At 44.6% G+C, this 60,948-nt stretch overlaps 1 protein-coding gene across 1 annotated transcript; it reads left to right on the top strand.

Annotated features, from left to right (window-relative positions):
* Positions 1-532: 532 nt before the first annotated feature.
* LOC140463948 (urotensin-2 receptor) lies at positions 533-43,265 on the top strand. Its single transcript, XM_072558438.1, has 2 exons — positions 533-1,659; positions 41,525-43,265. The coding sequence occupies exon 1, from the start codon at positions 553-555 to the stop codon at positions 1,657-1,659; it is 1,107 nt and encodes a 368-aa protein (XP_072414539.1). The 5' UTR covers positions 533-552; the 3' UTR covers positions 41,525-43,265.
* Positions 43,266-60,948: the final 17,683 nt, after the last annotated feature.

The following is a 60,948-nucleotide window of genomic DNA, read 5'->3' as shown; positions in this document are numbered from 1 at the left end:
GTGGGATGCGGGATGATCGCCCGGGACACCCCAGTGCTGCAGGGAGGGAGGGAGAGAGAGGTGGCGGCGGCTCGAACTGAAAGGCATGGCTCTGAGCGATTCAAAAGGAGCGGCGAGGTATAGCCCCGCGTCATCCCGCCGCAATAAATAGCGCTGGGTCAGGACCGAGGGGAGACAGCTCGGTTCACCCAGAGAGAGTCAGCAAGCCGGCCCGGCTCCAAGACCAAAAACAACCCCAAACTACATTTGCAATCGGAGCCGGCTCCCTACAGGACTGCACCCAACCGTGAGCAGCGCACTTGGACTGCACCGGCATGTCTACCTGGGTCTCAGAGCAGGTGGACGGGGAGATTGTAAATGCCACCTCAGGACCACTGCTTGAAGGCTGAGGTGGCATTTCTTGGGGGGGGGGGGGGGGTGGGGGGGTTTGTGTGCGTGTTGGGTTAGGAAGGTGTCAGTCCACTCCCTGTGAGTGACCTCCCCCCTGCCCCCCCCCTCCCCCCCAGACCAACACTCCCCCCCTCAGACACACACACACACACACACAGGGAGATGGCCACGGAAGCTGCTCCCCCTTCCTGGAACCTGAGCACCATCTCCAACCCCAACCAGACGGTGAGTGAGCTCCTGCCACCGGCCTCCCTGGAGGAGCTGGCGGTGACCTGCTCCATCGGGACCATCCTGTCGCTGATGTTTCTGACCGGGGTGGCAGGCAATGTGTACACCCTGGTGCTGATGTGCCAGTCCATGCGCTCCGCCGCCTCCATGTACATCTACATCGTGAGCCTGGCGCTGGCGGACCTGCTCTACCTCTCCACCATCCCCTTCATCGTCTGCACCTACTTCGCCAAGAGCTGGTACTTCGGAGACCTGGGCTGCCGGCTCCTGTTCAGCGTGGACTTCCTGACCATGCACGCCAGCATCTTCACCCTGACCGTGATGAGCACCGAGCGCTACCTGGCCGTGGTCAAGCCGCTGGACACGGTGAAGAGGTCGAAGAGTTACCGCAAGGCGATCGCGGTGGTGATCTGGCTGGTTTCTCTGTTGCTCGCCCTGCCCATGCTGCTCATCATCAGGTTAATGCGGAGCCGGGGTAAGAACATCTGCGCTCCCACTTGGAGCCCGCACATCTTCCGAATCTACATGACCGTGCTGTTCATCACCAGCATCCTAGCCCCGGGTATGATCATTGGTTACTTGTACATTCGCCTGGCCCGGACCTACTGGATCTCCCAGGTCACCACTTTGAACGACAAGCAGACCAAGCGCTCGCCCAACCAGAAGGTCCTCTACATGATCTTCGCCATCGTCCTGGTGTTCTGGGCTTGCTTCCTGCCTTTCTGGGTCTGGCAGATGATCGAGTACTACCAGCTGCCCCTGTCCCTGTCCCAGGATACCCGGGGGCACATCAACTACCTGATGACCTGCCTGACCTACAGCAACAGCTGCATTAACCCTTTCCTGTACACGCTGCTCACCAAGAACTACAAGGAGTACCTCGGGAATCAGCAGCGGGGCTTCGGGAACAGCAGCTCGTTCCACGGTCGGAACCCCCGTTTCCAGCGCTCCTGCCGCCGCTCGCTCTCCTCCAGCAGTCAGCAGTACACCGAGTCCGTCACCCTCAGTCAGATCTCCGGCTCGAACAACAGCACCATCTAGGTAAGCGGGTTCAGATCCAGGCTCGCCTTCTGCTCGAGTTGCCTCTTCCCCCGTTGACAATTTGTTGTTCACCACCGGCCTGACGCTAGTATGGATTGGTAGTGGGTTATTGCATTTAGTACACTTGTTCTCCATCATTTTAATGTAAAGCCCATTTTTGTTTAAAGTTAGTTTTCACTGAAGGTGTGCGGCTTTGGATCCGTTATTGACTTGTTAAGAATTCATACCTGCCCCAATTTCTCGTGTAAGTTACTGTAGAGTGACACTATATTTACTGAAAGAATTGTAGCGTTCTAAAGGATAGAAATATGTCTTCCAATGTAAAATTCAGTTTGGCAAAAGAAAAGTTTAATTAATTGAACAATCATGTATCATCAGTGCTTCAAACTATTTGAGTATGATTTAACTCATTGCAAGATACTATCATCAGTGAAGAGGACCCTATTTTGGTTCATTTTTAGTGGAAAATTATTCAGAGTACATGCCACATGAGCAACCGACTCTGCTTAAAACGACCAATCATTTAGTACTAACAGATTTACAAAATTACTATGGATTTAGCACAAAGGTCAGCCCAACAGATCAAACACACTTATCCTCCTGTCTAATTGACAATGGATCTTAAGACACCTCACAACCCAAGATGGAATTTTGTTAATTCCAGTACAGAAAACGGAATTAACAATTTCAGTCAATTTTAGAAAAGAAAGTGCCTTGAAATCTATATAGGCCCCAAAGTTAGATCCAGAAGCTTTATGGTTTCCTGTAGCCCATTACTCAAACTTCAGAACTTCACACCCTCCAATGTACGCCAATAACTTTCTTCCATGGGAAACTGTCAAGCCCTCTATTAAAAAAACTGCAATGCCCCTATAGATGCCAAAGTTGGATGTCTGGATTCACTTAGAGTTTACAAAAATTATGCAGTACTAAGTTGTGCCTCTTAGTTTCTTAAGCACAATGTGGAATATAACAACATGAAAAGATACAAAAACACTAACTGGAGCAGACCTCAAACAAATAATTGCCTTTGAATTTACATAAACCAATAATGCTTTGCTGTTTTGGTCTCAGTATAGATTAATGATGATTTTGCTTCCTATAAAGATAACTAGAGTCTATCTATATGAATCAATTGCTGGAATTGTGTTAGATTGTTATTAAAGCACTGTAAAAGCCTGAAGAAGGGCTCATGCCCGAAACGTCGATTCTCCTGCTCCTTGGATGCTGCCTGACTGCTGCGCTTTTCCAGCAACACATTTTTCAGCTCTGATCTCCAGCATCTGCAGTCCTCACTTTCTCCTAAAGCACTGTAAATACCAAGGTAAATCAGATAAATCAATAGATTGGCAAAATTATTAATGCAAATCTATATTTACATCTATATATTTCTTTCAGTAATTTTCAAAATACACTTGATTTTTTTTTAAAGAAAGCATTAATCCGCTTTATAATTCCAGCCATTTTCCCACTTTAATTTTCCATCATAATAGAATAATTACTATACTGCTAACTTTCAATTGATGGTTAATATTGATAGCCTTGTGCCAAAACTGTCCAAATACCACCTGTAACTTTGCAGTTAACTACATTGAAAGTTATAGTTTATAGACAACTTTGGAGTCTTTGTCTCTGATAATCTGCATCAAATGTATCTTTGACACATTCTCAAGCTTATGTTTTAAATCAGATACATTTTCTAATTTACTAATAGTCAGCAAGGCGTACAAAGTTTCATTATATATTCTACTAGACCTAGGGAAGGAAAAAGGAGATTCACAAGTTATAACTTTTTAATAAGGTTTTACTATTGTTTGGTAATCTTCGCACTTGGCTAATCAAATGCTAAGAATGTTAAAAGATTACCCTGTTTGGATTAGAGAATGTGGAATTCTTTTAAGTATATAGCTATCTGAACAGTATTATTTAGCTCAACCAAAATAATGATAAATGCTCTATAAAATGATGTTATTCAATTCAGCAGTTTATAATTTAATAAGCTAGTAATTACATATTCTGTTGATCATAGAAGAGAAGTGCAATGTCAACATTACTCACTTTGGAACAGTTGTAGTGCAGTAAAATTAACTCATAATAATTTTGAATGTTAGAATACTTTTGACTAAATGTCCATTTTCCATCATATTGAATGTTTGAACTTGTAAAGTAATAATTCAGGAAACTGAGGTAACTGTTACTAAAAGTACTTTGAAGCAAGGTCCTGCTGGCTATTTTGTGAATCAGTCATATGATTTTCTAAATTGTAAGCTAAAGCCAAACAAAAAAAGACTAATAACACCAAGGTATTGGAGGCTGTAGAAATCCATTTTCATGACAGTTTTCATAAATGGCAAAAAGTACCCAGTCCTCTAACTGAGCCAAAACCATTATAAAATATAGAATAGTCACTTATATTAAATAATTATAAGCCTTAATTATCATAAAATTGAAACACTACTACCGTACAGATTAATTTCTTCTTTAATATCACAGTTTAATCAGTGACTGTTTCTTAAATAAGTTGTGGAATTTAAAAAAAGGACTCAAGTATTCTGTATTAATTCTATAATTCTTGTTACCGTTGCTCCATTCTGAGTTTGTAAAAGTTATATTAATCTTTAAGTAAACCTGGTATTCATTTGCCTTCCAGATACGTCATTACATATTAGAATAAATCCAAAGCAACTGGGTTTCTGGGTGTAGTGGAACAATGGATTAGATCATAGGAATTGATCCCTAGGACTGGCAGAAACCTGAAAATCTCAAATCCTAAAGATGGTATTTTATTTGTTATGCCATGAAAACCCAGTGTTGTGATTAAAAAACAAAAAGTCTGGAAACTATTTTGAAATGCTATGATATTTAAAAGTAAATGTAGTGGTCAACTTTATACCTTTAAAGGTTATCTTTGAAAGCATAGTTAGCGATAAATCTGAGAGAAAAATGACTCATCAAAACCCATTCAGTTCATTACATCAAGGACTATTCAACGAAATAGACAAAAGTCTATACAATGAGCTGATCAGGTAATAGTTCGATATGTCAGGAGTCAAATTTTACCAACTTCTTTTTACAACTAATAGAGTCATAGTCATAGAGATGTGCAGCATGGAAACAGACCCTTTGGTCCAACCCGTCCATGCTGACCAGATAACCCAACCCAATCTAGTCCCACCTGCCAGCACCCAGCCCATATCCCTCCAAACTCTTCCTATTCATATACCCATCCAAATGCCTCTTAAATGTTACAATTGTACCAGCATCCACTACTTCCTCTGGCAGCTCATTCCATACCTGTACCATGTTGCGAATATTTACAGTAAGGTGGAATTATTCATGTGTCAAGATGTAACAATTCATTAGGTATGTTGGAGCATCTTGAAACCTTATTTATGAAGATTATTTTTCTGGACATTTTCTAATTAAATTATAAATGTGATTTTGGTTTGCCCAAAGGAGAAAAGAGTGAGGATAAAATTAGGCAGCTGACTTCATGTAAATGTACTATATTTGATTATGAAACAGAAGTAACTGTGAATAAGTTTTGTGGTCATTTTTTGCATTCTGAATTTTTGTAAAGCTTTATGATTATTGAAAATCTTAGTGATAGGGAACAAGCACTTATGATTTCAAGTACAGAATGTCAGGAATATCAATCCCAAAATTCGTAATGCAAAATGATTAAGAACTTCAACATTATTCTGTTACAAGAGTGATTGACTGAACATTTGTACAAATTTGAGTTGATACAGAGAATGAAGAAGTATATTAGTTATAATTCATACTGAAAGAACTCAGTTGATTATTTAAGGAGGTAGTAAATATTTGAGACAAAATAATGTCCTCAGATGTGCTGTTTTACATAGGTTTCCAGAATACCTTCAACAAGTGTCCACATAAAGACTGTTAATAAAAAGGAGAGTTCATAAGACTGGTGGTAGCTTAATGGTTTGGCTTAGGGGTGGGTTAGAAGAAGGGGAAAGAGTGTAGGGATAACCATGCACTGATGGCTGCAGGATGTAACTAGTAGGTTTTCACTGGGAATCTGTGCTAAAGCCTAAACACTTCACTTTTATTATAAATGACTCAGCTGAAAGAATAAAGAGCAATAAAATCTAAGTTTTTTGACAGTGTTATGTTAGATATTAATATGGTGTACAGGTCATTCTGCTAAAATGTGTGTTTCGTGAATGCAAATTCGCTGAACCCAATTAACAAACTGGAGACACTGTTTGTAAAGTGTGAACTTTTAAAATGTGTGTTGGTTGTAACATCATCAACACTTTAAGCACTGTTCCTAAAGTGTGCTTTTTCTATAACATGGGGTTGCACAAGAATGCAACCATTGCACTTTAGAAGAACTACCTGTATCAGAGCAGAAATAGAAACAGGACATTGATAGATTCAGTAAATGATCAGAATTATGGCAGATAAAGTTCATTATGGGAAAATGAGATTTGGATCTAAACTGATAGATCAGAGAAGCTATTGAAATAATAGAAACATTTAGATATTTAAGCATACAAATTACTGAAAGCAAATGTGCAGTTATATAAAAAAATTAAAAGCTAATCCTGTGCTGGATTTTATCTCAGAAAGGCTACACTACACAAGGATGAAGGTTATGTTAAAGCAGTAAAAGGTTCTGCTTAAGTCCCACGAAAGAAACATGCTGTGCTTGGAGGGGTGCAGTCCACTTTCACCAGATGATACAGAGTCTAAAATAATTAAATTATAGCATTGTTTACATAGACTAAGCTTGTATTTCTTGGAATATACAGGATTAAGGAGTAATGTTAATCAATGTTACTCAAACGACCAGTTGAGTAGACAGCAATAAACCATTTCTTTAGTAGAGAGTTCAGAAAATTATGGCATAGATCCTTAAACGAAGGTCATTCAAAGGTGATGACACAAAGTATTTCTTCAAATATGGTTGTTGGAAATCTGGAAAAAAATCCCCTAAAACATTTTTGAGGCTAGATCTCTTGAAAGTTTCAAAATACTAGTTTCAAAGTTTTGTGTTATCAAGGGTATTAATGGCTACAAGATAGGTAGAATTAAGTTACAGATCAGCATGATCTAACTGAATAGGCTGCACAAGTTAAGTTGCCTGTTTCAGTTTCTATTATAGATACTTTATAGCTTATGGCGAACTTAACTATTTTTATGTTGCTAATTGATCCGCATTGTGTTTCTTTCAAATGGTGAGAGGGGCCATTGTCCCCACCTCCCTCCACGAGTACAAATAAAATAAGAACACGTTAAATGAGGAATGATCTAAGTGACTCAACACCATTCTCAGATAAGTACTTCAAATAAATCAATTTGACAATTGGCCCTGAGTTCCTTGATGTGGTACCAGAAGCTTAAACTGCATGTGCAGTTTCTAGATAAAGTATTTTATATCTTAAATAGTGTCAGTTGTGATATAATTGAATTCTAAAAGCAGAATGAACATTTCAGATAAAAGCAAACACAAAATCAAAAGAGTTGCAGCCTTTAATATCCGTGGTGTGTGAGACTACTTGGCTACAGCAGAGAAAGGAACAGATTTTGTTGACCACTTATAAAATCATAAAAAGGTGCCACTAAAGATACTTACATCATCACAATGAGCAGCATTGCACCAAATGCAAGTTTCTATGATATTTTAATTGTATAATGTACTCCAAAGATAGAGGAGATATAAATAAAAATTAATATTTTCAAATCCTACAATGACCATCCTCTTTGTGTCTGAACCAACATACTGATATGTAGGCGTCTGGCAAGTGGATTGGAACTGTATGAATAACTTTTATATCTTGTAGCTGTTGCTTTTTATAATTGTCAAAATCCAACCTCATATATTTGTCCCTGGAAGTTCTCTTTTGTCTGTCTAACCATAGTAAATGAAAATATAATTAAACTAGACAAAGTCCTACCCTTTCATTAGAGAAATGACGAGCATTAGGTTTAACCAACAGATCACCTTGCCTCACATGAGGGGAGAGGTTGAGAAGCAGAATCCTTCATGGTAACCTCAGCCCATGCAGGAATTGACTACACATCGTTGGCAACACTCTGCATTATGAAACAATTGTCCCACCAACTGAGCTAACTAATATTCATGAATAATTAATCTAACATTGTGATAAAAATGTGAACTGGTTAGAATGAGTGAATGTACAAATAAGGGTAATAATCAGAGTGAATGTACTTTTTGTATGAATACCTTGGCAGATTCTATTCACTTACACTATCAGCTGCCATTTAAATTGACCACAATTTGTGAATACAGACGTGGCCCAGCATTTTATCGTAGAGTATTTATAGAGAATTAAATGATAGATGTAAATCAAAAAAAAATCAGAAAAACTTACTTTGGAATTTATGGAATACCAAATTATGAAACAAAAGTTTTTGTTTTATCGAAATTATAGTATAAATGATATTCCAAATTATTAGTTAAGAACAAGAAGGCACTTCTAATATGTTATATCGTAACTCTAAAATGGCATTAAAGGTTGGACATGAGTGTTGTATAAAATGCAGTTGGCCTAAAAGAGTTCACTCAAAAGCTTTGAAATAGTGTTGCACTCTGATGTTCTGGCTTTTGTTGTTAGTTAGTAGTCAGTTTCACAGTTCCCAGCCATTAACACAGATCTGGTTCCCATTTATTAGGTGACAGCGACGTCTTTTACCAAGTGTTAATGTAATTAACAAGTCAAAGCTAATGTAAACAATTATCTTTTTCTGATGTAATACACTATTTCTTGTTAGTCAAGTATGGGCCACCTACTAGGCTTGCTGGTGGTTAAACCATCACCACTTAATAATGTTACAAGAAGGGTTGGTGGAAGAATATCTACCCAAACAAGATCTTATTGAATCAAGCGTCAGCTCCAAACATTTCTTACAACAGGAAGGCTGTTGCATTATCAAAGAGTTTATTAACATATAAACTACTTGGGCATTATTAAGAAGGGCAGGGAACTTAGATTTTAGAAGCATTTTTGCTAAAATGGTCAGTAATAATTTCCACTCGAATGTAATATATACAGTGCTGATATACACAATGAATCGATACATTGAACTAATAAGATACAGAAACCAGTCAATTGACCTTTCACATTTCCACTGGTTCAGGACAAACCTCTGTAACTCACATGCCATGATTCTCAGCTTATGGAATTCATCTTCAAAACAACACTGGTTGAATTGTTGAGCAATATGTAGAGTGCCTAATTAAACTGTTCAGTATAGCATCAACATAGGCATCTGGCTGGTAATACATAAAATTGCTATCAAAAACAGAAATTGCTATAAAAAAAAACTCAGCAGATCTGACAAGCAGAGAAAGCAGGGTTAATGTTTCAGTCCAGTGACCCTTCTTCAGGATTGAACAAATTGCTACGTCCGGTTAAAAAAGGATATATCTAATTGCGGTAAGAGAAGGGAATTTTTTTTTCAGTGCATTCATTTGCTTATTGGGTTTGCTCAGTTGGTTGGATAACTGGCTTGTAAGAAGGAATACAGCTAACAGTGTGGATTCAATTCCCTACTGGCTTAGGTTACCATAAAGGTCCCACCTTCTCAACCTTGCTTCTTACCTGAGGCATGGTGACCCTCAGGTTAAACTCACCATTAGTGTTCTTTCTCTGAGACAGCAGCCCAATGGGATTAGAATAGCATTTATTCATCAATAACCTGTGCATTGGTGCTCAAATGGGATTTGGTTCCAGGCTTTATTGGCTTAGTCTAAAAATCAATAGAAATGCTAAATTCCACAGGTGTGGTGAGACTGACTATCCTTGATATCAAAGCAGCATTCGATCAAAGGTTAAAACCATGGAGCCCTGGTCAATGACACTTAGGGGAAAGCTCTGCAGTGATTGGAGTCGTTCCTGGTACAAAAGAAGATGGCTGTGGCTGTTGAAGGTAAATTATTGTATTTTCAGTAGGAAGGCACCAAATAACAACTAGCAGCAGGCACCATGGCCAATACTTCACTGGGAAGACTGCATTACTTGTGAGAATTTACACATTCCTGCTGTACCCCAACAAAATAATCAGTCCCATAGATTAAGAACTAATAACTATGAGTCCTTTCAAAATAATCCTTTGTAGGTGCCATAAAAAATATGGGCAATGGACAGCTTTTAAACTGTTTGAGAATAGTCATATGAAATATGTGATCATTGATGATTAATTTATTTCATGATATTTATTAACAGTTTGAAAGCTTATGATACATACTTGGTCTTTATTCAATGGAATCTTGAAATTATCAAAAGAAGATATATTCAGAAGTATCACAAGGCATCAATCATAGGTTTCAAAGAGATATTTAATCTCTGCAGTATCCAAAACGAATTTAAGTTTATATAACAGTCATAATTTCCATCAGGTATCAATCAATCTTCTGTAGTTCAAGGCTGTTTAGATTGACCAGTTTGGATGATCTCGGAATATTGCTTAGATTTATGATTTTTTTAAAAAGTAAAACTTCTTGGCTGTTCAGGAATTTTTAAAAAGAATTTATTACACTGAAAGTTTTGTACAATACTTTACTTTTTATGTACAATAATGTTTACACTGAGTTACCCTTATGCTGATTGTATCAGGTTTATGGAGAGCATTGACGCAAATGGATTAACTGCAGTAAAAAGAAAAACTAGAAATTAACATTAACCCAGTTAGATGTATGTTTGTATGTTCTATGATATTCATAGATTCATAGAGTTATGCAGCACAGAACAGACCCTTTGATGCAACTCATCCATGCCGATCAGATATTCTAAATAAATGCAGTTTCATTTGCCAGTACTTAGCCCATATCCCTCTAAACCCTTCCTATTCATATACCCATCCAGATATCTTTTAAATGTTGTAATTGTACCAACCTCCACCAATTTCTCCGGCAGTTCATTCCATACACGCACCACCCTTTATATAAAAATGTTGCCCCTTAGATCCCTTTCAAATGTTTCCCTTCTCATTTTAACCCTATGCCCTCTAGAAAAGACTTCATCTATTTACCCTATCCATGCTCCTCATAATTTTTATAAACCTCTATAAGGTCACCCCTCAGCCTTCAGCTCTCCGGGGAAAGTAGCCCCAGCCCGTTCAGCCTCTCCCTATAGTTCAAACCCACCAACCCTGGCAACATCCTTGTAAATCTTTTCTGAGCCCTTCTAGTTTCACAACATTCTTCCTATAGTAGGAGACCAGAATTAAATGCAGTATTCCAATATTGGCCTAACCAATGTCCTGTACAGCCGCAACATGACTTCCCAACTCCTATACTCAGTGCACTGACCAATAAAGGCAAGCATAACAAGTGCTTTTTTCACTATCCTATCTACTTGTGACTCGACTTTCAAGGAACTATGAACCTGCACTTCAAGGTCTCTTGTTCAGCAACACTCCCTAGGACCTTACCATTAAGTGTATAAGTCCTGCTTTGATTTGCCTTTCCAAAATGCAGCACCTCGCATCTACCACTCCTCAGCTCACTGGCCCATCTGATCAAGATCCCATTGTATTCTGAGGTAACCTTTTTTGCTGTCCACTACACCTCCAATTTTGGTGTTACCTGCAAACTTACTAATGATATCTCCTTTGTTCACATCCAAATTGTTCATGTAAATGACAAAAAGCAGTGGACCCAATACCAGTCATTTTGGCACACCGCAGGTCACAAGTGGGCGGCACGGTGGCACAGTGGTTAGCACTGCTGCCTCACAGCGCCAGAGACCCGGGTTCAATTCCTGCCTCAGGCGACTCTCTGTGTGGAGTTTGCACATTCTCCCCGTGTCTGCGTGGGTTTCCTCCGGGTGCTCCGGTTTCCTCCCACACTCCAAAGATGTGCAGGTCAGGTGAATTGGCCATGCTAAATTTCCCGTAGTGTTAGGTTAGGGGTATGGGTGGGTTGTGCTTCGGCGGGGCGGTGTGGACTTGTTGGGCTGAAGGGCCTGTTTCCACACTGTAAGTAATCTAATCTAATCTAATCTAATCTAAAAAAAAGTGTCAGTCTGAAAAGCGACCTTCAACCACCAACCTCTGTCTTCTATGTTTGAACCAGCTCTGTATCCAAATAGCTAATTCTCCCTGTATTCCATCTGATCTAACCTTGCTAACCAGTCTACCATGAGGAACCTTGTCGAACACCTTATTGAAGTCCATATAGATCACATCCACCGCTCTGTCCTCATCAACCTTCTTCATTATTTTTTCAAAAGACTCAATCAAGTTAATGAGACACAATTTCCTGTGCACAAAGCCATGTTGACTGTCCCTAATCTCTCCTGCATTTCCAAATACATGTAAATCTTGTTTGTCAGGATTCCCTCCAACAATTTGCCTACCAGCAATTCCTTGAAAAAAAGGGTAACTTTCATTTTCAGTACCTTTCAGCCCTCCAAGATAACGTGCAACACAGACAATAAAATATTTTTTAAAAATCCTAGATTCATTTATAATGTAACAAGCTAATAATTTGTGAGATTCCAAAAACAGCAATGAGATAAATGGTCAGTTTATCCGTTTCTGCGGTGTAGTTCAATTGGTAAGTATTGCTCAGGACACCAAAAAATCAGTTCTCTTTTGAATTGCACCCTTCCCCATTTTAATTCTGCCTAAGAAGGGAGGCTCAGCCTTGTTTCTGACATATTTGCTAAAAGACTACACCTCTGACTTTCTCTTAGTATCATACAGAAGCATGGCGCAACATTATGTGTTTAATTCACCAAAATAAGCAAGTAAAATAATGTTCTTCCAAACCAAGGCTGAAAGTTCTAAGCCAAGACTGACACACCAATGATTCTTGTAGTGCAGATATTAACCAATTTATTTTTAACCTCTTTGACAGGATGTAATGAAGCTTTAACTCTTTTTGTCTAATTCTCTTATGGGATGTGGATGGCCATGCAAGGCCAGTATGTCTTGCTCATCGCTAATTGCCATGGAGAATGTGGAGGGAAGTCTCCTTCTTGAACTACTGTAGTCCATATGGTTCAGGTACACTTACAGAAATACAAGGAAGGGAGTTTCAGGATTTTGACCTAGTGACAGTGACAGACTGATGATATAATTCTAAGGTCAGGATGGTGTGTGGCTTAATGAGGATTCTGCAGTTGGCTGTGTTCCTATGCATTTGCTGCCTTTCTCCTTCTGGATCGGAGAGGTCATGGGTTTAGAAAGTGAAGTAGGAGGAGCCGTGAACAGGTGTTGTGGCATCTTGTTGCCTCCATGCATCAGTGGTCGAGGGTGTAAATGTTTAAGTTCACGGATGGCATGCTGACTAAGCAGGTTACTTTGTTCTGGATGGTATCAAGCTCAGAGCTTCACTCATTCAGGCAAGTGGAGTGTATTTCAACCCACTCCTGACTTGTGCGTTATAGATGATGGACAGGTATTAGGGAGTCAGGAGCTAAGTTACCCACGTCAGAAATTCCAGTACCTGCTCTTCTAAGCCCTATATATATCTATATATACACACACATAGTGGCCATTCCAATTCTGTTTCTGGTCAATAGTAACTGCCAGAATGTTGATAGTCAGGGGTTTAGTGATGATCATGCCATTGAATGGTAAGGGGAGAAGGGGAGATGATTAGGATCCCCAGTGTTGGTAATTGCATTACCTGACACTTATTTGGCATGAATGTTATGTTTCATTTATCAGCCCAAGCTGGGAGTTATCCACGTCTAGATACATCTGAACTGTTTCAGAATCTGAGGAATCATGAGCAGAGCTGAACATTGTGCAATCGTCAGTGCACACCCCAATGTCTGACCAAATGATGGAATGAAGATCATTGTGAATGAGATTGGGCTGAGGAAACTGTTCTGAGGAACTCCTGCTGAGATGTCTTGGGACTGAGATGATTGGCCACCAAGAACCACAATCATCCTCATTTATCTGTTTCGTGGAGAGTTTCCCTCTGATTCCCATTGACTTCAATTTTATGAGGTTGCCTTGATGCATACTAGTTTAAACCCTGCTTATTGATATTATGGACAGTCACTCTCACCTCCCTTTTTGAGTTCACCTTTTCTCATGCATACTTGTGCTAAGGCTGTGATGTGATCAAGAATCAAATGGCCATGGGACAACCCAAACTGAGTGTCAGTGAGCAGCTAATTGCTACGCATGTTACTTGATGACACTGTCAGTGATGTCTTCGGTCATATGAGCATGTGATGCCACCACCACCAATATGTGGTTGAGTACATCATTGCCACTGTCCCTTTTTCTGAATGGGCCTATAGAACCAAATGTCTCTAAAGTAGTGGGGTTAAATCCATAGGTATTCTAATGAGGAGAGGCTATTGTCTTAAACAATATGTAGTCTATTGCACTATAGGAATCAGCCTTGACTTACATTAGTAAAGTAGACATTGTTACTTTGACAAATGGGAGACAACAGGTCCAACCTTTTCAAGATCTTAAGTAGTCCTGTCATTCTCCTCATGTCATCATCAGATCAAGTGGAGCTAAATGCAGTCTTCAGCATTAATCTTTTCAGAACTTCACCTTGTACAACACTTTCCATCACTTTGCTGAGGTTTTGATAGGAGGCTGATGAAACAGTAATTGTTGAATTGAATTAGACCTTTTTTTGTAGACAGGGCACATTAGGAAAATTCTTCACATTGTCAGATAGCTGCCAGAGCCGTAGTGATACGGGACCTTTTATTGCAGGAGGTGTCGAGCTCTGGAACTCAAATTTCAGTACTATGTCATCAGGGCCCATAGAATTCATAGTTTAGATTAGATTCCCTACAGTGTGGAAACAGGCCCTTCGGCCAAACACATCCATACCAACCCTCCAAAGAGTAACCCACCCAGACCCATTCCCCTCTGACCAATGCACCTAACACTATGGGAAATTTAGCATGACCAATCCACCTGACCTGCACATCTTTGGACTAGTACTGGTAGTATCCAGTGCTATCAGCTGTTTCCTAATTGTGTGGAATGAAATTAATTGGCTGAAGACTGGTGTTTGTAATGCTATGGATGTCCAACAGAAGCTGAGATGAATCATCCACTGAGTAATTCTGGCTAAAGAGAGTGACAAATGCTTCAGCTTTGTCTTTTGGACTGATGTGCTGGGCTCCCCCATCATTGAGGATGGGGATATTTGTGGACTCTCTTCCTCCAGTTAGTTGTTTAATTATCTACCACCATTCACAACTTAATGGAGTAGGACCTGTAAGTCATTTAGCTATGTCCGTCACATAATTTTATGCACACTGCAATTTAACATGCAAGCAGTCCTTATTTAATTCTATTACAATCGAATAAACTAAAAACTCACAGTCAGTACCTGCTTGGGGGAAATCTCAGTTAAATGTCATTGCAGAATTTCTTATCTGAACTATTAAAATAAGTTTTTGATACAAGGGGAACTATTCTACAAGTGATTATATCTTCCCTTTTCATATTGCAAGATGGGGAAAAAAAGAGCACAAAGAGATATCCAAGGAAACAAATCCATTAGGATTCATTTTTCGAATCCCAATCTCACTTACGGAATCACATTTTTTCCTAGCGCAATTTATACCAAATGACTGACATTTCAAAAATTTCCATGTAGGGCAGAATTTAGGGAACTTGCTCTATAATTATGCTGAAAAGTTCCAAGAAATTCCTGGCCAACTCTTAAAGGCATATTTTTAAATGTTCAAACTGATAGTAATCAAAGTAGACAAATAAATCATTGGTATAAAAAAGCTGGGAAGTGGCAGTCACATCTGGGGAGTTCCCTTTATTAGGATCTTCTTACATTAAGCATGATTCCAAGCCATTAAGGAAAGGAGTGTTTTGACTCAGGGACATATCTGGAATGCATTCCAGGTGAAAGTTTGGAGGGGATAGTAAAGAAGATTAACAAGGAAATATCTCTACTTATAAGAAAAATTCCACTTATGTGATTCATCTTCAATTATCTCATTCATTTTCAATATGAAAAGTCGAGGTTTGAATAAGGTAATTATTTGAACACAAACTTGTCACAGCAACTGAAGATTTAAAAGCATGACAAGCGTGCAGCTTTTGAGGAAGTTACTTTAGGAATGGTCAGCTGAAAATGTTAGTGTATTCCTCATGAGAAGTCTATTAGTCCTGCCAAGAGAGATTATGGTATGTACATCAACCTCGCAGATTAGACAACGACATTTTCTAGTCAGCAAAGGTCACTTTTCAGGCTGCATTTGGTGTATACATTCATTTTGGCAGCAAGAACAAAAACAAAGCATACTTTCTAAACAGAGAGATGTTGACAGAAAGAACTGGGTGTATGAATCACAGAAGGTAAGTATACAGGTTCAGTTCATAATTAATAAAACTAACAGAATGTTAACATTTATTTTGAGGAAGATTGAATACATACAATGTTGGGGTGATTAAGCTTCAGTTATATAGAACACTGATATGACCACATCTGTAGTACAGTGCTGAGTATTGGCAGCCTTATTTAATGAAAGGTGTAAAGGCAGTGCAAGCAGTTCGGAGAAGGGTTGTGAGAATAATACCTAAAATGAGTGGATTATTTTGAGGAGAGGTTAAGCAGGCTGGGCTTGCATCTGCTGGAGTTAAAGAGAGGTGATTTGATTGAAATGTAAAATTCTGAGGGGTCATGATGGGATACATGCATGGAAGAATCTAGAACTAAGGGTCACTGCTTAAAAATTAGGAGTGACCAAGTTAAGATAACGTCCTGAGGAACATTAACTCTGATTTCTTTCCACAGATGCTGCCAGAACTGCTGAGCTTTTCTAGCAATCTCTATTTTTGTTTCCAAAAAAAATAAATGTGTTTGATATTTTTTCTGTCATTGGTTGGCGAGTCTTTGGAACTCTGTTCCTGAAAAGGTGATAGAAGCAAAGTCAGCATTTTTAAAGCAGATGTTTGTAGGTTTTTGCTAAGTAAGGGGCTAAAATATTATTGGGATAGACAGGAATGAAGATTTAAGGTACAGTCAGATTAGCCATAATATTATTAAATGGTAGAGCAGGAATAAGGGGCTGAATGGTCTTCCTCTGCTCCTTATTCATATGAATATTATTTGTATAAAGCGACTTGCCTTTTCTGCTAAGAAATGCTACACTTTAACCATAGAAATTCAAGGTATACACAGTATATCATGTATAAGACAGTACATGGGATTAATCAGCAAAAGGGGTTCTGTTCCCAGAATGATAGATAGGAGTTTACGACATGTCCAAACACATCAGACAATGCACGGTGAACAGCTAAGAGAGGAGCATCTTCAGACAAAAAGAATAAAGGTGGAATCTCATTTCAGGATAAATGTTGTGACATTTATTAACTCGTCAAATAAATTATCTGCAGTGAGGGTATTTGATATTAAGTTAAGATAAATGATTGGAGAATGGAAGAAGAAGGAATATATCTTGAAGAAGTTGCTCAAGGTCAAATAACAGATGAGAAGAGGAACCAACAATTGGCCTGAACTTGAGAAGAATGTCTGAATGAGCCCTTGAAAATATCTGAATAATTACATCAGCCCAGAAACACAATGTGTAAATAAAACCTCAAATCCACCAGGAATGTCAGAGGAACAACAAATTGGTCTAATCAGTTTATGGAATGAAAATTTCTGTTGCTGTGGCAGAAGATCAAGATTGCCCAGAGATTACTAAGAGACCTCAATGGCAAAGGATCAGTTTTCAATTCATTGTTACACAACGGCAAAAAGTATCCATGTCACTTCAACAACATTTTTGAAAGACTCATGAATTTCCATAAAACCCAGCAGCTTAACTGTGGAATGGAAACATTCAAATACAGTTCTGGTGAGTGCTGTGTTGGTAGTGCTTCTGAAGGGGTTAATGTTCACGTCACAAGATTCCACTTATTCTACTGATGTTACACACAATTAGTGAGTGGTGACAAGGCGTTCTACTCTAGCTTTTGGAGGGAGCATATTTATTTGCACGAGCTCCCTAATGTCCTAGTAATTATGTCCAAGCAAATCTAGGTGTACTTATTGATTTCGTGCAGTAAACCCTCTCCTTATCTAAGAATAAAAATTGACATCTGACCATTCAAAAAATGTAAAATATCTAATTCAATGGATGGAAATAGTGGCTATTATGAAAGAAGAGTTCTAAAATTATGAGGGCCAAATTTGACTCATAGTGGGATACATATAACGATTCCATAGCCAAAGTGGTTTAATGACGATGATTAACTCTTTGTGTTGAATGTTGAAGGCAATGCATTTTTCATTTTTTTAAATATTTAGATTGTGGTTGAGCGTCTGCATGTAAATTCAATACTACATGTTACATGGATTAATTTTAATTCCTAATGTTATGATTTTTCCACATTTCAAAATGGTGAACACCCACACCAGCACAGGCAGTTCACATTTCATATTCAATGTATACATTGATGCCTTATTTTTGGAAGGATCTTTTAATATTTACAAGGTTGATTTATACATCATGATATATGATAAATATCCTCATAAACAGTTATGGAAATCTTACAATCCCATGTATTTAAGATTACTGATGCAGTAAAATACAATTTCCATACTTGAACTAACCTGTTTGCTTATAAATTATATTATTAGAATTATTACTGAGGATTTAATTGTAAAACAGAAGTGAAAGCACCTTAATTGTTTCCAACATTAGCCTGAAGTTTCCTGATTCTTTTAAGATGATGGCAACGAGTATGTTAATAGTTCACTGCATGATTCAGCGGGTTGCTTGAACAGAGTTTGTCAGAATACTTTCATGATAGCTTGCAGACCTCAAAGCAGTGTAATGATGAGCCAAAAGCAATGCCTTAAACATGGAAATGGTGAGAAAAGATTCACAGCAGCATATATTTATTTTAGTGATGTGACTGAATGAGAATATCAATGTATGCATCAATAACAGCAACAAATGTGCCTATCGGTCAGTTTAAACATATCAGTATTTGCTAAAGTACTCAACAGAATGAAAACTAGGAATATTTACACCAAAACATATACAGGCATAGTTGAACAGGGAAACAGAAGTTTGACTAATGAGAAATGGGTTGGAACCTCCCTTTGGGTTTGAAAAGCAAGACTTACAGACTTCGTTTTTTGCAAACTGCACATACCTTAGGAACAAAAACCTCTCAAGATATAATAAAAGCCTCAGTATCATTGATATGAAACAGAATTCATTCTTGCAAGAATAACCATTGTAATATCTGTAATTCTGCTGTTAGTACCATTTCTCAAAACTGTCATTCATTCTCAGATGAATGGTATGCCTGTTGTGCTGAAATCCATTAGCATTTGTCTTCAAAACAATTGGCCACTATCTGAAAAAGGAAGAACAGAATATCTCCAATACAATTTAGATTGATTGCTTGTCAATCAAAATAATGGTAGACAAACCGGAGTTTAGAAGAACCCAGCAAGGCAGGCAGCATCAGGAGATGGAGAAGTCGATGTTTCAGGTGTAACCCTTCTTCAGGTCCTTTCTCCAGCCTCCTGATGCTGCCTGCCTTGCTGTGTTCCTCCACCCTCCTGATGCTGCCTGCCTTGCTGAGTTCTTCCACCCTCCTGATGCTGCCTGCCTTGCTGTGTTCTCCCAGCCTCCTGATACTGCCTGCCTTGCTGTGTTCCCCTCCCTCCTGATGCTGCCTGCCTTGCTGTGTTCTTCCACCCTCCTGATGCTGCCTGCTTTGCTGTGTCCCTCTCCCTCCTGATGCTGCCTGCCTTGCTGTGTTCTTCCAGCCTCCTGATACTGTCTGCCTTGCTGTGTTCCCCAGCCTCCTGATGCTGCCTGCCTTGTTGTGTTCTCCCACCCTCCTGATGCTGCCTGCCATGCTGTGTTCTTCCAGCCTCCTGATACTGTCTGCCTTGCTGTGTTCCCCCACCCTCCTGATGCTGCCTGCCTTGCTGTGTTCCCCCAGCCTCCTGATGCTGCCTGCCTTGCTGTGTTCCCCCAGCCTCCTGATGCTGCTTGCCTTGCTGTGTTCCCTCTCCCTCCTGATGCTGCCTGCCGTGCTGTGTTCTCCCACCCTCCTGATGCTGCTTGTCTTGCTGTGTTCCCCCAGCTTCCTGATGCTGCCTGCCTTGCTGTGTTCCCTCTCCCTCCTGATGCTGTTTGCCTTGCTGTGTTCCCCCACCCTCCTGATGCTGCCTGCCTTGCTGTGTTCCCCCAGCCTCCTGATGCTGCCTGCCTTGCTGTGTTCCCCCAGCCTCCTGATGCTGCCTGCCTTGCTGTGTTCCCCCAGCCTCCTGATGCTGCCTGCCTTGCTGTGTTCCCTCTCCCTCCTGATGCTGCCTGCCTTGCTGTGTTCCCCCAGCCTCCTGATGCTGCCTGCCTTGCTGTGTACCCCCACCCTCCTGATACTGCCTGCCTTGCTGTGTTCCCCCAGCCTCCTGATGCTGCCTGCCTTGCTGTGTTCCCTCTCCCTCCTGATGCTGCCTGCCTTGCTGTGTTCTCCCACCCTCCTGATGCTGCCTGACTTGGTGTGTCCCTCTCCCTCCTGATACTGCCTGCCTTGCTGTGTTCCCCCAGCCTCCTGATGCTGCCTGCCTTGCTGTGTCCCTCTCCCTCCTGATGCTGCCTGCTTTGCTGTGTCCCTCTCCCTCATGATGCTGCCTGCTTTGCTGTGTTCCCCCGCCCTCTTGATGCTGCCTGCCTTGCAGTGTTACTCCACCCTTCTGATGCTGCCTGCCTTGCTGTGTCCCTCTCCCTCCTGATGCTGCCTGCCTTGCTGTGTTCCTCCACCCTCCTGATGCTGCCTGCCTTGCTGTGTCCCTCTCCCTCCTGATGCTGCCTGCTTTGCTGTGTCCCTCTCCCTCCTGATGCTGCCTGCCTTGCTGTGTCCCTCTCCCTCCTGATACTACCTGTCTTGCTGTGTTCCCCCAGCCTCCTGATGCTGCCTGCCTTGCTGTGTTCCCCTCCCTCCTGATGCTGCCTGCCTTGCTGTGTTCTCCCACCCTCCTGATACTGCCTGTCTTGCTGTGTTCCCCCAGCCTCCTGATGCTGCCTGCCTTGCTGTGTCCCTCTCCCTCCTGATACTGCCTGCCTTGCTGTGTCCCTCTCCCTCCTGATACTGCCTGCCTTGCTGTGTCCGCTCCCTCCTGATACTGCCTGCCTTGCTGGGTTCCTCCACCCTCCTGATGCTGCCTGCCTTGCAGTGTTCCCCCAGCCTCCTGATACTGCCTGTCTTGCTGTGTTCTCCCACCCTCCTGATGCTGCCTGCCTTGCTGTGTCCCTCTCCCTCCTGATGCTGCCTGCTTTGCTGTGTCCCTCTCCCTCCTGATGCTGCCTGCCTTGCTGTGTTCCTCCACCCTCCTGATGCTGCCTGCCTTGCTGTGTCCCTCTCCCTCCTGATACTACCTGTCTTGCTGTGTTCCCCCACCCTCCTGATGCTGCCTGCCTTGCTGTGTCCCTCTCCCTCCTGATGCTGCCTGCCTTGCTGTGTTCCCTCTCCCTCCTGAGGCTGCCTGCCTTGCTGTGTTCCCTCTCCCTCCTGATGCTGCCTGCCTTGCTGTGTTCCCTCTCCCTCCTGATGCTGCTTGCCTTGCTGTGTTCCCTCTCTCTCCTGATGCTGCCTGCCTTGCTGTGTCCCTCTCCCTCCTGATACTGCCTACCCTGCTGTGTTCCCCCACCCTCCTGATACTGCCTGCCTTGCTGTGTTCTCCCACCCTCCTGATGCTGCCTGCCTTGCTGTGTCCCTCTCCCTCCTGATACTGCCTGCCTTGCTGTGTTCCCCCAGCCTCCTGAAGCTGCCTGCCTTGCTGTGTCCCTCTCCCTCCTGATACTGCCTGCTTTGCTGTGTTCCCCCAGCCTCCTGATGCTGCCTGCCTTGCTGTGTTCCCCCAGCCTCCTGATGCTGCTTGCCTTGCTGTGTTCCCTCTCCCTCCTGATGCTGCTTGCCTTGCTGTGTTCCCTCTCTCTCCTGATGCTGCCTGCCTTGCTGTGTTCCCTCTCTCTCCTGATGCTGCCTGCCTTGGTGTGTCCCTCTCCCTCCTGATTCTGCCTGCCCTGCTGTGTTCCCCCACCCTCCTGATATGCCTGCCTTGCTGTGTTCTCCCAACCTCCTGATGCAACCTGCCTTGCTGTGTCCCTCTCCCTCCTGATGCTGCCTGCCTTGCTGTGTCCCTCTCCCTCCAGATACTACCTGTTTTGCTGTGTTCCCCCACCCTCCTGATGCTGCCTGCCTTGCTGTGTCCCTCTCCCTCCTGATACTACCTGCCTTGCTGTGTTCCCCCAGCCTCCTGATGCTGGCTGCCTTGCTGTGTTCCCCCAGCCTCCTGATGCTGCTTGCCTTGCTGTGTTCCCTCTCCCTCCTGATGCTGCCTGCCTTGCTGTGTTCTCCCACCCTCCTGATGCTGCTTGTCTTGCTGTGTTCCCCCAGCTTCCTGATGCTGCCTGCCTTGCTGTGTTCCCTCTCCCTCCTGATGCTGTTTGCCTTGCTGTGTTCCCCCACCCTCCTGATGCTGCCTGCCTTGCTGTGTTCCCCCAGCCTCCTGATGCTGCCTGCCTTGCTGTGTTCCCCCAGCCTCCTGATGCTGCCTGCCTTGCTGTGTTCCCTCTCCCTCCTGATGCTGCCTGCCTTGCTGTGTTCCCCCAGCCTCCTGATGCTGCCTGCCTTGCTGTGTTCCCCCACCCTCCTGATACTGCCTGCCTTGCTGTGTTCCCCCAGCCTCCTGATGCTGCCTGTCTTGCTGTGTTCCCTCTCCCTCCTGATGCTGCCTGCCTTGCTGTGTTCTCCCACCCTTCTGATGCTGCCTGCCTTGCTGTGTCCCTCTCCCTCCTGATACTGCCTGTCTTGCTGTGTCCCTCTCCCTCCTGATACTGCCTGCCTTGCTGTGTCCCTCTCCCTCCTGATACTGCCTGCCTTGCTGTGTCCCGCTCCCTCCTGATACTGCCTGCCTTGCTGGGTTCCTCCACCCTCCTGATGCTGCCTGCCTTGCAGTGTTCCCCCAGCCTCCTGATACTGCCTGTCTTGCTGTGTTCTCCCACCCTCCTGATGCTGCCTGCCTTGCTGTGTCCCTCTCCCTCCTGATGCTGCCTGCTTTGCTGTGTCCCTCTCCCTCCTGATGCTGCCTGCCTTGCTGTGTTCCTCCACCCTCCTGATGCTGCCTGCCTTGCTGTGTCCCTCTCCCTCCTGATACTACCTGTCTTGCTGTGTTCCCTCTCCCTCCTGAGGCTGCCTGCCTTGCTGTGTTCCCTCTCCCTCCTGATGCTGCCTGCCTTGCTGTGTTCCCTCTCCCTCCTGATGCTGCTTGACTTGCTGTGTTCCCTCTCCCTCCTGATGCTGCTTGCCTTGCTGTGTTCCCTCTCTCTCCTGATGCTGCCTGCCTTGCTGTGTCCCTCTCCCTCCTGATACTGCCTACCCTGCTGTGTTCCCCCACCCTCCTGATACTGCCTGCCTTGCTGTGTTCTCCCACCCTCCTGATGCTGCCTGCCTTGCTGTGTCCCTCTCCCTCCTGATACTGCCTGCCTTGCTGTGTTCCCCCAGCCTCCTGAAGCTGCCTGCCTTGCTGTGTCCCTCTCCCTCCTGATACTGCCTGCTTTGCTGTGTTCCCCCAGCCTCCTGATGCTGCCTGCCTTGCTGTGTTCCCCCAGCCTCCTGATGCTGCTTGCCTTGCTGTGTTCCCTCTCCCTCCTGATGCTGCTTGCCTTGCTGTGTTCCCTCTCTCTCCTGATGCTGCCTGCCTTGGTGTGTTCCCTCTCCCTCCTGATTCTGCCTGCCCTGCTGTGTTCCCCCACCCTCCTGATATGCCTGCCTTGCTGCGTTCTCCCAACCTCCTGATGCAACCTGGCTTGCTGTGTCCCTCTCCCTCCTGATGCTGCCTGCCTTGCTGTGTCCCTCTCCCTCCAGATACTACCTGTCTTGCTGTGTTCCCCCACCCTCCTGATGCTGCCTGCCTTGCTGTGTCCCTCTCCCTCCTGATACTACCTGTCTTGCTGTGTTACCCCAGCCTCCTGATACTGCCTGCCTTGCTGTGTTCCCCTCCCTCCTGATGCTGCCTGCCTTGCTGTGTTCTCCCACCCTCCTGATACTGCCTGACTTGCTGTGTTCCCCCAGCCTCCTGATGCTGCCTGCCTTGCTGTGTCCCTCTCCCTCCTGATACTGCCTGCCTTGCTGTGTCCCTCTCCCTCCTGATACTGCCTGCCTTGCTGTGTCCCGCTCCCTCCTGATACTGCCTGCCTTGCTGGGTTCCTCCACCCTCCTGATGCTGCCTGCCTTGCAGTGTTCCCCCAGCCTCCTGATACTGCCTGTCTTGCTGTGTTCTCCCACCCTCCTGATGCTGCCTGCCTTGCTGTGTCCCTCTCCCTCCTGATGCTGCCTGCTTTGCTGTGTCCCTCTCCCTCCTGATGCTGCCTGCCTTGCTGTGTTCCGCCACCCTCCTGATGCTGCCTGCCTTGCTGTGTCCCTCTCCCTCCTGATATTACCTGTCTTGCTGTGTTCCCCCACCCTCCTGATGCTGCCTGCCTTGCTGTGTCCCTCTCCCTCCTGATGCTGCCTGCCTTGCTGTGTTCCCTCTCCCTCCTGATGCTGCCTGCCTTGCTGTGTTCCCTCTCCCTCCTGATGCTGCCTGCCTTGCTGTGTTCCCTCTCCCTCCTGATGCTGCTTGCCTTGCTGTGTTCCCTCTCCCTCCTGATGCTGCCTGCCTTGCTGTGTTACCTCTCCCTCCTGATGCTGCTTGCCTTGCTGTGTTCCCTCTCCCTCCTAATGCTGCTTGCCTTGCTGTGTTCCCTCTCTCTCCTGATGCTGCCTGCCTTGCTGTGTCCCTCTCCCTCCTGATACTGCCTGCCCTGCTGTGTTCCCCCACCCTCTTGATACTGCCTGATTTGCTGTTTTCTCGCACCCTCCTGATGCTGCCTGCCTTGCTGTGTCCCTCTCCCTGCTGATACTGCCTGCCTTGCTGTGTTCCCCCAGCCTCCTGATGCTGCCTGCCTTGCTGCGTTCTCCCACCCTCCTGATGCCACCTGCCTTGCTGTGTTCTCCCACCCTCCTGATGCTGCCTGCCTTGCTGTGTCCCTCTCCCTCCTGATACTGCCTGCTTTGCTGTGTTCCCCCAGCCTCCTGATGCTGCCTGCCTTGCTGTGTTCCCCCAGCCTCCTGATGCTGCCTGCCTTGCTGTGTTCCCCCAGCCTCCTGATGCTGCTTGCCTTGCTGTGTTCCCTCTCCCTCCTGATGCTGCCTGCCTTGCTGTGTTCCCTCTCCCTCCTGATGCTGCTTGCCTTGATGTGTTCCCTCTCCCTCCTGATGCTGCTTGCCTTGCTGTGTTCCCTCTATCTCCTGATGCTGCCTGCCTTGGTGTGTCCCTCTCCCTCCTGATACTGCCTGCCCTGCTGTGTTCCCCCACCCTCCTGATGCTGACTGCCTTGCTGTGTTCCCCCAGCCTCCTGATGCTGCCTGCCTTGCTGTGTCCCTCTCCCTCCTGATGCTGCCTGCCTTGCTGTGTTCTCCCAACCTCCTGATGTTGCCTGTCTTGCTGTGTCCCTCTCCCTCCTGATGCTGCCTGCCTTGCTGTGTTCCCTCAGCCTCCTGATGCTGCCTGCCTTGCTGTGTTCCTCCACCCTCCTGATACTGCCTGCCTTGCTGTGTTCCCCCAGCCTCCTGATACTGCCTGCCTTGGTGTGTCCCTCTCCCTCCTGATACTGCCTGCCTTGCTGTGTTCCCCCACCCTCCTGATACTTCCTGCCTTGCTGTGTCCCTCTCCCTCCTGATGCTGCCTGCCTTGCTGTGTTCCTCCACCCTCCTGATGCTGCCTGCCTTGCTGTGTTCTCCCACCCTCCTGATGCTGCCTGCCTTGCTGTGTTCCTCCACCCTCCTGATGCTGCCTGCCTTGCTGTCTTCCCCCAGCCTCCTGATGCTGCCTGCCGTGCTGTGTCCCTCTCCCTCCTGATACTGCCTGCCTTGCTGTGTTCCCCCACCCTCCTGATACTGCCTGCCTTGCTGTGTTCCCCCAGCCTCCTGATGCTGCCTGCCATGCTGTGTCCCTCTCCCTCCTGATACTGCCTGCCTTGCTGTGTCCTTCTCCCTCCTGATACTGCCTGCCTTGCTGTGTCCCGCTCCCTCCTGATACTGCCTGCCTTGCTGGGTTCCTCCACCCTCCTGATGCTGCCTGCCTTGCAGTGTTCCCCCAGCCTCCTCATACTGCCTGTCTTGCTGTGTTCTCCCACCCTCCTGATGCTGCCTGCCTTGCTGTGTCCCTCTCCCTCCTGATGCTGCCTGCCTTGCCGTTTTCCTCCACCATCCTGATGCTGCCTGCCTTGCTGTGTTCCTCCAGCCTCCTGATGCTGCCTGCCTTGCTGTGTTCCCCCACCCTCCTGATGCTGCCTGCTTTGCTGTGTTCCCCCGCCCTCTTGATGCTGCCTGCCTTGCAGTGTTACTCCACCCTTCTGGTGCTGCCTGCTTTGCTGTGTTCCCCCGCCCTCTTGTTGCTGCCTGCCTTGCACTGTTCCTCCAGCCCCCTGATGCTGCCTGCTTTGCTGTGTCCTCCCACCCTCCTGATGCTGCCTGCCTTGCTGTGTCCCTCTCCCTCCTGATACTGCCTGCTTTGCTGTGTTCCCCCAGCCTCCTGATGCTGCCTGCCTTGCTGTGTTCCCCCAGCATCCTGATGCTGCTTGCCTTGCTGTGTTCCCTCTCCCTCCTGATGCTGCCTGCCTTGCTGTGTTCCGTCTCCCTCCTGATGCTGCTTGCCTTGCTGTGTTCCCTCTCCCTCCTGATGCTGCTTGCCTTGCTGTGTTCCCTCTCTCTCCTGATGCTGCCTGCCTTGCTGTGTCCCTCTCCCTCCTGATACTGCCTGCCCTGCTGTGTTCCCCCACCCTCCTGATATGCCTGCCTTGCTGTGTTCTCCAACCCTCCTGATGCTGCCTGCCTTGCTGTGTCCCTCTCCCTCCTGATGCTGCCTGCCTTGCTGTGTTCTCCCACCCTACTGATGCTGACTGCCTTGCTGTGTTCCCCCAGCCTCCTGATGCTGCCTGCCTTGCTGTGTCCCTCTCCCTCCTGATGCTGCCTGCCTTGCTGTGTTCCCCAGCCTCCTGATGCTGCCTGCCTTGCTGTGTCCCTCTCCCTCCTGATGCTGCCTGCCTTGCTGTGTTCCCCAGCCTCCTGATGCTGCCTGCCTTGCTGTGTTCCTCCACCCTCCTGATGCTGCCTGCCTTGCTGTGTTCTTCCACCCTCCTGAGGCTGCCTGCCTTGCTGTGTTCCCCCAGCCTCCTGATGCTGCCTGCCTTGCTGTGTTCTTCCACCCTCCTGAGGCTGCCTGCCTTGCTGTTTTCCCCCAGCCTCCTGATGCTGCCTGCCATGCTGTGTTCTTCCACCCTCCTGATGCTGCCTGCCTTGCTGTGTTCTCCCACCCTCCTGATGCTGCCTGCCTTGCTGTGTTCCCCCAGCCTCCTGATACTGCCTGCCTTACTGTGTTCCCCTCCCTCCTGATGCTGCCTGCCTTGCTGTGTTCTTCCACCCTCCTGTTGCTGCCTGCTTTGCTGTGTCCCTCTCCCTCCTGATGCTGCCTGCCTTGCTGTGTTCTTCCAGCCTACTGATACTGTCTGCCTTGCTGTGTTCCCCCAGCCTCCTGATACTGCCTGTCTTGCTGTGTTCCCCAAGCCTCCTGATGCTGCCTGCCTTGCTGTGTTCCCCCAGCGTCCTGATGCTGCCTGCCTTGCTGTGTTCCCCCACCCTCCTGATGCTGCCTGCCTTGCTGTGTTCCCTCTCCCTCCTGATGCTGCTTGCCTTGCTGTGTTCCCCCAGCCTCCTGATGCTGCCTGCCTTGCTGTGTTCCCCCAGCCTCCTGATGCTGCCTGCCTTGCCGTGTCCCTCTCCCTCCTGATGCTGCCTGCTTTGCTGTGTCCCTCTCCCTCCTGATGCTGCCTGCTTTGCTGTGTTCCCCCGCCCTCTTGATGCTGCCTGCCTTGCAGTGTTACTCCACCCTTCTGATGCTGCCTGCCTTGCTGTGTCCCTCTCCCTCCTGATACTGCCTGTCTTGCTGTGTTCACCAAGCCTCCTGATGCTGCCTGCCTTGCTGTGTTCCTCCACCCTCCTGATGCTGCCTGACTTGCTGTGCCCCTCTCCCTCCGGATGCTGCCTGCTTTGCTGTGTCCCTCTCCGTCCTGATGCTGCCTGCCTTGCTGTGTTCCTCCACCCTCCTGATGCTGCCTGCCTTGCTGTGTCCCTCTCCCTCCTGATACTACCTGTCTTGCTGTGTTCCCCCAGCCTCCCGATGCTGCCTGCCTTGCTGTGTTCCCCTCCCTCCTGATGCTGCCTGCCTTGCTGTGTTCTCCCACCCTCCTGATACTGCCTGTCTTGCTGTGTTCCCCCAGCCTCCTGATGCTGCCTGCCTTGCTGTGTCCCTCTCCCTCCTGATACTGCCTGCCTTGCTGTGTCCCTCTCCCTCCTGATACTGCCTGCCTTGCTGTGTTCTCCCACCCTCGTGATGCTGCCTGCCTTGCTGTGTCCCTCTCCCTCCTGATGCTGCCTGCTTTGCTGTGTCCCTCTCCCTCCTGATGCTGCCTGCCTTGCTGTGTTCCTCCACCCTCCTGATGCTGCCTGCCTTGCAATGTCCCTCTCCCTCCTGATCCTACCTGTCTTGCTGTGTTCCCCCACCCTCCTGATGCTGCCTGCCTTGCTGTGTCCCTCTCCCTCCTGATGCTGCCTGCCTTGCTGTGTTCCCTCTCCCTCCTGATGCTGCCTGCCTTGCTGTGTTCCCTCTCCCTCCTGATGCTGCCTGCCTTGCTGTGTTCCCTCTCCCTCCTGATGCTGCTTGCCTTGCTGTGTTCCCTCTCCCTCCTGATGCTGCTTGCCTTGCTGTGTTCCCTCTCCCTCCTGATGCTGCCTGCCTTGCTGTGTTCCCTCTCTCTCCTGATGCTGCCTGCCTTGCTGTGTCCCTCTCCCTCCTGATACTGCCTGCCCTGCTGTGTTCCCCTACCCTCCTGATACTGCCAGCCTTGCTGTGTTCTCCCACCCTCCTGATGCTGCCTGCCTTGCTGTGTCCCTCTCCCTCCTGATACTGCCTGCCCTGCTGTGTTCCCCCACCCTCCTGATACTGCCTGCCTTGCTGTGTTCTCCCACCCTCCTGATGCTGCCTGCCTTGCTGTGTTCCCTCTCCCTCCTGATGCTGCTTGCCTTGCTGTGTTCCCTCTCCCTCCTGATGCTGCCTGCCTTGCTGTGTTCCCTCTCCCTCCTGATGCTGCTTGCCTTGCTGTGTTCCCTCTCCCTCCTGATGCTGCTTGCCTTGCTGTGTTCCCTCTCTCTCCTGATGCTGCCTGCCTTGCTGTGTCCCTCTCCCTCCTGATACTGCCTGCCCTGCTGTGTTCCCCTACCCTCCTGATACTGCCTGCCTTGCTGTGTTCTCCCACCCTCCTGATGCTGCCTGCCTTGCTGTGTCCCTCTCCCTCCTGATACTGCCTGCCCTGCTGTGTTCCCCCACCCTCCTGATACTGCCTGCCTTGCTGTGTTCCCCCAGCCTCCTGATGCTGCCTGCCTTGCTGTGTTCCCCCAGCCTCCTGATGCTGCTTGCCTTGCTGTGTTCCCTCTCCCTCCTGATGCTGCCTGCCTTGCTGTGTCCCTCTCCCTCCTGATACTGCCTGCTTTGCTGTGTTCCCCCAGCCTCCTGATGCTGCCTGCCTTGCTGTGTTCCCCCAGCCTCCTGATGCTGCTTGCCTTGCTGTGTTCCCTCTCCCTCCTGATGATGCCTGCCTTGCTGTGTTCCGTCTCCCTCCTGATGCTGCTTGCCTTGCTGTGTTCCCTCTCCCTCCTGATGCTGCTTGCCTTGCTGTGTTCCCTCTCCCTCCTGATGCTGCTTGCCTTGCTGTGTTCCCTCTCTCTCCTGATGCTGCCTGCCTTGGTGTGTCCCTCTCCCTCCTGATACTGCCTGCCCTGCTGTGTTCCCCCACCCTCCTGATATGCCTGCCTTGCTGTGTTCTCCCAACCTCCTGATGCTGCCTGCCTTGCTGTGTCCCTCTCCCTCCTGATGCTGCCTGCCTTGCTGTGTCCCTCTCCCTCCTGATACTACCTGTCTTGCTGTGTTCCCCCACCCTCCTGATACTGCCTGCCTTGCTGTGTTCCCCTTCCTCCTGATGCTGCCTGCCTTGCTGTGTTCTCCCACCCTCCTGATACTGCCTGTCTTGCTGTGTTCCCCCAGCCTCCTGATGCTGCCTGCCTTGCTGTGCCCCTCTCCCTCCTGATACTGCCTGCCTTGCTGTGTCCCTCTCCCTCCTGATACTGCCTGCCTTGCTGTGTCCCGCTCCCTCCTGATACTGCCTGCCTTGCTGGGTTCCTACACCCTCCTGATGCTGCCTGCCTTGCAGTGTTCCCCCAGCCTCCTGATACTGCCTGTCTTGCTGTGTTCTCCCACCCTCCTGATGCTGCCTGCCTTGCTGTGTCCCTCTCCCTCCTGATGCTGCCTGCTTTGCTGTGTCCCTCTCCCTCCTGATGCTGCCTGCCTTGCTGTGTTCCTCCACCCTCGTGATGCTGCCTGCCTTGCTGTGTCCCTCTCCCTCCTGATACTACCTGTCTTGCTGTGTTCCCCCACCCTCCTGATGCTGCCTGCCTTGCTGTGTCCCTCTCCCTCCTGATGCTGCCTGCCTTGCTGTGTTCCCTCTCCGTCCTGATGCTGCCTGCCTTGCTGTGTTCCCTCTCCCTCCTGATGCTGCCTGCCTTGCTGTGTTCCCTCTCCCTCCTGATGCTGCCTGCCTTGCTGTGTTCCCTCTCCCTCCTGATGCTGCCTGCCTTGCTGTGTTCCCTCTCCCTCCTGATGCTGCTTGCCTTGCTGTGTTACCTCTCCCTCCTGATACTGCCTGCCCTGCTGTGTTCCCCCACCCTCCTGATACTGCCTGCCTTGCTGTGTTCTCGCACCCTCCTGATGCTGCCTGCCTTGCTGTGTCCCTCTCCCTGCTGATACTGCCTGCCTTGCTGTGTACCCCCAGCCTCCTGATGCTGCCTGCCTTGCTGTGTCCCTCTCCCTCCTGATGCTGCCTGCATTGCTGTGTTCTCCCACCCTCCTGATGCTGCCTGCCTTGCTGTGTCCCTCTCCCTCTTGATACTGCCTGCTTTGCTGTGTTCCCCCAGCCTCCTGATGCTGCCTGCCTTGCTGTGTTCCCCCAGCCTCCTGATGCTGCTTGCCTTGCTGTGTTCCCTCTCCCTCCTGATGCTGCCTGCCTCGCTGTGTTCCATCTCCCTCCTGATGCTGCTTGCCTTGCTGTGTTCCCTCTCCCTCCTGATGCTGCTTGCCTTGCTGTGTTCCCTCTCCCTCCTGATGCTGCTTGCCTTGCTGTGTTCCCTCTCTCTCCTGATGCTGCCTGCCTTGGTGTGTCCCTCTCCCTCCTGATACTGCCTGCCCTGCTGTGTTCCCCCACCCTCCTGATGCTGACTGCCTTGCTGTGTTCCCCCAGCCTCCTGATGCTGCTTGCCTTGCTGTGTCCCTCTCCCTCCTGATGCTGCCTGCCTTGCTGTGTTCTCCCACCCTCCTGATGCTGCCTGCCTTGCTGTGTCCCTCTCCCTCCTGATGCTGCCTGCCTTGCTGTGTTCCCTCAGCCTCCTGATGCTGCCTGCCTTGCTGTGTTCCTCCACCCTCCTGATACTGCCTGCCTTGCTGTGTTCCCCCAGCCTCCTGATACTGCCTGCCTTGGTGTGTCCCTCTCCCTCCTGATACTGCCTGCCTTGCTGTGTGCCCCCACCCTCCTGATACTGCCTGCCTTGCTGTGTCCCTCTCCCTCCTGATGCTGCCTGCCTTGCTGTGTTCCTCCACCCTCCTGATGCTGCCTGCCTTGCTGTCTTCCCCCAGCCTCCTGATGCTGCCAGCCGTGCTGTGTCCCGCTCCCTCCTGATACTGCCTGCCTTGCTGTGTTCCCCCAGCCTCCTGATGCTGCCTGCCTTGCTGTGTCCCTCTCCCTCCTGATACTGCCTGCCTTGCTGTGTCCCTCTCCCTCCTGATACTGCCTGCCTTGCTGTGTCCCGCTCCCTCCTGATACTGCCTGCCTTGCTGGGTTCCTCCACCCTCCTGATGCTGCCTGCCTTGCAGTGTTCCCCCAGCCTCCTGATACTGCCTGTCTTGCTGTGTTCTCCCACCCTCCTGATGCTGCCTGTCTTGCTGTGTTCCTCCAGCCTCCTGATGCTGCCTGCCTTGCTGTGTTCCCCCACCCTCCTGATGCTGCCTGCTTTGCTGTGTTCCCCCGCCCTCTTGATGCTGCCTGCCTTGCAGTGTTACTCCACCCTTCTGATGCTGCCTGCTTTGCTGTGTTCCCCCGCCCTCTTGATGCTGCCTGCCTTGCAGTGTTCCTCCAGCCCCCTGATGCTGCCTGCTTTGCTGTGTTCTTCCAGCCTCCTGATGCTGCCTGCCTTGCTGTGTTCCTCCACCCTCCTGATACTGCCTGCCTTGCTGTGTCCCTCTCCCTCCTGATGCTGCCTGCCTTGCTGTGTTCTCCCACCCTCCTGATGCTGCCTGCCTTGCTGTGTCCCTCTCCCTCCTGATGCTGCCTGCCTTGCTGTGTTCTCCCACCCTCCTGATACTGCCTGCCTTGCTGTGTACCCCCAGCCTCCTGATGCTGCCTGCCTTGCTGTGTCCCTCTCCCTCCTGATACTGCCTTCCTTGCTGTGTCCCGCTCCCTCCTGATGCTGCCTGCCTTGCTGGGTTCCTCCACCCTCCTGATGCTGCCTGCCTTGCAGTGTTACCCCCAGCCTCCTGATGCTGCTTGCCTTGCTGTGTTCCCTTTCCCACCTAATGCTGCTTGCCTTGCTGTGTTCCCTCTCTCTCCTGATACTGCCTGCCTTGCTGAGTTCCTCCACCCTCCTGATGCTGCCTGCCTTGCTGTGTCCCTCTCCCTCCTGATACTGCCTGTCTTGCTGTGTTCACCCAGCCTCCTGATGCTGCCTGCCTTGCTGTGTTCCTCCACCCTCCTGATGCTGCCTGCCTTGCTGTGTCCCTCTCCCTCCTGATGCTGCCTGCTTTGCTGTGTCCCTCTCCCTCCTGATGCTGCCTGCCTTGCTGTGTTCCTCCACCCTCCTGATGCTGCCTGCCTTGCTGTGTCCCTCTCCCTCCTGATACTACCTGTCTTGCTGTGTTCCCCCAGCCTCCTGATGCTGCCTGCCTTGCTGTGTTCCCCCAGCCTCCTGATGCTGCTTGCCTTGCTGTGTTCTCTCTCCCTCCTGATGCTGCCTGCCTTGCTGTGTTCTCCCACCCTCCTGATGCTGCCTGCCTTGCTGTGTTCCCCCAGCTTCCTGATGCTGCCTGCCTTGCTGTGTTCCCCCACACTCCTGATGCGGCCTGCCTTGCTGTGTTCCCCCAGCCTCCTGATGCTGCCTGCCTTGCTGTGTTCCCCCAGCCTCCTGATGCTGCTTGCCTTGCTGTGTTCTCTCTCCCTCCTGATGCTGCCTGCCTTGCTGTGTTCTCCCACCCTCCTGATGCTGCCTGCCTTGCTGTGTTCCCCCAGCTTCCTGATGCTGCCTGCCTTGCTGTGTTCCTCCACCCTCCTGATACTGCTTGCCTTGCTGTGTTCCCCCAGCCTCCTGATACTGCCTGCCTTGCTGTGTCCCTCTCCCTCATGATGCTCCCTGCCTTGCTGTGATCCTCCACCCTCCTGATACTGCCTGCCTTGCTGTGTCCCACTCCCTCCTGATGCTGCCTGCCTTGCTGTGTTCCCCCAGCCTCCTGATACTGCCTGCCTTGGTGTGTCCCTCTCCCTCCTGATACTGCCTGCCTTGCTGTGTTCCCCCACCCTCTTGATACTGCCTGCCTTGCTGTGTCCCTCTCCCTCCTGATGCTGCCTGCCTTGCTGTGTTCCTCCACCCTCCTGATGCTGCCTGCCTTGCAGTGTTCTCCCACCCTCCTGATGCTGCCTGCCTTGCTGTGTTCCTCCACCCTCCTGATACTGCCTGCCTTGCTGTGTCCCTCTCCCTCCTGATGCTGCCTGCCTTGCTGTGTTCCCCCAGCCTCCTGATGCTGCTTGCCTTGCTGTGTTCCCTCTCCCTCCTGATACTGCCTGCCTTGCTGTGTTCCCTCTCCCTCCTGATGCTGCCTGCCTTGCTGTGTTCCTCCACCCTCCTGATGCTGCCTGCCTTGCAGTGTTCTCCCACCCTCCTGATGCTGCCTGCCTTGCTGTGTTCCTCCACCCTCCTGATACTGCCTGCCTTGCTGTGTCCCTCTCCCTATTGATGCTGCCTGCCTTGCTGTGTTCCCCCAGCCTCCTGATGCTGCTTGCCTTGCTGTGTTCCCTCTCCCTCCTGATACTGCCTGCCTTGCTGTGTTCCCTCTCCCTCCTGATGCTGCCTGCCTTGCTGTGTTCCCTCTCCCTCCTGATGCTGCTTGCCTTGCTGTGTTCCCTCTCCCTCCTGATACTGCCTGCCTTGCTGTGTTCCCTCTCCCTCCTGATACTGCCTGCCTTGCTGTGTTCCCCCACCCTCCTGATACTGCCTGCCTTGCTGTGTTCCCCCACCCTCCTGATACTGCCTGCCTTGCAGTTTTCCTCCACCCTCCTGATGCTGCCTGCTTTGCTGTGTTCCCCCGCCCTCTTGATGCTGCCTGCCTTGCAGTGTTCCTCCACCCTTCTGATGCTGCCTGCTTTGCTGTGTTCCCCCGCCCTCTTGATGCTGCCTGCCTTGCAGTGTTCCTCCAGCCCCCTGATGCTGCCTGCTTTGCTGTGTTCTTCCAACCTCCTGATGCTGCCTGTCTTGCTGTGTTCTCCCACCCTCCTGATGCTGCCTGCCTTGCTGTGTTCCTCCACCCTCCTGATACTGCCTGCCTTGCTGTGTCCCTCTCCCTCCTGATGCTGCCTGCCTTGCTGTGTTCTCCCACCCTCCTGATGCTGCCTGCCTTGCTGTGTTCCCCCAGCCTCCTGATGCTGCCTGCCTTGCTGTGTCCCTCTCGCTCCTGATACTGCCTGCCTTGCTGGGTTCCTCCACCCTCCTGATGCTGCCTGCCTTGCAATGTTCCCCCAGCCTCCTGATACTGCCTGCCTTGCTGCGTTCCCCCAGCCTCCTGGTACTGCCTGCCTTGCAGTGTTCCCCCAGCCTCCTGATACTGCCTGTCTTGCTGTGTTCCCCCAGCCTCCTGATGCTGCCTGCCTTGCTGTGTTCCCCCAGCCTCCTGATGCTGCCTGCCTTGCTGTGTTCCCTCTCCCTCCTGATGCTGCCTGCCTTGCTGTGTTCCCCCAGCCTCCTGATGATGCTTGCCTTGCTGTGTTCCCTCCCCCTCCTGATGCTGCCTGCCTTGCTGTGTTCCTCCAGCCTCCTGATGCTGCCTGCCTTGCTGTGTTCCCCCACCCTCCTGATGCTGTCTGCCTTGCTGTGTTCCCCCACCCTCCTGATGCTGCCTGCCTTGCTGTGTTCCTCCAGCCTCCTGATGCTGCCTGCCTTGCTGTGTTCCCCCATCCTCCTGATGCTGCCTGCTTTGCTGTGTTTCCCCGCCCTCCTGATGCTGCCTGCCTTGCTGTGTTCCCCCACCTTCCTGATGCTGCCTGCTTTGCTGTGTTCCCCCGCCCTCTTGATGCTGCCTGCCTTGCAGTGTTCCTCCACCCTTCTGATGCTGCCTGCTTTGCTGTGTTCCCCCGCCCTCTTGATGCTGCCTGCCTTGCAGTGTTCCTCCAGCCCCCTGATGCTGCCTGCTTTGCTGTGTTCTCCCACCCTCCTGATGCCGCCTGCCTTGCTGTGTTCCTCCACCCTCCTGATGTTACCTGCCTTGCTGTGTTTTTCCAGCCCCCTGATGCTGCCTGCCTTGCTGTGTTCCTCCAGCCTCCTGATACTGCCTGCCTTGCTGTGTTCCTCCAGCCTCCTGATACTGCCTGCCTTGCTGTGTTCCTCCAGCCTCCTGGTACTGCCTGCCTTGCTGTGTTCCTCCAGCCTCCTGGTACTGCCTGCCTTGCTGTGTTCCTCCAGCCTCCTGCCTCCTGCCTGTCTACCTTTAATTCCAGCATCTGCAGGGTTTTTTTGTCTCTAATCAAAATAAGGGAGCAGAGAATTTGATTTTTTTTTCAGAATAGATTATCTTTCAATGTTTAAGCCACAATGAAAGCACTAGGTGGCATTTTTTGGACGTCAGCATCACTTTTTTTTACCCAATCGGAGTCATTTAAATGTATAGTACCAAAGATGAAGTCACAACATCATAGGGTGTTTGGAACATTTTTTTCCCTGCACTGTGGTGCTTTGTTGATTGTAAAGGTACTGTAATGCATACAAACAAAATAGAGTAGGTTCACCAATTTAAGGGTCACCTTAGTTTAAAGTACATATCCCCTTTCCATCACTAAATTAAAAATACGTCTATGTTACAATTTAGCAACTCATAGTGATGTTTTAAATTATGAAAACATTTTACACTTATCATTCAGTATGTTCCAGATTGTTCAGCAGGTATGTCATTTTCTTCACAAACTCGCAAAGTTGTCATGATTTTAATGGACTTCCAATCCTTACACTTCCAGACCAAAGCGGTGTGTGGTCGAAAATCTGATTTAAAATGGGGAACCAAACCTTCATGGGGCAGTGTGTATTTTGACCTGGAGGCATTCTCAACTCACAGAAAGATCAGATACAATGATGTAGGGTCTATAATAGGGAGGATGAGATTTCCTCCAAAAAAAATATAATTACCAAAAAAGCATCTTTGTATCCAGCTGAGAGTTCAACTCAATTTTTTCTGAACTCATATTAGCAGGAGTGGGAGGAAGAGATATGGAGAGATTTCGGGAAGAAATTGCAGATCTGAGGGCTAAGGAAACTAATGGTGCAGCAAAGAAATTGAGAATATACAAAAGGTTAGAATGGGAGGAGAGCTAACATCTTGGAAAGTTGGAGAGCTGAAGGAGGATACACAGATACAAAATGCAAACACCGTGTAGACTTTTGAAGATTGAGAATTTCAAATTAAGACATTCCTAGATGAGCAGTCAGTATGGATCAATGAGGATAGGAGTGAATGGTATTTGATGTGAGTACATCCTTCAGATCATTAAAGCAATTTTCCATGCAACTGTGTTTCTGGGAATTGTGTGCCAGGAGTCATCCAGAGATAAAATCCAATCCCAAAATATTTTATGCATGAACAGAAATACAATTATGTGGGAGTGTTGTCATTGGATGGTTAAAAAAAAAACATTCAGCTTGTGGATCCTGCAGTCTTCTGGACTCTGAGCTCTCCTATGTCCTTATCCCAACTTCTACACATCAGGCCTTGTGAGAATACACTAGGAGAAAGTGAGGACTGCAGATGCTGGAGATCAGAGCTGAAAATGTGTTGCTGGAAAAGCGCAGCAGGTCAGGCAGCATCCAAGGAACAGGAGAATCGACGTTTCGGGCATAAGCCCTTCTTCAGGGCTGATGCCCGAAACGTCGATTCTCCTGTTCCTTGGATGCTGCCTGACCTGCTGTGCTTTTCCAGCAACACATTTTCAGCTTGTGAGAATACACACAACCCATTGTTAGCCACTAACAGTCCACATTAATAGCTATTCACCCTCTTAGCAAGATTGTTATCCAGTCCTTTGTGCTCTTTGGGCTCTATCCCCACCTATTGTTTACTCCTTACATCCTCCCACATCCTATCTTCTGCAGATAAAGTGACTATTTCTGAGCTACCATCAGTTTTGAGGAAGAGTCACTCAACCTGAAACATTAACCCTGATTTCTCTATACAGAGGCTGCCAGACCTGCTGAGTTTTTCCAGCAATTCCTGTTTTGGTGAAATTGCCCTGCATGTTGGTGTGTTGCCTCCCAGGTGCCAGGTGATGTCTTGGATCGTATCTTTGGGGTCCTGAAGAGAAAGGGTGACAGCCTCAAGTCGTTGTCTATGTAGGTACCAACGACATAGGTAGAAAAAGGGATAGGGATGTAAGGCAGGATTTCAGGGAGCTAGGGTGGAAGCTGAGAGCTAGAACAAACAGAGTTGTTATTTCAGAGTTGTTACCCGTGCCACGTGATAGCAAGGCAAGGAATAGGGAGAGATACCAGCTGAACACGTGGCTGCAAGGATGGTGCAGGAGGGAGAGTTTCAGGTTTTTGGATAATTGGGGCTCATTCTGGGGAAGGTGGGACTTGTACAAACAAGATGGTCTTCACTTGAACCAGAGTGGTACTAATATCCTGGGTGGGAAATTTGCTGGTGCTATTCGGGTGAGTTTAAACTAGCTCGGCAGGGGGATGGGAACCAGAGGTGTAGTTGCAGTGCAAGGGAAGATAAGAGTAGGGAGGACAGGGACAGGATTTCAGGGTCACAGGAATGTGCTGGCAGACAGCAAACTGGCTTGAAGTGTGTCTACTTCAATGCCTGAAGTATCCAAAATAAGGTAGGTGAGCTTGCAGCATGGATAGGTACCTGGGACTTCAATGTTGTGGCCATTTCAGAGACTTGGATAGAGCAGGGTGAGGAATGATGTTGCAGGCTCCAGGGTTTAGATCTTTCATTAAGGACAGGCAAGGCGGTAAAAGAGGGGGAGGCGTGGCCTTGTTAGTCAAAGATAGTATAACGGGTGGCTGAGAGAACAATTGACGAGGACTCGTCTACTGAGGTAGTGTGGGCTGAGGTTAGAAACAGGAGAGGAGAGGTCACACAGCTTGGAATTTTTTATCGGCCTCTGCAGAGTTCCAGGGAGGTGGAAGAGAAGATTAGCAAAATTATTCTGAGTAAGAGTGAAAGGGACAGGATGGTCATTATGGGGACTTTAACTTCCCCAACATTGACTGGAAATGTTATAGCTCTAGTACGTTGGATGGATCAGTCTTTGTCCAATGTGTACAGGAGGGTTTCCTGACACCGTATGTCGAAGGGGTGCCAAGAGGGGAGGCCACACTGGATCTGGTGCTTGGTAATGAACCAGGCCAGGTGTTTGATTTAGTTGTAGGGGAGCACTTTGGAGATCGTGACCATAATTCAGTGACGTTTAGTTTAGCGATGGAGAGGGATAGCTACATGCCACAGGTCAAGATTTATCGATGGGGGATGGGCAATTATAATGTGATTAGGCAAGAGTTAGGATGCATAGAATGGGGTAGAAAAATGCAGAGGATGCAGACAAACAAAATGTGGAGCTGGTTTAAGGAACAGATATTGAGTGTCCTTGATAGGTTTGTCCCTGTCAGGTAGGGAGGAAGTGATAAGGTAAGGCAACCGTGGTTTACAACAGAAATTGCATCTCTTGTTACGAAGAAGAAGGAGGCTTATGTGTTGATGAGGCAAAATGGTTCAGATGAGGTGATGGAGAGTTACAGGTCAGCTAGGAAGGATTTAAAGAGAGAGTTAAGAAGAGCAAAGAGAGGACACGAGCAGTCTTTAGCAAATAGAATAAAGGAGAACCCTAAAGCTTTCTATAGGTATGTGAGGAATAAAAGGATGATTAGGGTAGGAATAGGGCCAGTCAAAGACAGATGTGGGAAGTTGAGTGTGGACCCTGTAGAGATCGGAGAGGTGCTAAACAAACATTTCTCATCGGTGATCACTCAGGAAAAGGAGAATATTGTGGAGGAGAAGAATGAGGTAGGAGATATTAGACTAGAATGAATTGAGGTTAGTTATGTACAGGTGTTATTAATTCTAGAAGGAGTGAAAGTAGACAAGTCCCCTGGGCTGGATGGGATTTATCCAAGGATTCTCTGGGAAGCAAGGGAGGAGTTAGCAGAGCCATTGGCTTTGATATTTGAGTCGTCATTGTCTACAGATTTAGTACCTGAGGATTGGAGGATTGCAAATGCTGTGCCCTTGTTCAAGAAGGGCAGCAGAGATGACCCAGGTAATTATAGACCAGTGAGCCTTACTTCTGTTGTAGGAAAGGTTTTGGAAAGGGTTATAAGAGATAAGATTTATAATCATCTAGCAAGCAACAATATGATTTCAGATAGTCAACATGGTTTTGTCAAGGGTAGGTGTGTCTCACAGACTTCATTGAGTTTTTTGAGAAGATGACCAAGCATGTAGATGAGGGTAGGGTTGTTGACGTGGTATGCATGGATTTCAGTAAAGCCTCTGATAAGGTCCCACATGGTAGGCTGATGGAGAAAATGTAGAGGCATGGAATTGAGGGTGATTTAGCAGTTTAGATTAGAAACTGGCTTTCAGAAAGAAGGCAGCGGGTGGTGGTTGATGGAAAATATTCAGCCTGCAGTCCGGTTACCAGTGCTGAAAATGTGCTGCTGGAAAAGCGCAGCAGGTCAGGCAGCATCCAAGGAGCAGGAGAATCGACGTTTCAGGCATGATCCCTTCTTCAGGAATTCCTGAAGAAAGGCTCATGCCCGAAATGTCGATTCTCCTGCTCCTTGGATGCTGCCTGATCTGCTGCACTTTTCCAGCAACACATTTTCAGCTCTGATCTCCAGCATCTGCAGTCCTCACTTTCTCCAGTCCGGTTACCAGTGGTATGCCACAAGGATCTGTTTTGGGACCACTGCTGTTTGTCATTTTTATAAATGACTTAGACGCAGGCATAGGTGGATGGATTAGTAAATTTGCAGACAACACTAAAGTCGGTGGAGTAGTGGACAGTTTGGAAGAATGTTACAGGTTATAGGGGGACTTGGATAAACTGCAGAATTGGGCTGAGAGGTGGCAAATGGAGTTCAATGCAGATAAATATGGGGTGATGCACTTTGGGAAGAATAACAGGAAGGCAGAGTACTGGGTCAATGGAAAGATTCTTGGTAGTGTGGATGTGCAGAGGGATCTTGGAGTCCATGTGCATAGATCCCTGAAAGTTGCCACCCAGGTAGATAGTGCTGTTAAGAAGGCATATGGTGTGTTAGGTTTCATTGGTAGAGGGATTGAGTTCCGGAGCCGTAATGTCATGCTGCAACTATACAAAATGCTAGTGCAGCCACACTTGGAATATTGTGTACAATTCTGGTCGCCCCATTACAGGAAGGATGTGGAAGCATTGGAAAAGGTGCAGAGGAGATTTACCAGGATGTTGCCTGGTCTGGAGAGAAGGTCTTATGAGGAAAGGCTGAGAGACTTGGGCCTGTTCGCATTGGAAAGAAGAAAGCTAAGGGGGGATTTGATAGAGACATACAAGATGATCAGAGAATTAAATAGGATCGACAGTGAAATACTTTTTCCTAGGATGATGATGTCAGCTTGTACGAGAGGGCATATCTACAAATTGAGGGGTGATAGATTTAAGACAGATGTCAGAGGCAGGTTCTTTACGCAGAGAGTGGTAAGGGTGTGGAATGCCCTACCTGCTAATGTAGTCAACTCAGCCACATTAGGGAGATTTAAACAATCCTTACATAAGCACATGGATGATTTTGGGATAGTGTAGGGGGACGAGCTGAGAATAGTTCACAGGTCGGCGCAACATTGCGGGGCGAAGGGCCTGTTCTGCACTGTATTGTTCTATGCTCTATGTTCTATGAGCCAAAGTTTTCAAAATATTTTGTTATGTGGATCTGGGGATCTTCAGCTTCATCTTCATGTATACTCTGAAGAATTTTGTACCTGATTTTGAACCATTCCTTGATGTGCAGATATTATGAATGTGTGTTTGCAATTTGGGTATTCTGCAGAAAACTACGATAGTCAATAGAAAATATTGCAAAATAGTTACAACACCAAAACAGGTCATTAAGACCAATAGATCCATGCTAATCCCATACAAGCCTCCTCCCATTCGTCTTTATCTTAGTCCATCAGCACATCCTTCCTATTATGTTCATATTCGTGCTTTTCTTGTTTCAACTAGAATGTGTTTGTGAATTTTGCCTGAACTACTTCCTGATGTCGCGATGTCTGTTTCGAACTCTCTGTGAAAGATGTCCAATGAGATGGTAATTTCAGTAGCAACAACACTGACAGAGGAGACAGTTATTCAGAGATGTAATCCAGGAACAGAATTTGAATACATATGCAGAGAGAATGGAGTTTGTTTAATGTTGTATTTATTGTGTTAATGTTATTATGTTGCAGAAAAAATGAGGCACCATCTCTTGTCAAGGAGAAGAAAATTTGCTATTTCCAAGGAGCTACAATATCACCTTTTGAAACTTGATCTCTACTACCTTCCCTCTGAAGCTGAGGTCTTAGCACTTACAATGAAGGAAAGTGCGATCATGAGGATGGCAAATGGAAATATTTATAACAAAAACTAAATTGTTCGGCCTCAGATAAAGCAAAACTAGCAGAATAGAAATGTTCCAATACTCAAAGCTGCCATTTTATAAATCTATAAACTGACATTTCCATATTGAACAGCTTTCTTGTGATCATCCTTAAAGAAATCTGCTTTTCATGTCTAAGGGAAAAAGAAACACATTCGATTCAAGTTGCTGTTGTGAATGCAAAAAGGAAGATTCTCTATTAATGCACAATGTTTACATAAATGCTTTGTCTACAGGAGAACTGCACTAGGGCAGAAATTGGTTTGGCCCAGTAAATATGGGCACCAGACCAATACAGGGAATGATCTTTGCACTTGACAGTGAATGTCCATAGTTCCAAAAACATTGGCCCTTGACATTCCTTGTAAGCAATGAGCTGTGACGGCTTCTATCAGACACACTCTGATTTGATAATCAAGGCCACCACAATATGATCAGTTCAGATGCTAAGTCGACTTGTAGATTAATCTAGAAGTTTGGTTGAGTTGACAAACATTGAAAGGCAAAAATGTGCTTACATCAAGCACGAGATCAGGAAAAATGTTCCGCTGAGTGTAAATCAAGGTGAATAAAAGTAAAAATAAAATCACAGTTTAGGTTACTGTGGAGGTAGAAAAGCTCACCTGAGTTTGCAATGCATGTACAAGTATTGCATAAATATCCTGAGACAAGTTGAGCGTAAAAATGACAAAATTTGAACAATGGCCATAGTCTTACTGTTCTGTGATGAAAGCTATATTTCCGATTAAAATGCTGGGCCTTCCAGAGTAGTTCTCGGTGGTCGGTACATGTGCTAAGTCAAAAGCCTTCATATTCCTTTTCAGCCTGAATGACATTTGCTCAATCACAGACACGAGGCATACAATTCCCTGTACCTCAGTCCACCTTCACAAATTCACTAACATCTACAGTTTCTGTCTCATACCAAAGGCTGACAATTTTGCCTTGTTCCTAGAAGTCATAGCTTTCCTTTCTACTCTCAGGGATGATACTTTGTTTCTCAATTCCAATTGTGGTATCTGTCAGTGGTCCCTCGGGACTCAACTGGAACTACTGCCTAAGCATCAACAGATCCCAAGATCCTTCACAGAGGTCCATGTCCCTTCTTGAAAATTATCCGACTCAGACCCTGAAACTCTCAATTGTTCCAAAACATTAATATTTTCTCAAGAGCTTACAAACTACACTTACCCTCTGAGTGTTCAGGTATTTATATAGTTCACTGTCTCAAAATGAATGCTCCAATCCCCAGGCATCAGTACTTTCCAAAAACCATCAGATCCCATTTTATCCAGACCCAGCTTCTCTCACTTAGCCAAAACTCATAATTACCCACTCTCTCTTTGAATTTTGCGTGTGTTCCACCAGTTGCTAGATGAACTTTGCCTCCTCACTCTGGATCTTTAAAAAGGTAAGTGTCAGCAACTTATTACATGAATCAAGGTACATATATCAGAGTGATGCAGCGATACTAATAAAAATGTAGTGAAGATCAAGGACTCACAGGTAAGGAAAGAGGTACGCAAAGTCAGAAGTCACATGACACCAGGTTACAGGTTTTTTTTAAAATCACAAGTTTTCAGAGTGCTGCCCCTTTGTCAGGTGAAGACTTTACCTGATGAAGGGGCAGCACTCTGAAAGATTGTGATTTCAAATAAATCTGTTGGACTGTAACCTGGCGTCATGTGACATCTGACTTTGTCCAAAGCCGGCACCTTCACATCAGAGATACTCAAAGTGAAGAATGGGCGTGAATGAGAGAGATACTGAGAGAGATCAGTGGCAACTATGGAAGGAGAAAGTGAGAAAAAAAGAAAACAAACAAACAAAAATGTGAGACAATTAGAGATTGAATGCATTGATTTACATGTTTGCTCCATCTGGAATGTGACATATCATCTCAAACATGTATTTCACAGACTCACACCATTTATTTGGTTTACAGGAGAAAAGCAAGTTTAAGAATGTTTTCATGGTTTACAATTCCTTACATGTTCTGTCCCAGCCATTGCACAAGGAAAAATAAAACTTTAATTCATATCAACATAGATCCTGTGATGTATCTACACATTTAGGGCGTCACGGTGGCACAGTGGTTAGCACTGCTGTCTCACAGCACCAGAGACCCGGGTTCAATTCCTGCCTCAGGTGACTGTCTGTGTGGAGTTTGCACATTCTCCCTGTGTCTGCGTGGGTTTCCTCCGGGTGCTCCGGTTTCCTCCCACAGTCCAAAGATGTGCAGGTCAGGTGAATTGGTCATGCTAAATTGCCCATAGTGTTAGGTAAGGGGTAAATGTAGGGGTATGGGTGGGTTGCGCTTCGGCGGGTCGGTGTGGACTTGTTGGGCCGAAGGGCCTGTTTCCACACTGTAAAGTAATCTAATCTAATTATCACAATTTCAGAAGGGATGTAATTGATAAAATTATCTTTTTTGTAAAATGGTAATCAAGCAGTATTTTTCTTGCACTTTGTAAAATTTTATATGTCTCAAAGCACATAGACATGTATATGGGAAATACCATTGCATGAGATCATTGCCTTGCACATATTTAGAGTATTCTCACTGTTCAGAGGCAGAAAGACAAAAGCAAACTTATAATTTAATGTAGAGTAATGAGAACAAAGGCTACATTTTAAAGAAAACAAATCAAATAATATTTCGGTCAGCATTGTGTTTGTTTAGTTTACTATAAACTTTATTTTAGTAACATTTTCTTTTAATGTTCATAACAATGTTACAAAGTAATTTTGCTGTAACATTTAACATGGTCTTTTAAGCCTCAGTTAGTATATCTGGTTTCTTTTCCAAGTCAAGAATTACCATTAATTGCATCTCATATGATTTGAACACAAATGTCTACTAATCTATTTCAACCGAATATTACATCATCTTTACATTTACAAAGAAGTGTTAACAAAAAACATGAAACATTTTAGGTTCCCTATTTGTGCTAGTTCTACCATGAAGGCATCTGCACTTACATATTCCTTCCAAACTTTTATATTTTCTGAGTGTTGACATAATCTCGTGTTAAATGCTGTGATTGAAATAGCATCAGTGACCAATTATGGTAAAGTATTGTTGTCCAAACAACCCTTTGTGGATTCTTCCATTTATTCTTCCCTGTAACCTATTCTTGAGCTAAAGAAAATGTAACTTTCCTGGCCTATTCTCCGAGGGTGTTTCTTCTTTTATCAATAATCTTGGTAATAACGGCGCTGTAGTCATAGAGTAATAGAGATGTACAGCACAGAAACAGATCCTTTGGTCCAACTCATCCATGCCGACCAGATATCCCAATCCAATCTAGTCCCACCCACCAGCACCCTCCAAACCCTTCCTATTCATATACCCATCCAAATGCCTTTTAAATGTTGCAATTGTACCAGTCTCCAACACTTCCTCTGGAAGCTCATTCCATACTCATACCACCCTCTGCGTGAAAAAGTTGCCCTTAGGTCTCTTTTATATATTTCCCCTCTCACCCTAAACCTCTGCCCGACAATAGCGCTGCTCTGTCATTACAGAGAGCCAGCTGGTGGTAGTTTAATCTGAAGGTCACCACATCTCAGGTGAGGTGAGACCTTGAGAAGGAAGGATTGTTGGATTCAATTTTTGAAATGTGCTTCAGAGTTAGAGCAATGGAATTCAAGTAGGTAACTTTATCTTGCCACAAGTATGCTTTACTGCTTACTAAACATTCATGCGGCCTGACCTCCAGTTGCAATTTCACTTAAAGAGCACTAATGCATGTGGATATTAATGACCAGGTGAAGAGGATTGTTTTGGCTCCTTTCTTTACAAACTCCTTGATTGGCTGCAACAAAGTTTTATGTTCTTTTTAACACAAGACTGTATATCTCTCCAGTTATAATGTTGTTAACTAATTTCTATGGTTCCTTACTGATGCAATCTCAAGGTTTTCTTGAGTGAAAGAAAGCAATTTTGTTCCCTGCTAACCCTGATTAAAAAAAAATCAAGCATAGACACACAGATACAAAGTTAAAATGAGGTAGTGTCCACCATGAGGGGAACATGGAAGGAAATTAAAACTCGAAAGATGTAAGGGTTTAACCTGAGACCATGATTGTTTAGTTTTCAAATGAGATTGTCTGTCATAGAGATTATTTGCTGTTCTTTGAATTCTTGCTGTTTTGATATTTGTTACTTTATTAACAGGCACCTTTTCTTCTTGAGATGTAGAGAGAGAGAGAGAGAGTTCTCCAACCTTTCAGTTCTGTATCATTAGAATCTTTATATACTCTGTTAAACATTTCTTGAAATACAAGATTATTAGTGTAATTCCGTGACTGAGTTCATTATCCCCAAGCTTGATAATCTCAGGCGATGTTTTCATCTTCACCATGTGAACATAATCATCATGGTGGAAAACAAAAATATGAGGTGGGGTTCACACCTTTTTGCAGGAGAGATTGACAGGCTTACTGGGCTGCATGTCGTCAGATGATGAGGTAAAAACAATGACTGCAGCTGCTGGAAAGCAAATACTGGATTAGTGGTGCTGGAAGAGCACAGCAGTTCTGGCAGCATCCAACGAGCAGCGAAATCGACGTTTCGGGCAAAAGCCCTTCATCAGGAATATGATGAAGAGCTTTTGCCCGAAACGTCGATTTCGCTGCTCGTTGGATGCTGCCTGAACTGCTGTGCTCTTCCAGCACCACTAATCCAGTATGTAGTCAGATGATGCCTGTGGCCATTTTATGCAAGTGTTTTTGTTCCTTTTTTAAAATCCTTTTAGTCCATGATGACCACAATGTTAAATCAATCAGTGTAGTTTGAAAATCAATAGTCCATATTTTACATTATCTTGACAACAATTACAATGCGCTGAGAGCATAATAAATAGGAACAGATGTATACCAATTTGCCCTTTGAGACTGCTCCACCACTCAGTGAGATCATAATATTTTTGTCATTGATAAAAAAGAACGGAAGTAATTAAATTCTGCTTAAAGGTTATTATGACTGTAGCTGTTAGCTTTTCTGAGTAAGTTGTTCACATATCAACACCAGTTGTCAATGTTTATGACTTCAGGTCAAATTTACTTCAGTAAAACTCAGAAGCAATTAAAATAAAACTACCTGCCTTGAGCAACTGCTGTTTAATTAATATAATTAGCTTTATGTCAGAAACAGATTGAAGGATACTGTCTCCATGGTGTAACGTAATTCATACAAAATTCTTATTATGTGCTGTAAATAACAGTGCTTACATTTGCACACAAATTCACAACACACACTATTTATGCAATTGGATAGTTTGAATACAAAAATGAAGTAAGTAGATTTATACCGTCTTAATTTTATACTTTATGATCGAGAATATAGGAGCATTAAATATATAGGAAAGAGAAAACAAAACTGAAATTTATACTAAAATGTACATAACTCTATGTAAAAATACTTTCAATATTAATGCAGTACAAATAACAAAAGCAGTTGCTTATATTTATGTTGCAAATTAAAAATTATCATTGCATGGATGATACAATGTAATGACTTTATTTGAACAAAACTCTCAATGTTGGGAGTGGTTTTCTAACCTGCTGTTTATCTTGTTTGTCACAGTGTTTTTATTTGTGAATACAAGAAGGTTAAATAAGTGGAAGATATCATGCCAAAGTTGAAGTTAAAAACAATCAAGGTAACAGAATAAGAAATTAGTACTCAATGCTGAACCTGGATGATAAAATAGTTAATATTGCCCATTTATTTTGATAAACAGCATAGAGATAGAATTAAAAATATTACACAAATTATTCTAAATGTGAGCAAGTTGAAACAAATGTTTTTATATTATGATGCAGTACATAATGGCATATGATTCTGTAACTATATGGATAAATATGTGACCTTGCAATATCAGGATTCCTGTAAATTTTTGTTGCAGTATTAGAACTTAGGAACCACATAAATTACATTATATTTCTAAGAGAGGTCATTTTCCATTGTAACATTTACAGTTTCATTAAAGGATGCAGAGGTATACCTCGTGGCAATGCCAGTCCCCAGGGAATCAATACAAGAAGTGGTGTTACATGAACACATTTCAACGCCACAGTGTTTACCCAAATAATCAAAAATATCAAACACATCCCTTTGAAAGAAATGTCGATCCACATTGAAAGGGACCATAGTTCATAGTCTTGTATCTTGTATATTCTTAAGCTCACAGGGTATTAATCATATTAACTTGCTTGGACAGGGAATTCATGAAGCAGGTCACCACCTCTAATACATTCATTCCAAGCTGAATACCAATTAATTTCTGATGTTTTCTATGATCATGGGATAGGATGTAAGAGGCAATGCTTGGGGCAACCGTAATGGAGGGCAGAGGATGGATCAGGGAGTACTGGCATAGTAATGTCTGGAGGTGACAAACGCACAGGCAAGAGATCCAGTAGTATATGGGCAATATCACATAGATGACTGCAACTGGCATTTTTTTTAATTTTAAAAATACTTTGGACCAGTTCCTCAAGCTATCTTTATCTATAATTGAAGGAGTTTTTTTCCTTTCTCGTCTTATGAATTTTAAATGAACATGTCATCTGTCCTCCTTATGTCCATCGCTTGTGTTTAACCCAACTGATGAAGATAAAAATTGTAAACGATATTTCTTTAATGTGAGATTGTTTCATGGCATTAACCCTTGCGATTTAACAACCCAGAATGAGGCTGGAGGCCCTAGATATGAAAGTGGAGGGAATAAAACCAGATTTAGTTAAATATGGAGAGCAAGCAGAAAAATATGGAGAACTATCAACTTTCGATAAAGAAAGCTTGAGGGACTGATGCAATGGATAGAAATGTTACCACAAAGCAGAAATAAAATCCAAGCAAAGTTATAATTGTAATGTCACCCACATGCTATTATACTACCTGTCTCTACGCTTGTCATCACAAGAAATAATTTTGCCAATGCTCTCTAAGCCATCCTCTAAATATTACTATGCCAGTCCTCTTCAGGCCAGTCTCTCCTCTTCTTCCCTTTGTAAAACTTCAACTGCTACATTTTAACATCACATTAAGTCTTACACCCCACATTACTCCAGTGTTTAAATTTACAGTATCTTCCACAAACTTCAAATTTAAAACTCACATTCCAGCAACTAAGTTGCTTGATTTCCTCTTTTCTGTAACCTGGTGCATGCAGCCCAGCCCATCACGCAAACCAACCTTCTATTCATTGCCTCCGTATATACCTTATGCTGCCTTTGAACAGCAACCATCATAATGAAAGGTCCCTTCCACTCCAGTTGTACTCTCTTCCACACACTTCTGTTGGGTAGAAGATAGAAAAGTTTGAATACACATATGAACAGATTCAAGAACAGCTTCTCCCCTGCTGTTATTAGACTTTCGAAGGACGTCTGAAATATTAATTCTGAACTTGCTGCACCTTCTCTGTGGCTGTAACACTGTATTCTCCACCCCATTCTGCTAACTGATGTGTGTTGTATGATACAATCTGCTTGTATAGAACACCAACCAACACTTTTCACTGTATCTCGGTGCATCTGACAACAGCAAATCAAACTCAAACTCATCCATTCCTACTAAGACATTCCCAAAGATGTGTGATGTGCCCATCCTTGTCCTATTATTGGTGATTATCCTGGGTTTTTGAAGTCAAAGATTGCAATAAATGAATGAGAATCATGTGGAATTTCATTCCCACAAAGTCCAAGCCACAAATTATGTATATCCTTGTATGGTGTTCTCAAGAAGCAACAAGGCTAATTCCAAATGTAAAAAGGATAACCTATAAAGAAAATCTAGAATAACTCATACTGTCCTGTTTTTAAAAAAAATTTAAAAGGAATTTGAGCAACATATATGTAAAATATTAATATCGCAACACGATGCAGGAAAATAAGACCATACAAGACAAACTTTGGTGTAAAACGTTATTTTAGATACTTAAAATACACAAAGAATCCTAAACATTTGAAGCAATTTGACAAGCAGACATTTAATACTTAAAGAATATTCAAATATAATTCAAATATATATTATAAAAATAGAGCTTTTGTTACACGTGAATGCAGTTTGATGGGTCAAATATTATCTAACTAAAGTTTCTTTAAATTTTATGTAATCGATACTTAGAGAAAGGCATTGTTGGTTGCAAATCTAGTTTAATTTGATAAATGTATAAATTACACTTGTGTGTAAGCTTATGGTCAAATAATATGGTAATTTCTCAGCCAATGAGGTACCAGGATTGAACTCAATTGTCATGTGATTTTCTAAACCCCCCCACCACCACCATCACTGCCACCACCAGGAGCCCATTTCACATCACTTCATCTTGTGAGGAATCTTTTGAAAGGTTATTTGAAATATACAGTCAGACGTAATGGAAACAAACCCTTCTCTCCAACTAGTCCACACTGACCATGTTCCCAAACTGAACTAGTCCAGTTTGACTGTATTTGGCCAAAATCTCTCCAAACCTTTCCTATTCATGTACTTACCCAAATGTCTTTTAAATGTTGTAATTGTACCTGCATCTACCAGCAGTTAATTCCACGTATGAACCACTCTCTGTGTAAAACAGTTGCCCCTCATGTTCAGGCATCAGGTTGGATCTCCAAAATATTTTATAAATCTACTTCACAATGTGTTTCCAATGTAATGAGATTGTAGAAGTTCCCATTTGTACTCTCCTAGTATTACATAAATCCATATTTGCATACATGGAAACAAGTGAGCACTGCTCCCTTCTAACAGGCAGAGTTGTCAACTAGACCTGACACTAAGACACACAATACAGTGTAACAAATGGTTAAAAAAGGAAAAATACAAAACCTTTTAAACAGAAGTACACTCCTGTGTACTTTAGGTATAACTTTAAACAGGTCATTTTAAGTAAGATAAATACAAAGTGAAACATGCTGAAACCCTATTAATTTTCAGGCTGTAGATGTAGGTTAAAAAGGAAGACTATCAATCTGGAGAATATTAGTGATGAATTTATGCTTCTTATGAAGAAAATGTGAATTTGTTTTTGAATGTTTACTCTAAATAAAACACATGGTGACACATTTGCAATGTATCTATAAAGAATTGTTGTGCAATATAATGCATTTTGCTGAATGTAGAATCTAGAACTTTCTGTCGGTAACTGTGCCTATGTTGAGGAAACATATTTACAAAGTACACAGTCTATACTTTAAATTGAATTGTACAATCTGTTTACGTATCATCAGATAGGAGCTATTGTATACATGCACAAACTGGCATTTCATTCGATACTTCTGGTAATGTAAACCTCATTACCCAGAATGAATGTTCATGTTCTTATTAAAACACTAAAAGGCAAACATTCAACAAAGGTTTCCTGCAGCTTTTTGTAATTCTCCCGTGAAGTGGCTAATTTTACTTGGCAGTTGTAAAATTAAAAGGTGTTGTTGTGTCATGTAGGTTTTCTTAAGTTCAGACGTGTCAGTTTTGGCCAGTTTTAAATGCACTTGTAGCGGGAAAGTCTCTTTCTGTTATTTGTATTCCAAGTTTGAAAATATATGTAATTTACATGTCTATGATTTTGTCGCAAGTAACAAACTGGTTTTCTGTCCATTCCAACAGCTTCTTGTAGATACAATTAAAGATTTCTAATAAAAATGTCACTTCATCCAATGTAAATTTGGTTTTGTGATTTCTTTCTTTAAGTATCTAAAGCAGACATTTTGAAAATTAGATATATTTTTTAAATGGCACTTATAAAATTTGAACAACTTAAGAAAAAGCAGTGTTTTGAAATTATCATTGTTGCTGTAAAATTATTGAGCATTTAAACCATCTTGTTGGGTGAATGTAATATTCTCCAGCCAAACAGGCAAAACCTACCAGCTCTCTCCAAAGCAAACAAAAGCAAAGATATTCCCACAAGTCATCATTTATTTGTAGGAAAAAAGTAGCCCATAAAAAGTTCAAGAAGGGTAACCAGCAGTCTAACAGAGACAGTACAAACTAGCGATGCACCTATATGGTGTACAAGAGTCCACTAAGTAGTGTGCAGGCTATTTTATTGACTGTTAGTGCCACAATTTGTAAGATGTTTATCACATCATAAATCCATCGCTGAGGTAGTACAACTATAAAAAGTTAACGGCAGTTTCTTCTTCACTCAACTAATAATGAGAGTGGAACAAGGAGATTTACTTGTGACCTCTGAACACTCAGATGTCAAACCAATTTAAATAACATTGCAATCAAAACACTTACATCTTGTACTATTTATTAGCATTCACTGTCAACTAATGTCAGCTGATATAAAACAGATGCCAACAAAATCATGTCAGGGACAGTTAAAGCCATTATGTTCACCAACGGCATTCTTACTTCTATATGTCATAGAATTCTTACAATGTGGAAAGAGGCCATTTGAACCATCAAGTCTGCACTGACCCTCCCTATCCCCATAACCCCATATTTACCATGGATAATCCACCTAGCCTGCACATCACTGGACACTATGGGCTTAATTAGCATGGCCAATCCACTTATCCTGCACATCTTTGGACTGTGGGAGGAAACTGGTAGAAACCCACACAGACACAGGGAGAATGTGAAAACAGACAGTTGCCTGAGGTTGGAATCAAACCCAGCTCCTTGGTGCTGTGAGGCAACAGTCCTAACCACCAAGCCATCATGCATCAGGCAGCCCTACCTTCCTACTTTCCCAGAACTTCCATGAACTGTCTCTTAAACCACTCAGTCTGACTTCTCAGCAAACTAATTCCATTACTCTGGTAATACTTGGTGTGAAAGAAAGGCTTACATTTCCCTACTTACCCATAATTTCTGGCATCCTGGATATTTGAACTTTTGAACATTTCAGGGGCCAATTCTCTTCGACATCTTAAAAGAATAAAAACTCAACATTCTTAACTGTCACAGCCAATTGGAATAGAGTATTTCTCCTAACGCTTTTCACAATACAATGAAAAGAATAATAAATATATTTCAGTCATATAAAAGACACAAGATGTGACATAGATAATTAATTAATGTAGACATCCTCAGCTAAAGGGGTCTGGACCTGTACAACACTTGCTTAGTTAAAAGGGGAAGGTAATTCAACTTCAGCAACATTGTAGTTGGGAATGAATATTCAAATCTGCATTAATGTTTTACTTGTAAGATGGATAAAATGTATTAAATTTAAGACAAACTTTGAAAACAAATGCCACAAGACTGATTTCAATTTTGTGCACAGGTTCCAATGCAATGGTTTTGTGGGGGCGGTGGGCTGGTGGGGTGGGGGAGGCAGGGTTGGAATATTGACCTGGAGTATTAACTGCTTCACTGTGTACAAATACTGCCAAGCATGCTAAGTGATTCCAATATTTTCTGTTTGTGATGTAGGTTTTATTCCTGGATCTGCTATTTATTCTCTCACAGGATCTGTATGCTCTGGCAAGGACATTTATTGTGCACCCTTAAATTATGCTTATGCGTCTTGTACGCAAATAAAACCATTTCTGAGGGAAGATAAGAATCAATGTATCACTGTGCAACTGGAATGTGTAGCAGCTAAAAAGGTGAAGGCAGCAGATTTCTTTCTCTAAAGGATAGTATGAGTTAAACCTGACAAACCAGATGAATTTATCTTCAGTCCAGCAGCTTCGTGGTCATCATTATAGATGCTACTTTGATTTTAAATTGCAGATATTATTTTCATCATATCATTATATTGTCCAGTTGCTGTCGTGGAATTTGAGCTCATGAATGCTCATTATAGCTGCAGCCTCTGAATTAACATTTCAGTGACATAGCCATTATGTTATTGTACCCTTATTATAATGTTGTTATTCGATGTTTGTCAGTAACAGTGAAGGATAATCTGCTTCAACAATTTAGATAGTTACAATCACTGGCACGTTCCTACCTTACATTTGGTGATAAGTAAACATTCAACCAAAATTCTGATTATTAATAATAAATAATTTATCCACTAAAAACAAACTAGGCCATAAGATGTACCATTATATGACACCTTTCATAACCTTGCAATCTCCCAAAGCATATCTCAGCCAATTAAATATTTTGGAAGTATTAGCACAGTTGTAATATAAGACATGTAGCAGTTGATTCCCACACAACACAAACAGCAATGAAGTAAACGAACAGGTATTTCATTGATATTATTTAAAGGGTAAGTTTTGATCAGGACACTGGAAAAATCGCCTGTGTTTTTGCAAATTGTGTCATAGGATATTTTACCTTCACTACGCAGGACAGACAGACAGACACATTTAACATCTTATTCGAAATGCAAAATCTCTGACAGTGCTTCATCCCCACAACAGTAAAGTGAAGCCTAATGTATGTGTTCAGAACTTTGGAGTAAATCACCACCTTTTAATTCAGGGGATGAATGTACGACTATGGAACCAAGGTTTTTACCCTAATAAAGTGATGCCATCCATTTTAATTACGTGGACTACTTAGTATTTCAATTTTATAGTGTTTTCATAATCTTCACTTTTTATGGGGTGTGGTTCTCTATCTTTCAAGCTAACCAGTCACAGAAGAACATGAGCATCCACTTTATGCGGTAAATATTAATGTAGCAGCAGCACAAGAAAGATCGAAATAATGGAGAAACGGAAATTGGAAACAGAGGATAAATAAATAAATAACACCCAGATGGAGGGAGGGATGCCGAGGTTTTTAATTATCACATTTTAGAAATTCTTCACAGAGTAATCTTATAAAATTGTGTTGACATGACTGATTTAAGAGGGCGAAATGGTATTTAGAGATATTTCTAATTAAGAACATGCATGTTTATGCAGTTCAAATGCCATAGAAAATCATTTACAGAGCAATGCTACAAATGGGGAGTCTTGTCCACTGGCTAAACGTATCAGGAAATTACAAGCACACTGCCCATAATTTCCCATCTGTTGAGTTTAATGGGTGGACAGTTTAGTATTATCTCTGCAATCTGTATAGCCAGCAGTGGGTGTTCAAGTCAGGAGAAAATTAAATACGTTTACCCTTATTTCTCTTTTTTATATTCAGATCTTTTCTTTGACTATGTGCTTGCTGCTGCATTTGTAATGTAGCACATTTGTGGACTTAACAGTACACCAGTGATATATATTAAATCAAACATTAATTATTAGATGTTTTAAAAATTACAATACGTTCCAGAGAGGATTGAGAAACCTTAATAATATTGCTGTTTAGATTGTCTTTTTGTAAGACATTTCAATAAAAGAAAGTCCATATTTCAAGGTGCAATTCATATCGATTATCAGTACAAAACTTTCATCTCTGCTTAAATGGTTCCATTAAAAATGTTATATCTATGACAGACAGCAAGGAACCATTTTTTCATTCAACATTTCAATTTTCAGTTGTCATGCTGCTTATGGGGTGAATTTCACATTCCACTATGTAGTTCATTAATTTTCTTGTCTGTTATTCAGACGACATACCAAGTAAATCTATTCCAAGGTTTTTAACAGCAAATGAATAAGCCTTTCAGATGTTAAAAATGACTTTATGCAATAGTTGACCTTGCAGTTTGATATATTAACTCTCTCTGCTGTGAAAGTATTCTCCAGATGCATCTTTAAAGAACTGAAATTATCTAAATGAGCAATTTAGTAATTTGCTAACAGCTGTCTAAATAATATGAGGCAATGGAGCACTCTACCTCTGAGCTTCAAAGCAAACTAATCACAATCTCACAGTATACCCAGACAGACAGATAAGTTTCCAAACAAATATGCGTGATACCACCAGGATATTTCAGAGCGTCACATTTTAACATAATCACTAACACCAATTTTAACGATAAATGGACACATTCAGGGCATCTGATCCTCCAGAGAGAGAGAGAAAAGGAAACATTCTCTGCAATTCTAAAACCTTGCAAAATCTTATCTTCACACAGTTATGCAAGTATCTGACTTTTGTGTGGATATTTTATTGATCAATTTAGGTTTTTCTTAAATACCCAACCAGGCTAAAATGAAATCATTGCAAAATATGAGCAGTAAGGTTAAAAAAAAGGTTGGGACTCTACTCACTGGAGTTTAGAAGATGGAGAGGTAATCTCATTGAAACATATCAGATTCTTAAGGGGCTGGACGGGGTAAATACTGAGAGACTGTTTCCCCCCATAGGAAGGTCCAGGACCAAAGGGTATAATCTTAGAGTAAAAGGGTGCAATCTATGACTGAGATGAGGAAGTATTTTGTTGCTTTGGGAGTTGGAAGTCTTTGGAACTTCGTGTCATAGAGAACTGTGGGGCAGTGTCCTTGTGTATATATTTAAGGCTGAGATAAATAGATTCTTGATCAGTAGAGGATTCAAGAGCTATGGGGAAAAGGCAGGAAGTGTGTGGATGCGAGGTATGTCAGATCAGCCATGATCCTATTGAGTGGTGAAGCCATCTTGAGGGACCGAACATCCTATTCCTGTTCTTATTCCTTATGGAAATGTGCAATAGTAAAATAAGTGAGAATCAAAATCTCAACACGTCAAAACGTGTGTCTTTTTAAAATATAACTCAACAAATATTCTTGATAACTGCATTCAGCTGAATAATTCAAATACTTTCTCAAGTTTTTTTTATGTACAAAGATGGAGCACGACATATCTGACTTGCCAAATAAACTGCTGTCCTTGATCGAGGAGATTTTCTTTTGCGATTTTTATGCAGATCCAAAAAGGATTAAAAAAAAGTATCAGATTGCTATTATTATTGGATCCATGCAGTTCTCGTGTCAAGCTTATATTCCTTCCATTTCGTTTTCAGCAGCCAAAACAATGCATAAATTGATGGTTAATTTAATTCACTATATTTTAAAAACTCAAATCTTTGATGCAAATTGAAGTTGTTTAGCTCTGGAGGTACCAGTGTAGAAGGAGGGGGCTGGACAGCACATTAGCAGCTTTCACATCACACAGCTCATGTGAAATGCCATGTATGCCAGAAGCCTGTAAATCAATGCTATCCTGAGGGCACACAGCTCAAGTGCCAGCCCAAATGCCATCAGTTTCTCTACACAGCAACCCAAGACAGAAGTAACATGAGTTTGATATCTTTGGTTGAAGGGGAAAGTGCAAAAGCAATGCATGATGGGGATGTTGATAACATCGAGGTTAGCTCAGAGTGACTGAGTGCTATGACAGAGCACACAGAGCCCAGCAATGCAGCCTGGTCCAGTCCATAAGCTGGATGCGAGTCCCTATGCACACAGACCCCTTGCAGTAACATTACAACAGTAGCTGCTTGTGCAGCCGGAGGTTCAGCATTGATGGACAGAATCATCCTGGAAGTAGATGGGAGTTATGCCTCGAGGATTCTTAGAGGCTGCCACATGTCAGACACTAATGTCTGTGGATGTGGGGTGTGTATGGTCAGTGCCTATGGAACATGCCCTGAGATATTGGTGCCAGGTATCCAACATGGAGGTCTTCTGGAGCGGGCAGTGAGCTGTAGTTGACAGGTACCTACTCTGACATCCATGCCAAGATTTCTCAATATCAAGTTTGTTTGGTACACTTGGGAAGCTAGGAAGATGGATATTAATGAGGCAAATAGGGCTGTCAATAAGATGATTAACAAGCAATAATCCCGTTCATTGGCAATTCACTGTTGCCAAGTCAGAAACACATCTTGCCACGCCCAAAATCATAAATGATTTAATAAGCTGATCCCAATGTCAAGATATTTCTTACCAGACTTCTCGTCTGGTTCTGACATAAATCTTCCTCGAGCCCATATCACTCAGACTCCTGTAAGGTCTTACTCTATTCCTTCTGAATGGAAAGCAAGAAGGTCATAACCTTACCAGTTTTACTCACTGCATGTGGCAACCCTCATTCCTGTAAATAGTTCAACATTCATAACAGCATATTCCAGTTGCACGGAACTTAGACAGTCTGGAAACAATGTACTCGTACCTTCCAGCAGATTCTAGTGAAATCAGGAAATCTTAAAAAAAAATGACTGGCTCAGTTAACATGCATTTTTCTTTTTCTATCTTTCTGGCAGCCTTGTCACTTCAGAGTCGATATAATTCTGGGACGTAGGAAAAGTTATTAAACAACGTGGAACCATCAAATGTCTTTGACATTGGGCCATAATTTGCAATGAAAATGATACCTACCAATAGATAGAATTGCCAATTTCATCTTGACAATATTTTATACTGAAAATTGCTGAAAAGTATAAACTGAAAACCTACAGTGAATAAAACAGAGCATCTGGTTTCTGGGTGGACAGGCTAATCATTTGTGTATTTCAACATGTCAGATCGATTGTGAAATTAACAGCGTAAGGACTGAGGAGTACAACTTCAACTGAGTAAATTCAATGTTAAATCAGGGACAGAGAGAGAAAGAGAAAAAGAGAGATTAGAGCAAGAAGGAAATTAAATAAATAAAAAAAATTTTAAAAAGAGTTTTCATCTTATATTTTGTGTCTTTAAAATGCTCAGCAATTTAAACCAGAAGGAATGTTACCTCACTTCAATGATGGTTAATTCTTGGAGTCAGAGAAATCCATGTACAACTATTAAGAATTAATACATTATTGAAAGAATCTCAGGCAGCAAATCCAGGTTTAATTGTGGACCTTAAATGGCTTCAACACAAACACATTACAACTCTTGATGAAGGGTTTATGCCCGAAACGTTGATTCTCCTGCTCCTCGGATGCTGCCTGACCTGCTGTGCTTTTCCAGCACCACACTCTCAACTCTGACTTCCAGCATCTGCGGTCCTTACTTTCTCCACATTACAACTCCTACATACTGTGATATCTTTAGTTTGTTTCCATGGTTTAAACTTCACACCAATCAATGCATTTCAATGGTGAGCCAGATAGTGTCATGCTATTTTCACAAATGCTCCCAGCAGAAAAGTACATTTCCAATAGGAACTTGTGCATTTTTGAATTGAATTGTGGATCGACTTTTATGCAAAGTTAATGTAGCCTTTGCACATAAATAACAGTCAGTGCTATTAACCTCACCATTATCTTGACTCAAATTATGGCACAAAATAAACTGAATTGCTTAAAGTTGGCTAGGCCTAATCGATCACTTCCAAAGATTCATACCTGCTGAAATAATGGATGCACTGGTTGGGATTTCCCAATGTTCACTGTAATTTGGAATTGTCCCAGTGAATTGTAGGGTCACACATATTCAGAAAGGGGAGAAACAGGAAAGGGGGAAATGGGGTAAGGGGAGAAACAGGAAAGTATAGGTTAGTTCGCCTGGTATCAAACATCAAAAGAAGGATTTTCTGGGGCATAATAACAACAACCAAAATAGTGAAATCATCATATAATTGGATAGAGCCAATGTGGTTTTCTGAAATAAATAGATAATTGGAAATAGAGAATAGCAATAAACAGGTCAGTATTAGCTTGTTCCTATTGGGGTGACACTTATGCTGGTGAGTCAACTCTCTGCAACTTAATTCATGGGTTAAGGGACCGAGTTTCATAATTCCAAGCTGCCTAGTTTGAATTCTAATAACTATGGCAGGCAGCCCAGTACTGAGTGATTGTGCTCCTCAACAGGGAGGCAAGGTTGTTATGAAGCTTGCACCATTTAAAGCTAGCCCGCACTATTTGGAACTGGTGAATTCTAGCTTCAGCAGGGAGAAGCACAAAAAGTCTGGAGGTTGAAACAAAAATGGCACAGTAGGACAAAGTGTGAGCCCCAGAGTTCTCTGATATTGAGTAGAGGCTTTGGTGCAGAATCTGGACACATAAGAGGTTCACTGACTTTTCACAATTACTAAGGTCATTGAATGTATCCTCAAATGCCACATCCTAATAACTACATCATCAGGTTCCCTTAAAGCTCAATGCACCATACCTCCATTACTTACCTAACAACACTGCTAGTCAACCACACCAGGTTCCTCATATTCTGATACTTCACCTTCAAGCACTAACATGACAGACATAATGCCGTTAGAAGCTGCTCACTAAAATCTCACAGCTTGCACACATACCCTGCTGTTCAACTATGACACTAAATAGGCTACAACACAGTCACTGATACAATTCTCATGCTTTTGCAGGGTTAGATTGCTGATAATGAATGGCAATCATAATTAACAGGCAGGACAGGTAAGGACAGACCTATGGGCATCATCTCATTAGAAAGGGCAGCAATTTAGAGATGAATTGAGTAGAAATTTCAGCTCTGAGAGACATGTGACTCTTTGGAATTCTCTAAGGGTTATGGATGCTCAATCATTGGGCTCATCAAGGCTGAGACCAATTGACATTTGAACTCATAGTCATCTGTAGATCTGGGGAAGCATGCAGCAAAGTGAAGTGGGGGCCAAAGATTTACCATGACCTTTTTGACCATCAGAGATGTAAGAGCAACTTCTGGAGCGATTTTTTTATGCTTATGAAGATTGGTTTTTGTGAGTTTTATAATCAGAACAAGCTTATGGGTATAAAATTTCTTAAAGGGATTGATAAGGTGAATGTTGAACAGATGTTCCCCCTTGTGGGATAGTCTCAAACAAGTGATCATAGATATAGAGTGAGAGGAGGTCGGTTCAAAACTGAGATGAGGAGAAATTACTTCCCTCAGAGAGATGTGAATCTGTGAAACTCATTGTCCCAGGGCACAGTGGATCAACCAAGAAAGAAGTAGATATGTTTCTGATGAAAAATGAGATAAAGGGCTAGAGGGAGCAAGCAGGAACCTGGAGTTGAGACCAGGATAAGATCAGTAAAATAGTGGAGCGGACTCGAAGGGCTGAATTTAATCAGAGTGGTGCTGGAAAAGCACAGCAGGTCAGACTGCATCTGAGGAGCAGGAAAATCGACGTTTCAGGCAAAAGCCCTTCATCAGGAACATCGATTTTCCTGCTCCTCGGATGCTGCCTGACCTTTTTTTTAGATTACTTACAGCGTGGAGCCCAACAAGTCCACACTGACCCGCCAAAGAGCAACCCACCCAGACCCATTCCCCTACATTTACCACTGCACCTAACACTACCTAACCTGCACACTTTTGTTTTGGACTGTGGGAGGAAACCGGAGCACCTGGAGGAAACCCACACAGACACGGGGAGAATGTGCGATTTTCCTGCTCTTCAGATGCCGCCTGACCTGTCATGCTTTTCCAGCACCACTCTGATCTAAACTCTGGTTTCCAGCATCTGCAGTCCTCACTTTGCCTCGAAGGGCTAAATTGCCT

This window comes from Chiloscyllium punctatum, chromosome 39, assembly GCF_047496795.1.
Source record: "Chiloscyllium punctatum isolate Juve2018m chromosome 39, sChiPun1.3, whole genome shotgun sequence".
Classification (NCBI taxonomy): Eukaryota; Metazoa; Chordata; class Chondrichthyes; order Orectolobiformes; family Hemiscylliidae; genus Chiloscyllium; species Chiloscyllium punctatum.
Note: the sequence above shows the minus strand (reverse complement) of the source record. Positions and strands in the feature narration are given on the sequence as shown.

Bases quoted from the DNA above. Each gene is read 5' to 3' on its own strand.
- LOC140463948 (XM_072558438.1), top strand. From the start codon at position 553: ATGGCCACGGAAGCTGCTCCCCCTTCCTGGAACCTGAGCACCATCTCC.